The 72,089-nt window shown below is 45.8% G+C and overlaps 1 protein-coding gene across 1 annotated transcript; it reads left to right on the top strand.

Moving 5' to 3' along the window:
• Positions 1 to 13,979: 13,979 nt before the first annotated feature.
• Positions 13,980 to 71,629, top strand: FDX1 (ferredoxin 1). The gene is made up of 4 exons (XM_044287817.1): positions 13,980 to 14,154; positions 31,442 to 31,566; positions 62,811 to 62,940; positions 70,046 to 71,629. Exons 1-4 carry the CDS (start codon positions 14,021 to 14,023, stop codon positions 70,158 to 70,160), a joined length of 504 nt encoding a protein of 167 aa, XP_044143752.1. The 5' UTR covers positions 13,980 to 14,020; the 3' UTR covers positions 70,161 to 71,629.
• The last annotated feature ends 460 nt before the right edge of the window (positions 71,630 to 72,089 follow it).

Below are 72,089 nucleotides of genomic sequence, written 5' to 3'. Positions count from 1 at the left end.
TAAAAATACTACATGACCTAACCGCTCAGGTGAACACCGTAAAAAAGATAAAATAAAAACGGTGTTAAAAAAGCCATTTTTTGTCACCTTACATCACAAAAAGTGTAATAGCAAGCAATCAAAATGTCATATGCACCCCAAAATAGTGCCAATCAAACCATCATCTTATCCCTCAAAAATTATACCCTACCTAAGACAATTGGCCAAAAAATAAAAAAAACTATGGCTCTCAGACTAAGGAGACACTAAATCATGATTTTTTTTGTTTCAAAAATTATATTTTTGTGTAAAACCTAAATAAATAAAAAAAAGTATACATATTCGGTATTGCCACGTTTTTAACAACCTCTTCTATAAAAATATCACATGACCTAACCCCTCAGTGGAACACCGAAAAAAAAACAATATATGAAAACAATGTCAAAAAAGCCATTTTAGTCACCTTACATCACAAAAAGTGTAATAGCAAGTGATCAAAAGTCATATGCACCCCAAAATAGTGCCAATCAAACCGTCATCTCATCCCGCAAAAATGATATCCTACCTAAGACAATCACCCAAACAATGAAAAACTATATGATTATATAGTATATAGTGGGCACTCAATACCTGCAGCTACATATAGGGTACAACACATTTATTCAATAACATTATACAATATTCATATATAACTCACTAAAATTATAGGAAAATGGCAGTTAATATATCATAAAAGTTACAATTAATATACTCATAAAAGTTCATATCCTGTGTTAAAAGTTCATGATTCAAAATCCATATGTTGTGTTAAAAAAGTCCTTTGAGAATTTGCCACATCAATTGGCAGTATAAAACAGTATTAAATTATTATGCAGTTCATTTGGTCTCAATATTCAATGTGCTGTATAACATACTGTTAAGACGGATATGCGGGGTAGTATTAATAATTCAAGGGATGATAGAATGCAGTATGTTGATGGTACTTACTGCTGTTAGTCCAATCTTTTTCTATCCCTGACCGTAATGGCGTCCCACTACAGATCAGGTCACTCACCCCACTTCTTATGCGCTATGGCGTGTATCGCTCCGCAGCTCGTCCCGGTGTCGGTTCCCACGTTTGTTCGGTGGCGTTCTTCCTGCTTGTGTTCAGCGTCCCACGGATCGGAGCTTGGAAAGATTGTCACGTGATCTGTGCTTTGTTCCAGAGGCGGTACCAACCTCTATATGGGCAATCACTCGCAGGTGCTCCGTGCGTTTTTTTTTCGGAGCAGTCCTTGTGGAATAATGACAATGATTTTTGAAGTGCTGTACAGTTTCTTCTTAGCGCTGGGATCTCATCTGCTATCGCTATACGCGTTTCAGGGTTCCGTACCCCTTCATCAGTAGCTAGTTTATGAGATCCTCATCCCTTCTTTATATACTATTACAGGTTCCAAACAGCATATCGTACAACACAAATAATGAATCAACGTAATATGTACTAAAATAAAATAGTGGATAAGAGAAGAAAAATATTTTAATATAATTTATTGTTTTATGATTATTTTATGATATTTTTAAATATTATATAGGATATTGAAAATGATGATTAAGAATCAGGATAAAAAATACTCATAAACCTATGAATATTGGATACGAACTAGGTTGGTTAATAGAGAGAATTACTATGTTGCGAATAATATCCTGTGAATATGTATAATTAAGTAACGTTTAGGCCTCATGCACACGACCGTTGTGTGCATCCGTGGCCGTTGTGCCGTTTTCCGTTTTTTTTCGCGGACCCATTGACTTTCAATGGGTCCGTGGAAAAATTGGAAAATGCACCGTTTTGCAGCCGAGGCCGTGATCCGTGTATCCTGTCCGTCAAAAAAATATGACCTGTCCTATTTTTTTGACGGACAACGGTTCACGGACCCATTCAAGTCAATGGGTCTGTGAAAGAACACGGATGCACACAAGATTGGCATCCGTGTCCGTGATCCGTGGCCGTAGGTTGCTTTCATACAGACGGATCCGAAGATCCGTCTGCATAAAAGCTTTTTCAGAGGTGAGTTTTCACTTCGTGAAAACTCAGATCCGACAGTATATTCTAACACAGAGGCGTTCCCATGGTGATGGGGACGCTTCAGGTTAGAATATACTGAAAAACTGTGTACATGACTGCCCCCTGCTGCCTGGCAGGTGCTGCCAGGCAGCAGGGGGCAGACCCCCCCCCCCTGTTTTTAACTCATTTGTGGCCAGTGCGGCCGCCCCCCCCCCTCCCTCCCCTGTAGTTAACTTCTTGGTAGCCAGCCCCCCCTCCCTCCCCTGTAGTTAACTAATTGGTGTCCAGTGGGCCCCCCTCCGTCCGCTATAGATAACTCATTGGTGGCCAGTGGGCCCTCTCCCCTCCCACCCCCTCCTAATTAAAATCGCCCCCCTATCATTGGTGGCAGTGGTGAGTACCGATCGGAGTCCCAGTGTAATCGCTGGGGCTCCGATCGGTAACCATGGCAACCGGGACGCTACTGCAGTCCCGGTTGCCATGGTAGCTTAGCAATTTGTAGAAGCTTTATACTTACCTGAAGAGCAGCGATGTCTGTGACCGGCCGGGAGCTCCTCCTACTGGTAAGTGACAGGTCTGTGCTATAAGCAATGCGCCGCACAGACCTTTCACTTACCAGTAGGAGGAGCTCCCGGCCGGTCAGACATCGCAGCTCTTCAGGTAAGTATGAAGCTTCTACAAATTGCTAAGCTACCATGGCAACCGGGACTGCAGTAGCGTCCCGGTTGCCATGGTTACCGATCGGAGCCCCAGCGATTACACTGGGACTCCGATCGGTACTCACCACTGCCACCAATGATAGGGGGGCGATTTTAATTAGGAGGGGAAGGGAGGGGAGAGGGCCCACTGGCCACCAACGAGTTATCTACAGCGGAGGGAGGGGGGGCCCACTGGACACCAATGAGTTATCTATAGCGGACGGAGGGGGGGCCCACTGGACACCAATGAGTTATCTATAGCGGACGGAGGGGGGGGACCCACTGGCCACCAACGAGTTAACTACAGGGGAGGGAGGGGGGGCCCACTGGACACCAACGAGTTTACTACAGGGGAGGGAGGGGGGGGCGGCCGCACAGGGGAGGGAGGGGGGGGGCGGCCGCACTGGCCACCAATGAGTTAACTACAGGGGAGGGAGGGGGGGCGGCCGCACTGGCCACCAATGAGTTAAAAACAGGGGGGGGGGGGTCTGCCCCCTGCTGCCTGGCAGCACCTGCCAGGCAGCAGGGGGCAGTCATGTACACAGTTTTTCAGTATATTCTAACCTGAAGCGTCCCCATCACCATGGGAACGCCTCTGTGTTAGAATATACTGTCGGATCTGATTTTCACGATGTAGCTCATATCCGACAGTATATTCTAACATAGAGGCGTTCCCATGGTGATGGGGACGCTTCAAGTTAAAATATACCATCGGATTGGAGAAAACTCCAATCCGATGGTATAAAAGAACTCCAGACTTTCAATTGAAAGTCAATGGGGACGGATCCGTTTGAAATGGCACCATATTGTGTCAACTTCAAACGGATCCGTCCCTATTGACTTGCATTGTAATTCAGGACGGATCCGTTTGGCTCCGCACGGCCAGGCGGACACCAAAACGACTTTTTTTTCATGTCCGTGGATCCTCCAAAAATCAAGGAAGACCCACGGACGAAAAAACGGTCACAGATCACGGACCCACGGACCCCGTTTTTGCGGACCGTGTAAAAAAACGTTCGTGTGCAGGAGGCCTTATAGTAAGCGCAAAGAAATGAAAGAAAAAATTGCGAAAAATTGCCAAAAAAATCGCACGGAAATTATATGTGAATATATCCATATGCGAAAAATACAGACATAACTAATCCGAACCTTATAGGTTCCTAACCAGATTTTGTAAAGAATCCTAATTAGAACAAGGGGTGGAACCTGTAATAGTATATAAAGAAGGGATGAGGATCTCATAAACTAGCTACTGATGAAGGGGTACGGAACCCTGAAACGCGTATAGCGATAGCAGATGAGATCCCAGCGCTAAGAAGAAACTGTACAGCACTTCAAAAATCATTGTCATTATTCCACAAGGACTGCTCCGAAAAAAACGCACGGAGCACCTGCGAGTGATTGCCCATATAGAGGTTGGTACCGCCTCTGGAACAAAGCACAGATCACGTGACAATCTTTCCAAGCTCCGATCACGTGTTACCACACGTGGGACGCTGAACACAAGCAGGAAGAACGCCACCGAACAAACGTGGGAACCGACACCGGGACGAGCTGCGGAGCGATACACGCCATAGCGCATAAGAAGTGGGGTGAGTGACCTGATCTGTAGTGGGATGCCGTTACGGTCAGGGATAGAAAAAGATTGGACTAACAGCAGTAAGTACCATCAACATACTGCATTCTATCATCCCTTGAATTATTAATACTACCCCGCATATCCGTCTTAACAGTATGTTATACAGCACATTGAATATTGAGACCAAATGAACTGCATAATAATTTAATACTGTTTTATACTGCCAATTGATGTGGCAAATTCTCAAAGGACTTTTTTAACACAACATATGGATTTTGAATCATGAACTTTTAACACAGGATATGAACTTTTATGAGTATATTAATTGTAACTTTTATGATATATTAACTGCCATTTTCCTATAATTTTAGTGAGTTATATATGAATATTGTATAATGTTATTGAATAAATGTGTTGTACCCTATATGTAGCTGCAGGTATTGAGTGCCCACTATATACTATATAATCATTTATTTCTCTTGTGTGGTTGGGGTGAACCGCATTTAGTGTGAGCACCTGTTCATGATATCAGGAGGGGTGAGCTACTATATATATACGATAATGAAAAACTATAGCTCTCTGGTTTTTTTTTGTTTCAAAAATGATATTATTGTGTAAAACTTAAATAAAGAAAGAAAGTATACATATTAGCTATTGCCACGTCCGTAACGACCTGCTCTATAAAAATATCACATGACCTAACACTTCAGATGAACACTGTAAAAAAAAAACGGTGTCAAAAAAGCAATTTTTGGGTCACCTTACATCACAAAAAGTGTAATACCAAGCGATCAAAAAGTCATACGCACCCCAAAATCATACCAATCAAACCGTCATCATGCTGTATAAAAATATCACATGACCTAAACCCTCAGATGAACACTGTAAAAAAATAAAAATAAAGTGTGTCAAACAAGCCATTTTTTCTCACCTTACATCACAAAAAGTGTAATACCAAGCGATCAAAAAGTCATATGCACCCTAAAATAGTACCAATCAAACTGACATCTCATACCGAAATAAATGTGTCCCTACATAAGACAGTCGCTCAAAAAATAAAAAAAATTATGGCTTTCAGAATATGGAGACACTAAAAAATAATTTTTCTCAAAAATGCTTTATTATGTAAAACTGAAACAAACAACCAAAAAAATATTTGGTATTGTCGCATCCGTAACAACCTGCTCTGTAAAAATACCACATGATCTAACCTGTAAGATAAACACAAAAAAAGGTGCCAAAACAGCTATTTTTTGCTATCTTGCCTCACAAAAAGTGTAATATAGAGCAACCAAAAATCATATGTACCCTAAAATAGTACCAACAAAACTGCCACCTTATCCCGTAGTTTCCAAAATGGGGTCACTTTTTTGGAGTTTCTCCTCTAGGGGTTCATCAGGGTTTTTTTAAATGTGACATGGCAACTTAAAATTATCCCAGTGAAATCTGCCCTCCAAAAACCATATGGCTTTCCTTTCCTTCTGCGCCCTGCCGTGTGCCCGTACAACAGTTTTACGACCACATATGGGGTGTTTCTGTAAACGACAGAATCAGGGCAATAAATTTTGAGTTTTGTTTGGCTGTTAACCCTTGCTTTGTTACTGGAAAAAAATGCATTAAAATGGAAAATCTGCCAAAAAAGTGAAATTCTGAAATTTCATGTACATTTTCCTCAAATTTTTGCGGAACACCTAAAGGGTTAACAAGGTTTGTAATATCAGTTTTGAATACCTTTAGGGGTGTATTTTCCATAATGGGGTCAATTTTTTGGAGTTTCTCCTCGAGGGGTGCATCAGGGGTCTTCAAATGTGACATGGCAACTTAACATTATCCCAGTGAAATCTGCCTTCCAAAAAACCATATGGTGTTCCTTTCTTTCTGCTCCCTGCTGTGTGTGTCTGTACAGCAGTTTACGACCACGTATGGGGTGTTTCTGTAAACTACAGAATCAGGGCCATAAATATTGAGTTTTGTTTGGCGGTTAACCCTTGCGTTGTTACTGGAAAAAATTGATTAAAATTGAAAATTTGCCAAAAAAGTGAAATTCTGAAATTTCATCTACATTTTCCTTTAATCCTTGCTCTGTTACTGTTTTTCCAGTAACAGAGCAAGGGTTAAAGGAAAATGAAAAATCTGCCAAAAAAAGTGAAATTCTGAAATTTCATCTACATTTTTCTTTAATTTTTGTGGAACACCTAAAGGGTTACAAAAGTTTGTAAAATCAGTTTTGAATACCTTGAGGGGTGTATTTTCCAAAATGTGGTCACTTTTTTGGAGTTTCTACTCTAAGGCCCCTTTCACACGGGCGTCATATTTTTGGCCCGGATAAGATGCGTGTGCGTTGCGGGAAAATGCGCGATTTTTCTGCGCGAGTGCAAAACATTGTCATGCGTTTTGCACTCGCATGAGAAAAATTGCGCATGTTTGGTACCCAAACCCGAACTTCTTCACAGAAGTTCGGGCTTGGGATTGATGTTCTGAAGATTGTATTATTTTCCCTTATAACATGGTTATAAGGGAAAATAATAGCATTCTGAATACAGAATGCTTAGTATAATAGTGCTGGAAGGGTTAAAAAAAATAAAAAAGTTAACTCACCTTATCCTCTTGATCGCGTAGTTCCCGGTCGGTCTCTTCTTTAGCTGTGGGCTAAAGGACCTGTGGTGATGTCAGATCACATGCTCCAATCACATCGTCCATCACCATGGTGATGGAGCATGTGATCTGACATCACCACAGGTCCTTTAGCCCACAGCTAAAGAAGAGACCGACCGGGAACTACGCGATCAAGAGGATAAGGTGAGTTAACTTTTTTATTTTTTTTAACCCTTCCAGCACTATTATACTATGCATCCTGTATTCAGAATGCTATTATTTTCCCTTATAACCATGTTATAAGGGAAATAATACAGTGAATAGACTGTCACCTGGAACCCATGCATGAAAATCGCACCGCATCCGCACTTGCTTGCGGATGCTTGCGATTTTCACGCAACCCCATTCATTTCTATGGGGCCTGCGTTACGTGAAAAACGCAGAATATAGAACATGCTGCGATTTTCACGCAACGCATAAGTGATGCGTGAAAATCACCGCTCATGTGAACAGCCCCATAGAAATGAATGGGTCTGGATTCAGTGTGGGTGCAATGCGTTCAACTCACGCATCGCACCAGCGCGGAATACTCGCCCGTGTGAAAGGGGCCTAAGGGTGCATCAGGGGGTCTTCAAATGTGACATGGCAACTTAACATTATCCGGGTCAAATCTGCCTTCCAAAAACCATATGGTGTTCATTTCCTTCTGCGCCCTGCCGTGTGCCCGTACAGCAGTTTACGACCACATATGGGGTGTTTCTGTAAACTACAGAATCAGGGTAATAAATATTAAGTTTTGTTTGGCTGTTAACCCTTGCTTTGTTAGTCGACAGGACTGTGACTGTGACAAGGGGACATCCTCTCCATCTGGAGGAAAGAAGGTTTGTACACAAACATAGAAGAGGATTCTTTACGGTAAGAGCAGTGAGACTATGGAACTCTCTGCCTGAGGAGGTGGTGATGGTGAGATCACTAAAAGAGTTCAAGAGGGGCCTTGTCACAGCCTCGGTGTTGTGCCGTACCTGCCGGTTGCCAGGGGCAACGCTTTGATGTCGCTTGTATGTGATTTTCTCCCCTTCTCCTGGTTTCTCCCCTGTCTGGTGCTGGAGGGGTTAACTACCTTGCTGGGTGTGGTCACTAGGTGCTTCTTATACCTGTGGCCTTTGGCCAGGAGTCAGTTGTACTACAGCCTTGGTGTGTGCTGGAGTTATGCTCCTTGTCTGGAGGTTCTATCTTGTGTGAGGGCCACCTAGTGGGACATTGATGTCTCCTCCATTTTCCCTTCCTTACCTGTTGTTATGTTTGGTGTGGGTATATATTCTGGGGTTGTTGTACATAGAAACATAGAATGTGTCGGCAGATAAGAACCATTTGGCCCATCTAGTCTGCCCAATATACTAAATACTATGGATAGCCCCTGGCCCTATCTTATATGACGGATGGCCTTATGCCTATCCCATGCATGCTTACACTCCTTCACTGTATTTGCAGCTACCACTTCTGCAGGAAGGCTATTCCATGCATCCACTACTCTCTCAGTAAAGTAATACTTCCTGATATTACTTTTAAACCTTTGCCCCTCTAATTTAAAGCTATGTCCTCTTGTGGTAGTTTTTCTTCTTTTAAATAATCTCTCCTCTTTTACCTTGTTGATTCCCTTTATGTATTTAAAAGTTTCTATCATATCCCCTCTGTCTCGTCTTTCTTCCAAGCTATACATGTTAAGGTCCTTTAATCTTTCCTGGTAAGTTTTATCCTGCAATCCATGTACTAGTTTAGTAGCTCTTCTAGTTGTTGTTCCGTGTCTGGTCAGTGTTTGGTGTATTCTGTCCAGCATGGATGCTAGATGTTCCCCTGTTTGTCTGTTGTGGCCTCCGGAAGGGGGTCTCATGGTTTCCCGGAGGGGTGAACCAAAAGTCAAGTCTGTGAGCTGTTGCTAGAGTGCTGGTTCCTATGTGTGTCAGTACGTACTGAGTCCGGTATGGTGTTGGGATTGCAGTACGGTTGCATGGGTTCCAGTTCACATTGGTGTGGTTTTCTGTTGTGCTGTCCAGCAGCTGCGGCAGGTAAGTTACTATGCCTTTCAGGGTTCTAGGTTCAGTGGTTATCCACGCCACTGGATACTTACCTGCCGTTCCACTTGGCTTCCTCTCCTTGCTGTTAGGCCAGCAGAGACTCCTGCTCTTCCGTGTCTTGGAAGAACAGGTCGTCTCTCCCCTGCTTCTCTGTGAGGGATTATCAGGCCGACTCAGGTTCCTAGGTATCCTGGGGTATCAGCTGTCCTACCATCCAGGTCCGCTCATACGGTTAGGAGTTAGGCTACATGCACACGACCGTATGTGTTTTGCGGTCCACAAATTGCGGATCCGCAAATAAAACGTATGACCTTCCATATGGCATCCGGTTTTTTTTGCGGATCCATTGTAATAATGCCTATCCTTGTCCGCAAACTAGAAAAAAATAGGACATGCACTATTTTTTTTGCGGAGCAACGGAACGGACATACTGATGCGGACAGCAAACAGTGTGCTGTCCGCGTTTTTTGCAGACCCATTGAAATGAATGGGTCCGCATCCTATCCGCAAAAAAACGGACACGGAAACAAAATACGGTTGTGTGCATGATGCCTTAGGGCGAGGACTAGGGACGCTTTAGGAGGTGACCTGCTCCCTGATCCCGGCATCCTGGCCTAGCTGTTTCCCCGCATTCCCATTATCGTGTGGTAGGGTGCTCCCCCACTCCCCATCGTGACAGGCCTGGATGTATTTCTGGAGTGTAATAATATTACAGGCTATAGCTACTAGAGAGGGGTCGCTGATCCAGGGAGTTATTCTGATTGGAGTCGGGAAGGAATTTTTTTTTTCCAAACCGCAGATCCGCAATGAACGGAACGGGCGGCCCATTGTAGAAATGCTATTCTTGTCTGCAAAACGGACAAGAATAGGACATGTTCTATTTTTCCATTTCGTCCACCATGACGGCTCTACTATGAGATTGACCCTTGACCTCTGTAGGGGCAGGAACACACAGAGTTTAAAAGGCCACCACCCACACTCACCCTCAGTGTTTTCCTGTCCCTACGGGGTCAACCACACAGAGAGCCCTCCTGGTGGAGGTGAAGAGAAAAATTTATTATTTTATATGAATACCTGAGGATTCCGTCCTCGTCCCCTGCCCTCCTGCGGTCCGGTCCAAAGCTGGGCAGGGGATTCATATGGAGCGATCTCGTTTCTGTAGCAGGAGCCTGTATCCCTCCCCACAGTGCGGTCCCCCTTCCCCATGTAAAGGAAGCTGACCGCAGGAAGCAGCATGCTGAACGCCGACTCCGGGAGGCCTCAGCATTACTCTCTGCTTCCGGCGCTGGAGGCGGAAGGGGCGGAGCTTGGATCGGGCGCTCGGCGGTGACGTCAGACGCCGGACAAACTACTTTGGCGGCAGATTCAAATAAGGCAGTGGCACCGATCTTCCTCCTGGCGCATACAGCTCTGATGTCTGCTCCTGAAGCCCCGGACGCCTCTACAGCCTAGATGGACCCCAAAGCTCCCTCGGCTACTCCAACTGTGAGTTCCCCTGTGACTTACTTGCTGGTTTGTCTATTGATACCTGGCTGCTCCTCTCTTATAGGGAGTTAAAGAGCCCAGGACAAGGTCTAAAGCTCTGGGAGGTACTGAAGTTATCACGGGACAGGGTCTCCGGAAAACACCTAAAGATCCTCTCGGACAACGTAACAGCCGTAGCATACCTAAAACATCAGGGGGGCACACGATCATTAGGCTTAAAGGAGTTGGCAGAAAAAATATTCTCCTGGGCGGAAAAGAACGTTCTATCCATCACTGCTATCCATCTAAAGGGTACAGAAAACATACAGGCGGATTGTCTCAGCAGAGTAACCATGGATCCGGGGGAATGGGCCCTAAACTCAATCGTTTTCGAGCAGATTACCAGGAGATGGGGAACCCCCAGGATAGACCTGTTTGCATCAAAAAAGAACGCAAAGGTCCATCCCTTTTGCTCCCTAAACCCAAGAGACAACCCTTGGACGACAGACGCATTCTCAGTCAGGTGGTCTTGGGATCTAGCCTATGCCTTCCCCCCTTGGCCTTTAATACCCAGGGTGCTGCAGAAGATAAGATCGGACCCAGTAACCGTAATACTAGTTGTCCCGTACTGGACAAAAAGGAATTGGTTCCCAGTGTTAAAAGAACTAGCTCTGGAAGAACCCTGGATAATCCCCCCACAGGAGGACATTATCTCTCAGGGTCCAATTCTTCACCAGAATCCAGGTCTTTTCAGACTTTCGGTCTGGATCCTGAACGCGAAGACCGTAATTAGACTTACCGGTAATTTTGTTTCCTTGAGTCCACCATGATGGCCCAGATTTCCCCCCCTGAGTTTTAAGGAGGGGTTGAGTATGAATTAATACTCAAAAAAAATTAAAATTAAAATTTTCAAATAAAAATAAAAAAATATGTATATATTCATATACTTGCCTAGGTTAAGGCTACACCCACTTGGTAATTTGGAAAGCACTGAGGGTGAGTGTGGGTGGTGGCCTTTTAAACTCTGTGTGTTCCTGCCCCTACAGAGATCAAGGGTCAATCTCATAGTAGAGCCGTTATGGTGGACTCAAGGAAACAGAATTACCGGTAAGTCTAATTACGGTCTTTTTTTTTGCGGGGCCACAAAATGGAGCAACGGATGCGGACAGCACACTGAGTGCTGTCCACATCTTTTGCGGCCCCATTGAAGTGAATGGGTACGCAGCCGAGCCGCCAAAACGGCGGCTCGGATGCGGACCCAAACAACGACCGTGTGCATGAGGCCTTACAGGGTTTGTATATTTTTTTGTCTTCCTCTGGATCAACTTGTAGGATAACTGGATGGACAAATGTCTTTTTTGGGGCTTTATATACTATGTTTCTATGTAAAATGGAAAATCTGCCAAAAAATGTCATCTACATTTTCCTTTAATTCTTGTGGAACACCTAAAGGGTTAACAAAGTTTGTAAAATCAGTTTTGAATACCTTGAGGGGTGTAGTTTCTAAAATGGGGCCATTTATGGGTGGTTTCTATTAAATGAGCCTCACAAAGTGACCTCAGACCTGAACTGGCCTATAAAAAGTGGGTTTTGGAAATCTGAAAAATTTCAAGATTTGCTTCTAAACTTCTAAGGCCTCTTTCACACGGGCGTCGTGTGTGAGGGCCGCATAGGAAGCAGGTGCGTCGCGGGAAAATGCGCAATTTTTCCATGCGAGTGCAAAGCGTTTTAATGTGTTTTGCACGCGCTTGAGAAAAATCGGCATGTTTGGTAGCCAGACCCGAACCGGGACTTCTTCACTGAAGTTCGGGCTTGGGATCGGTGTTCTGTAGATTGTATTATTTTCACTTCTAACATGGTTATAAGGGAAAATAATAGCATTTTTAATACAGAATGCTTAAAGTGTCCATTGAGGGGTTAAAAATAATAAACTAATTTAACTCGCCCCATCCACTTGGCCGCGTAGCGGATCTCCTCTTCTTTCTCCAGGACCTGGGTAAAGGACCTTTGATGTCACTGCGCTCATCACATGAGATGTGATGGATCATTTGATGAGCGCAGTGACGTCACTAAAGGTCCTTTTCCTCTCAGGTCATTAAAGAAGAGAAGCCGGGCTGCGCGAACAAGTGGATGAGGTGAGTTTTATTTTTATTTTTTTAACCCCTCCAGCCCTATTGTACTATGCATTGTGTATTCAGAATGCTATTATTTTCCCTTTATAAACATGTTATAAGGGAAAATAATAATGATCGGGTCCCCATCCCGATCGTCACCTAGCAGCTGTGCGTGAAAAACGCAGAATATAGAGCATGCTGCGATTTTCACACAACGCACAAGTGATGCGTGAAAATCACCGCTCATCTGCACAGCCCTATAGAAATGAATGGGCCCGAATTCAGTGCGGGTGCTATGCGTTCACCTCGCTCATCGCACCCGCTCGGAAATCTCGCCCGTGTGAAAGAGGCATAAGACTTTTAACGTCCCAACAAAAAAAAATATTCCGTTACAAAATTATCCAAACATGAAATGTAAAGTAATAACTATTTTAAGAGGTATCACTATCTGTTTTAAAAGCAGAGAAATGTTTGATAAATTTGGTATTCTTTTTATAAATAAAAATGAAATATTTTGACTCAAATTTACCAGTGTCATGAAGTGCAATATGTGACGATAAAACAATCTCAGAATGGCCCGGATAAGTCAAAGCGTTTTAAAGTTATCACCACATAAAGCGACACTGGTCAGATTTGCAAAAAATGGCCTGGTCCTTAGAGGGAACCTGTCACCGGGATTTTGTGTACAGAGCTGAGGACATGGGCTGCTAGATCACCGCTAGCACATCCGCAATACCCAGTCCCCATAGCTCTGTGTGCTTTTATTGTGTAAAAAAACCCCTGATTTTATAGATATGTAAATGCACCTTAGACGAGTCCTGTCGCCTCCATGCTATAGAGATGAGTCCAGTGTTCTCTGACTCTGAGCCCAGCACCGCCCCGCATCCTCCGAATCTTCTCCTTGCTCACCGACATCACAAAGTTAGAGCGCCGAAATCTCGCGATGCGCTAGCTAGCGCATGCGCAGTTCGTTCGCTGAGGCTGATGCCAGCACAGGGAAGGAACACTATGCCGAGACTGCGCATGCGCTAGCTCGCACATCGTGAGGTTACGGCGCTCTAGCTTTGTGACATCGGGGAGCAAGGAGGTGATTCGGAGTATGCGGTGCGCTGCTGGGCTCCGGAAACGTTAGTAATAGCTCCTTGGGCTTCTTGCACATTTACATATATATAAAATCGTTTTTTTGACACAATAAAAGCACAGAAAGCTATGGGGAATGGATATTGCGGATGTGCTAGCGGCCCATGTCCTCAGCTCTATACCCAAAATCCAGGTGACAGGTTCCTTAAGGGGGTCCTTAAGGGGTTAATATACAGTATAACAGAACACTATAATCAGCCTCTACATCTCCTGTATCTTTGTACAGAGCGCCCTCTGCTGGCGGCCAGCAGACAACAGGGGGAGGAGCCTGTGAGCTCCGCCCCGGCTTGTATAACTCTGCCACTGGTTCTTCCGGGAGCACAGGGACAGACATGGCAGCGGTGACCAGACTCCTCTCCGGCTCGCGCTGCCTTCTGGCCAGGTCCAGGGGCGGGATGTCCGCGGTGCGGCGGCCGCTGAGGGCGGCTGGAGGCTGTCTGTGGACCGGGGCGGCGCGGCTCTTCAGGTAATGCCTGTGTCCTGGTGACCCGGTGTACTACACATGCCCCTGCCTATACCCAGCACTGACAGCCCGCACCTCTGTGCTGCTGTCGCCGGGGACTACACCTCCCAGCATGCTTTTCGAAGCCTTACTATTCAGAACAACTGTCATCCGCTGGAAAAGCATTGTGGAATTTGTAGTTTTGCAGAAGCCGCGGTCCCTGATGTTTGCAGCGGCTGCAGAACTTTCTCTTGGTGCCATAAGATTCCAGGACAGATGTCATTGTCACTTTATTCACACCTTCTGTTCTTTACTGGTGTGCCTCAGATCTGGGTGTGCAGGTTGTCAGTGCTCAGTGCTGCTCTCCAGGTCTTACAGACCCCATTGACTGTAATGGGAACATCAGGGACTTTTCCCGGATTTTCGCTGCCTTTTTTTGATGAATCAGTGACTGCGCCAATTTTCTCTGCATATTTTCCACTACTGGGCATTAAAGGGTTATACGCCGCAAGCTATGCGCAGTGATGGAGAATCATTGAGTCACTCAATTTTTTGTATGTAGATTTTATACTTTGTGTACACGGTGAATACTTCTCCATATTAAGTATCCCTTAAAGGGCTTTTCTTTTTTTTTTTTTTTATGTAAATTAATTTATATTCTGCCACTTATATTATATTCTGCTCCTTTCACACGCTCGCCAAAGTCCTCTGCCGGAGCCCATTGACTATAATGGGAACTGGCAAGAATACAGCTGGACAAAAACTTTTACGTGCAGCGATTTGTTAGCCGAATCCCGCCATTTATGCTGCGGATCAGCTGTGCTCCCGCCTGGTCGATCCCATTAGTCTATGGAGTCCAGCGGACACGCGGCACTATGTGCCTAGGCCAGATCCGTAGAACTCCGTCAGACTCTTCCTCTGCCAGAACAGCCTGCTGGGTTAATACAAGGCACTTACTAATGTACTGTGATTGTCCATATTGCCTCCTTTGCTGGCTGGATTCATTTTTCCATCACATTATACACTGCTTGCTTCCATGGTTACGACCGTCCAGCAGCGGTGGCTGTTATTGCACACTAATGAAAAAAGGCTTACCGCCGCGATCTGTGATTTGTGGACTGCAAAATATGGTTGTGTGCATGAGGCCTACGTCTGGATTGTCCTCTATTTTCTGTAAATAACATAAGACAATCCAGTAGATGTTATAGAGGTCTTCTGGAAATAACATGTATATGACATATACTGGATTGTCCTATATGTTCTGGACTCCTTTATATGCATGTACACTATTTGAGATTTACCAACCATTGGATCTTATAGAATTAGCCATACATTAGTGACTTACTATGCTTGTCAATCATATAGCTTTGCTATCCTATGTAATACAAGTATATCTATTTTTTTCACCTTCTGTTTCTCTATCCTGCTCCTACAGTTTGATAAAGGTCTGTTTGTGGACTGAAACGTCACGCGTTATGTGCAGCCGCTTGTGAATACACTTTGCATCCTAACTAAGCAATGTTACAGTGAGTCAGCAACCTTAAAGGGGTCATCCGGGATTTTACAACTGATGGCCGTTCCGCTGCCCTGCACCCTCCACCAGTCCGCTGTGCTGCAATAAGGCCTCATGCACACGGCCATTCCGTGCATTGGGGACCTCATCCGTGATGTGGGGTGCACATGGCCGGTGCCCGTGTAGGTCTGATGCCGGGACTACACAGCGTCCTCCATGGCGTGGTGGAGCTGGTCATTCTAAAGTGAATGGAAGCAGCGCTGCAGTAATCGGCTCTATCCACTAAACGATGGATGGATCTGTGTAGTTCTTACACGCGTTGCGGTAAAAGGTGTGGGTGTGTTGCGGGAACATGCGCGATTTTTTCCGCTCGAGTGCAAAACATTGTAATGTGTTTTGCACTCGCGTGAGAAAAATCTGCATGTTTGGTACCTGAACTTCTTCACAGAAGTTCGGGCTTGGGATCGGTGTTCTGTAAATTGTATTATTTTCCCTTATAACATGGTTATAAGGGAAAATAATACATTCTGAATACAGAACGCATAGTACAATAGCGCTGGAGGGGTTAATTTTTATTTATTTTTTTAACTCCCCTTAATCCACTTGCTCGTGCAGCCGCCATCTCTCCTGTCTGTCGTCTTTGCTGTGTGCAGGAAAAGGACCTGTGGTGACGTCACTTCGGTCATCACACGGTCCGTCACATGATCTTTTACCATGGTGATGGATCATGTGATGACCGGAGTGATGTCACCACAGGTCCTTTTCCTGCACAGAAGACAGAAGAGATGCTGGCTGCGCGAGCAAGTGGATTAAGGTGAGTTAAAAAAAAAAAAATTAACCCCTCCAGCGCTATTGTACTATGCATTCTGTATTCAGAATGCTATTATTTTCCCTTATAACCATGTTATAAGGGAAAATAATAATGATCGGGTCTCCATCCCGATCGTCTCCTAGCAACCATGCGTGAAAATCGCACCGCATCCGCACTTGCTTGCGATTTTCATGCAGCCCCATTCACTTCTATGGGGCCTGCGTTGCGCGGAAAATGCACAATATAGAACATGCTGCTATTTTCGCGCAACGAACAAGTGATGCGTGAAAATCACCGCTCATGTGAACAGCCCCATAGAAATGAATGGGTCCGGATTCAGTGCGGGTGCAATACGTTCACTTCACGCATTGCACCCGCGTGGAAATCTCGCCCGTGTGAAAGGGGCCTTAGACTACCCTGGAGCAGGATGTCGGACCACCACCAGAGTAGCTCTGGTGACGGAACTACATAGATCCACATTGCTGCTCAGATTAACTAGCATCTCTACATGGTGGACGGAGCTATGTAGTCCCGGTGCCAGAGCTACTGCAGAACAGGTGATTGGTGATGGTCCGACACCCCCGCACCTCCGCCAGTCTGACATTGATAGCCTGTCCTGAGGATAGGCCATCAGTAGTAAAATCCTGGTCAACCCCTAGTGTTTCTCAATGAAGGTTGGGGGGGGGAATTAGCAGACTTGTAGACTTCAGAAGAGTTCCAAATACATGGGAAGTTCTTGCGATTTGTTGTCCTGTGGGGAGAAGAGTAAATGGACATTGAGCTTGCGCAGTAGAGCCATGACTTGTAGGCGATGCTGTGAAGCTGTACCCAGATAGATGAGATGAATCAGTTTTAGGCCCCTTTCACACAAACTATATATGGATTGGCAAGCAAGTTCAGTCAGGTTCTTTTTGTGCGGGTGAAATCCGGTTTTATGCGTTTTTTTTCGCGCGCGTGAAAAAAACCCTGAAGGTTTACAAACAACATCTCCTAGCTACCATCAGTGAAAAACGCATTGCACCCGGAATGCGTTTTTCACTGAAGCCCCATTCCCTTCTATGGGGCCAGGGCTGCGTAAAAACGCAGAATATTATTATTTTATTAAAGCGCCATTCATTCCATGGCGCTGTACATATGAGAAGAGGTATACATACATAATACAGACAATTGCACTAAGCATAAACAAGACGAGTTACAGACAGGTACAGAAGGAGAGAGGGCCCTGCCCGTGAGGGCTTTCAATCTAAATGGTATGGGAGAAGGACACAGCAGGGCTCCAGATGGCGACAAAAATGGTCGCCAATGCGACTTAGACTTTGAAAATGGCGACAAGACTTTGTTGTCTTGTTGCCATTTGCGCCTAGCCCCTCCGCTGCTCTACGGGCAGTGGATTGTGTGTACGGGGCTGTAAGGTCAGGATGATGAAGGCTGGCATGGCGAGAGACTGCACAGAGACGCTTCAGGGAGGTGCTGGAGCGCTTCGTGTGTCCTCAGCAAGTCCTGGTGGTCGGGGAACTGTGGGACCGGGCAGAGAGCCGGCATCTGCTGGAGAACGTTCTGCGGGAGCTCTTCCCGGCCGAGCTGGTGAACGGAGGAGAGATCTTTAAACAGGGGGCCTCGCAGCATGGAACCCCGAAACATGACAACCACTGCAAGTGGGAGAAACCGGGCCCAGACCAGCCACAGCCTCCCCACAACCGGACTGGTATTCTTACTGTGCCGTCCGGAATCGCTGGCCAGCTGTGGGAAATACTGAGGGATATCCGTAAACGCCTGCCTGCAGGGGGCGCTGTGGTCGGGGTGGTTATGCTGCCGGGGCAGTAAGGTGAATGGCCAGGAGGCGATAATAGAGGATGGCCCGGTGTGTGCCGGGTCTGCAGTGTCTGCTCTCCTCTCCCGCGCTGTCTTCCCGTTGACCGCTGAAGTCCAGGCCGCCGCGCTCACGCCGGGACACGAGGAGAAACTGTGACAGCTCCAGATGGCTGCGTGTGAGGCGCTCACTGCGGCAGGTAGGACAGGACGGTTAGCAGTTGCCCTTGGCAATCAATCGAACCCGTTCGTGTTCTCTGAGCTGCAGGCTGACTGGTTGCTATGGTCAACTGCTGCACAGAGGATATGACGCCCCAAAATGTTCTTGTTTGGTGGAATAATTGGGGGTGACTGTTTAGGCTGGACACATGCAGTTTTTGGTGTATCTCAGCGGTGATGTGTGCACTGCCGCATAATACACCCGCATACAGCCTTAGGGCTCATGCACACAGCCGTGGCCGTATTGCTGCCTGCGTACAGCGTCTCCGCAATACACGGGCATTGGCCGTGTGCATCCTGGACTTGAATGGGTCCGCAATAAGGGAAATGCGGTGCAGAAGCATGCACTACTTTTTGGTAGTTGTATGGGTCTGGATCTATCCTGGCCGCTGCACGGCTGTAGCCCGTGCATTGGGGACCACAAATTGTGGTCCCCAATGCACGGAATGGCCGCACAACGGCTGTGTGCAGGAGCCCTTATGGTTTTCTGATTGTAGAAAAGCCCTTAGGGGGTAATTTATCAAACAGGTGTAAAGTAGAACTGGCTGAGTTGCCCATAGCGGCCAGTCAGATTTCACTTTTCATTTTTTACCGCTTCCTTGGAAAATGAAAGGTGGAATCTGGTCGCTATGGGCAACTGAGCCAGTTCTACTTTACACCAGTTCGATAAACCCCGTTAGATCTTAGTAAATCCTTTACAGTAATTCTGGTGTCTTAGGCCTCTTTCACACGGGCGAGTTTTCCGCGCGGGTGCAATGCGTGACGTGAACGCATTGCACCTGCACTGAATCCGGACCCATTCATTTCTATGGGGCTGTGCACATGAGCAGTGATTTTCACGCATCACTTGTGCGTTGCGTGAAAATCCCAGCATGTTCTATATTCTGCGTTTTTCACGCAACGCAGGCCCCATAGAAGTGAATGGGGCTGCGTGAAAATCGCAAGCAAGTGCGGATGCGGTGCGATTTTCACGCATGGTTGCTAGGAGACGATCGGGATGGAGACCCGATCTTTATTATTTTCCCTTATAACATGGTTATAAGGGAAAATAATAGCATTCTGAATACAGAATGCATAGTAAAACAGCGCTGGAGGGGTTAAAAAAAATATATTTATAACTCACCCTAATCCACTTGATCGCGCAGCCCAGCTTCTCTTCTGTCTTCTTCTTTGCTGTGCACAGGAATAGGACCTTTGACGTCACTGCGCTCAAAAATTTAAATTGGCTCCTAAGTTTTTCAGGTTAGGAGCCAATGTGTCCTTGATATTTTTTTTTAGTCTGGAGCACTGCACAGTAGGTGAGGGTGAAGCTGGCCATGGCGGTATAGAGGCAGCAGGGTCACTGGTTGTAGGCTTGTCTGAAGAGGTGGGTTTCTAGGTTTCTTTTGAAGGATTCCACTTTAGGTGAGAGTCTGACATGTTGGGGTAGCGAGTTCCAGAGTATGGGGGATGCACGGGAGAAATCTTGGAGGCGATTGTGGGAAGAGGCGATAAGAGGAGAGGAGAGAAGAAGGTCTTGTGAGGATCGGAGAGTGCGTGTGGGGCTGTATCGGGAAAGTAGCTCAGAGATGTAGGGAGGGGGCAGGTTGTGGACGGCCTTGTATGTATTTGTTAGTATTTTGAACTGAATTCGCTGGGCAATGGGGAGCCAGTGAAGGAATTGGCAAAGAAGTAACAGGGTGAGAGGTGGATTTAGTCGGGCAGCAGCGTTGAGGATAGATTGGAGGGGTGCTAGATGGAAGGCCACAGAGGAGAATGTTGATGAGGGCATCTACAAGCATTTTCGCAGAGTCAGAGTTGAGGAAAGCGCAGATGCGGGAGATGTTTTTGAGTTGGAGGCGGCAGGTGGTGGAAAGGGCTTGGATGTGCGGTCTGAAGGAGCGGGCAGAATCCAAGGTCACTCCAAGGCAGGGGACTTGGTTGACCAGGGAGAGTGTGCAGCCATTGATTGTGATAGATGGGTCTGTTGGGGTGTGGGAGGGGTTACCAAGATGGGGGACAGATGATGAATTCTGTTTTATCCATGTTTAAGTTTTAGAAATCGAGCGGAGAAGAAGGATTATATAGAAGATAGACATTGTGGGATTCTGGATAATAAGGTGGTGATGTCTGGACCAGAGAGGTAGATTTGTGCGTCGTCAGCATAAGGCCTCATGCACATGACTCTATTTTGTTTTTTTGTCTGTTCAGTGTTTTTTTTTTTTTTTTTTTTTTTTTTTTGCTGATAGGATGCAGACCCATTCATTTCAATGGGTCCGCAAAAAATGCGGACAGCAGACTATGTGCTGGGGGCATCAGTATGTCTGTTCCGTAGCCCCGCAAAAATAAATAGTGCATGTGCTATTTTTTTTCTAGTTTGCAGACAAGGATAGACATTATTACAATGGATCCGCAGAAATAACGGATCAGCAAAAAAAAATAATGATTCCATACGGACGTCATCTATTTTTTTATTTTTTTTTGCGGACCGCAAAACACATATGGTCGTTTGCATGTAGCCTAAGAGTGCTACTGAAAGCCATGGGACTCTGAGATGTCCCAGGCCAAAAGTGTAAATAGAGAAGAGCAGGGGTCCTAGGACAGAGCCTTGCGGGACACCAACAGAGAGGGAGTGAGACGAGCAGGTGGTGTGAGAGTGGGAGACGCTAAACGTCCGGTCTGTGAGGTATGATGTGATCCAGAAGAGGGCCAGGTCAGTGATGCCAAGAGATGAGAGAGTTTGCAACAGAAGGGAGTGGTCGACAGTTTTAAAGGCAGAGGACAGGTCAAGGAGAAGGAGGACAGAGTAATGTTTTTTGGTTTTGGCTGTTAGTAGGTCATTGGTGACTTTGGTAAGGGCAGTCTCAGTCGAGTGGTGGGGTCGGAAGCCAGATTGTAGGCGGTCAAAGAGGGAGCAGGAGGAGAGGTGAGAGGACAGTTCAGAATGGACATGTTGTTTAAAGGGATTCTGTCATCAGAAATTACTCCTATAACCTAAACATATGGCGAAGTCCCTAGTAATTCAGTGAACCCTAAAGTGACTTTATCAAATGCCCCTGTGGCTCTATAATCATAAAAAAGACTTTTATATCACCTGCCAATCACTTCAAAATGTGTCCAAGGGGACGTCTCATGGTGAAAGGTGCCCGGCTGCAGCCATGTCGTTTATGTGCCCAGCGCCGCCGCCTCCAAGTCAAATCGCCGCCCTCCCTCTTATTATATCCGCCTACTTCGTGGCCGCCTCTGTAACCTCTGCTCGCTTCAGTCCACTTCGCTCGAACCTCCACTGACCGCCCTATTACAGCCCATACCAGCCATCCAACCTCCTACAGCCGGCTTCAAAGCTGTTCGGAGGTTTGGATCGCACAGGCTCGATTTTTTATTTTATTTTATTTTTATTTTTTTTGAGGCTCCCTTTAGATTCTATTCAATAATATAAGGTATATAGGAAAAAATATATAGAACATTGTTGACTAATTATACTTTAAAAATATCTATATATCTAGTTAGGATGGCAATACTATCAAAATTACAAAGATATTTATCTAAATATAATGGACACAATGGGGAGGCTATTCACAATAAGGAATAGTGGCAGTTGAAAAGATATTGGCACATATATATATATATATATATATATATATATATATATATATATATATATATATATACCAACAATATGTATATAATCAACTATAAAAATGTATAAACACAGCACCAAGGGGACAATTTTTTTAAATTATATATTCTCTCAATTTATATTATAATTACTATGCCCATGTTCAACTGAAAATTATAAGGAAGCCTATAATATATACAGTACAGACCAAAAGTTTGGACACACTTTCTCATTCAAAGAGTTTTCTTTATTTTCATGACTATGGAAATTGTAGATTCACACTGAAGGCATCAAAACTATGAATTAACACGTGGAATTACCGTATTTTTCGCCGTATAAGACGCACCTAGGTTTTTGAGGAGGAAAATAAGAAAAAAAATATTTTGAACCAAAAGGTGTGCTTTTGGTGGGTTTTGAACTAATTGTGGTCTGTGGGTGACGCACTGTTATGGGGGATCTGTGGGTGACACTTATGGGGGATCTGTGGGTGACACTTATGGGGGATCTGTGGGTGACACTTATGGGGGATCTGTGGGTGGCTCTTATTGGGGTCTCTGTGTATGACAGTTATGGGGGGGATCTGTGGACGACACATATATAGCATCTTATGCTATGTGTCATCCACAGATCCCCTCCATAAGTGTCCCTGTAGTGAATGACCCTCAATACAGGGCTGGGGGCCGGCATCTGGTTTTATAATGACAGCGGGGCCCGTGCAGTGACTGTATTCTACTACACGGGCCCCGCTCACTGTATAATCGTATGTCTAATAGTAAATAGTTATGTGCATAATCGCATAATGAGCGGAGTACTTACAACTACAAGCGCTCGCCGAGAGGAGGCAGGCCGGGAGGACAGGCGCTGGCAGCGTGAGTCATACGTCATGCGCCCACGCCACCTGCTTCATTCATAAAGTGGGCGGCGCAGGCGCGTGACGTATGACTCACACACTGCCAACGCCCGTCCTCCCAGCCTGCCTCCTCCCTCCTCTCGGCGAGCGTTTGTAGTAGTAAGTACTCCGCTCATTATGCGATTATGTACATAACTATTTACTATTAGACATACGATTATACAGTGAGCGGGGCCCGTGTAGTAGAATAGTCACTGCACGGGCCCCGCTGTCATTATAAAAGCAGACGCCGGCCCCCAGCCCCTCCTCCCTCACAGCTGATACACCCGCCGCGCGGCATCGCGGCGGGTGTATCATTGAAAATCGCAAAATTATTTGCGCAAAAAATTTGCGCAAAATAAGCTGCATTCGCCGTATAAGACGCACTGCTATTTTCCCCCCACTTTTGGGGGGGAAAAAGTGCGTCTTATACGGCGAAAAATACGGTATATACATAACAAAAAAGTGTGAAACAACTGAAAATATGTCATATTCTAGGTTCTTCAAAGTAGCCACCTTTTGCTTTGATTACTGCTTTGCACACTCTTGGCATTCTCTTGATGAGCTTCAAGAGGTAGTCAACTGAAATGGTCTTCCAACAGTCTTGAAGGAATTCCCAGAGATGCTTAGCACTTGTTGGCCCTTTTGCCTTCACTCTGCGGTCCAGCTCACCCCAAACCATCTCGATTGGGTTCAGGTCCGGTGACTGTGGAGGCCAGGTCATCTGGCGCAGCACCCCATCACTCTCCTTCATGGTCAAATAGCCCTTACACAGCCTGGAGGTGTGTTTGGGGTCATTGTCCTGTTGAAAAATAAATGATGGTCCAACTAAACACAAACCGGATGGAATAGCATGCCGCTGCAAGATGCTGTGGTAGCCATGCTGGTTCAGTATGCCTTCAATTTTGAATAAATCCCCAACAGTGTCACCAGCAAAGCACCCCCACACCATCACACCTCCTCCTCCATGCTTCACGGTGGGAACCACGTATGTAGAGTCCATCCGTTCACCTTTTCTGCATCGCACAAAGACACGGTGGTTGGAACCAAAGATCTCAAATTTGGACTCATCAGACCAAAGCACAGATTTCCACTGGTCTAATGTCCATTCCTTGTGTTCTTTAGCCCAAACAAGTCTCTTCTGCTTGTTGCCTGTCCTTAGCAGTGGTTTCCTAGCAGATATTCTACCATGAAGGCCTGATTCACACAGTCTCCTCTTAACAGTTGTTCTAGAGATGTGTCTGCTGCTAGAACTCTGTGTGGCATTGACCTGGTCTCTAATCTGAGCTGCTGTTAACCTGCAATTTCTGAGGCTGGTGACTCGGATGAACTTATCCTCCGCAGCAGAGGTGACTCTTGGTCTTCCTTTCCTGGGGCGGTCCGCATGTGAGCCAGTTTCTTTGTAGCGCTTGATGGTTTTTGTGACTGCACTTGGGGACACTTTCAAAGTTTTCCCAATTTTTTTGGACTGACTGACCTTCATTTCTTAAAGTAATGATGGACACTCGTTTTTCTTTACTTAGCTGCTTTTTTCTTGCCATAATACAAATTCTAACAGTCTATTCAGTAGGACTATCAGCTGTGTGTCCACCTGACTTCTCCACAACGCAACTGATGGTCCCAACCCCATTTATAAGGCAAGAAATCCCACTTATTAAACCTGACAGGGCACACCTGTGAAGTGAAAACCATTTCAGGTGACTACCTCTTGAAGCTAATCAAGAGAATGCCAAGAGTGTGCAAAGCAGTAATCGAGGCAAAAGGTGGCTACTTTGAAGAACCTAGAATGACATATTTTCAGTTGTTTCACACTTTGTTATGTATATAATTCCACATGTGTTAATTCATAGTTTTGATGCCTTCAGTGTGAATCTACAATTTTCATATTCATGAAAATAAAGAAAACTCTTCGAATGAGAAGGTGTGTCCAAACTTTTGGTCTGTACTGTATATGATTGGCAGGTGATATGAACGTCTTCTTTATGATTATAGAGCCACAGGATCACTGAATTACTAGGGACATCGCCATATGTTTAGGTTATAGGAGTAATTTCTGATGACAGAATCCCTTTAAGTAGCTTTGAGGCATACGGAAGAAGTGATATGGGGCGATAACTGGACAAAGCAGATGGGTCAAGTGAAGGCTTTTTGAGGATGGGTGTAATGGTAGTATATTTAAAAGCAGAGGGGAAGACACCAGAGGTTAATGATAGGTTGAAGAGATGAGTTAGGGCTGGGATAAACACTGTGGTGAGGTAAAGGATGAGATGTGATTTGGAGAGTAGAGTGGAGTTTTTCTTCTGTAATGGTGGAGAAGCAGATTTTGGGAGAAGAGGACTGAGCGGTTGTGTAGAGGGTCTGTGGGGACTGTGTACTGAAGCTTTCTCTGATGTTGACTATCTTTTGTTTAATGTATGTGGCAAAGTCCTCTGAGAGGAGAGGGTGGGGGCACTGGGGGGCAGAGAAGGGAGTTAAAAGTGTTAAAAAGTTGTTTAGGGCTGTGGGCCAGGGAAGATATGACAGATGAGAAGTAGGCCTGTTTTGCATCAGCAAGTGAGGATTTGAATATGAGGAGGGATTACTTGCAGTGAAGTGATCCTTAGGCCTCATGCACACAACAGTGTTTTTTCACTGTCAGTGATTTGGCTTCAGTGGTCCGTGTCCGATTTTGCTTCAGTTGTGTTTCCTTGTGTCTACCTTTTTTGTCTGACAGCGGGGAAAAAAAGGAAGGTTAATGAAAAGTGTAATTTTATTGCACCAAGGTCTTGTAGAAAAAAAACTGACGCGGACACGGATGACATACCAGTTGTGCAGCTTTTTTTTTTTTTTTTTTTTTTTTATGGACCCATTGACTTGAATGGGTTTGTCCTCCTCCGTTTTCCACTGACAAGAGTAGGACAGGTTATATTTTTTTGACGGACTGGAATCACGGGTCACGGACGCGGAGAAAAAACTGAGGACTATCAGTTTTTTTTTTTTCACAGCTCCATAGAAATGAATGGGACCTCCGCTAAACTGTGAAAAATGACGGAACGGATGCGGATGCACACAACTGTCGTGTGCATGAGGCCTTCGAATGGGATTTCTTCCATCGCCACTCAGCAGCACTGGAAGCTTGTCTGAGTTTTTTGGTCAGGTTGGTGTGACAGGTATGTCTGTAGATTTTTTGGGTTTTGGTGTGAGGGGGGCAACAGTGTCCAGAGCTGTACTTATTGTGGTGTTACATAGGGTGGTGGCAGCATCTGGGTCTTGGAGGGAACAAATAGTAGAGAGTGGCAGAACGGTTCCTGCGGGGGTGTGCTAGTATGTGGATCGGGGGAGCCTCAGAAGAGACCAATGAAGAGGGGGAGAGGCGAATTAGAAAGGTTAGATAGGGAGCAGAGGCGGGTAAAGATCAGATCCAGAGTGTGACCATCTCTGTGGGTGGGAGCTGAAGACCACTGTGATAGGCCGAAGGAGGAAGAGAGTGATAGGAGTTTAGAGGCGGCCGAGTGGCAGGTGACAACAGGGATGTTGAAGTCACCCATGATAGTGGGGATGTCGACAAAGTGTAGTAGCCAGGTGTTAAAGTGGTCAAGGAAGATGGTGGCTGGGCCTGGGGGCGGTAAATGACGGCTACTTGAAAGTTGGAAGGAGAAAAGATGCGAACAGTGTACTTCAAACGAGGGGAGTGTAATGGAGGGTGGCAGATAGGAGAAGACCAACTCCTCCACCATGTTTGCAGTCACGGCAGGGAGTGTGAGTGAAAGGAAATCCACTATATGAGAGTGCAGCAGGGGAGGAGGTGTCAGCCATGTTTCTGTGAGACCCAAAAAGGAAAGTTTTTGAAACCTGAATAGATCATGAATGTAGGACAGTTTGTTACAGACGGAGCGTGCGTTCCATAACGCTCCTGCAAGAGGAACCAAAGGAGCAGAGGTCAGAGGAATGGTTATTAGGTTTAAGGGTTTGCAGAAATTTGTAGAGGGAGATTTGTACTGGGACGTGGAGGTGATAGTGGGGATTTGCTGAGGGGGGCCTGGATTTGGAGAGATATCAGCAGCAATAAGGAGAAGCAGAGAAAGTGTTAGTAGGTGAGAATAAGAGAGGCAGGAGGTATCTGTGTGAGTTTGGGAAGGAAGTGTTTACGTTGCCAAACAGGTTTGTGCAAGTGGTCAGATGAGAAGGTAAGATGGAGGGAAAGATGAATGTCATTGCTGGGTGAATGGATGTGGGGGCATTTCAGAAGGTTTTGGAAAAGTGGGAAGAGTACGATGAAAGATAGAAACATTTTTTGCATTAACTATTTCTGTAATTACCTTTGGTCCCATTCTGGTATAATTCAGTATGTGCACTTAGAGTTGCACTTGAAAGATGTTGCATTTGGGAAGACCAAGGTCTGGAAGTCCTAGGAACTTAGATTTATACCACTCAGTGTTCAATCAGAATATAGAACTTGCTGCGATTCTCACGCAACACAGAAATCATGCGTAAAAAAAACGCTTGTGTCTGGATGCAATGTGACTTTCACTGATAGTTGCTAGGAGATGTTTGTAAATCTTCAGGTGAAAAACGCATCAAAGCGGATTGCACCCGCGTGGGAACAACTGAACAACTGAATGCAATTGCAGACAAAACTGACTGAACTTGCTTGCGAAATGGTGCAAGTTTCAATGAACGCATCCTGAGCCAAACCGTAGCGTTCATGTGAAAGGGGCCTAAGAGTGCCTTCTTCATACGCGGCAGATTTTGTGGCAGAAAATTCTGTGACTAAAAAATTTGAATGGCGTGGCAAGCACACAGATTTCTGCAAGCTCTATTAAGGTGAATTAAATTGATTTTCAGTCGTGGAATTTTATGCCACAAAATCTGCCGCGTGTGAACGCTCCCTTCTATTCCCATGTATGCAAAACCTGTAAAAACACATGTAACTCTACTAGGGGAAGAAAAAGAAACTTGCCAAAACCGGGAATCTCCATTGTTATTTAGCACATATTGTTTACTGCTAGGAGAGCAAAGGCAGTTGCACAACTCGATGGGCGACTTTCCAGATTACCTACACAGTATCTGAGGAAATGCTACCAAAGGTGATCAGAGGACGGGAACGTGAGGTATTCTGAATGTTGCCTTGCTTTACCTTGTGTTTATGACCATGCTCATAGCTTGATGATTACAGGCTAGGAGGACATGCAGCACCCCCTAGTCCTACCCGCGATGCAAGAAGACTGCAACACGACCGTATATTTCATCCGGGTGCCTTATGTTTTTTGCAGATGGCACACTGACCCATTCATTTCTATGGGGCCATGCACACGTCTATTTTTTACGGATACCGCATGACTGTTCTGTAAATGGTAGAACATGTCCTGTTCTTGTCTGGATTGTGGATGAGAATAGTCCTCTCTCTTGATGGGAGTGAGAAAAATGTGAAGTGCGCACAGAAGGTATCCGTATCTTGTGGATGCGAGGTTTGTGCCCGGAAATACAGACACGGCCATGTGCATGAAGTCTTGGGGTGGGAGATAAAGGGAACGTTGCAAGCCACCTACTGACCATGGCAGAAGACAAGTCCTGATTGTACCTGACAAACCCTCAGTTGCCCTGGAGGGTGCAAACTCACAAGGGCATATATCCTCATGTGTGTGATTGTGTCCATTGCACATGGATAGGGTTTTCTAAACTGTGCACCACAGATACGAGCAGGGCTGTGGAGTCGGAGTCTGAGGCAATTTTGGGTACCTGGAGTCGGCAAAAAATGAACCGACTCCGACTCCTACTAGATTTAAAGGGAGTCTGTCACCTCCATACAGCCATATACAGTGCTTACATGGCTCTGTAGCACACCTATACAGGATTGTAACGGTACCTTTGTTCTTTTCTTTAGACTTGCACCAGCAGGAAAAACTAAGTTTAATTCATATGCAAATGAGCACTCGCAAGTGCCCAGGGGAGGAGTTCAGTGTGTAGGTGCCCAGGCTGCTCTGCCTTCTTTTCACTTTACTCCTCCCCAGTCTCTGCCTTTGCCCGCCCTCCATGTCCGGACCTATCGATGAGGCAAGAGACTTGGAGGGCAGGCAAAGGCAGAGACTGGGGAGGAGTAAAGTGAGAAGAAGGCAGAGCAGCCTGGGCACCTACACACTGAACGCCGCCCCTGGGCACTTGCGAGTGCTCATTTGCATATGAATTTAACTTCGTTTTTTCCTGCTGGTGCAAGTCTAAAGAAAAGCACAAAGGTACCGTTACAATCCTGTATAGGTGTGCTACAGAGCCATGTAAGCGCTGTATATGGCCATATGGAGGTGACAGACTCCCTTTAAATTGGAATAAATAAAAAAAAGCAAGTTTAAATGTCCCAATTCACAAAAAGTTATAATGAATTACCGTATTTTTCACCCTATAAGACGCACCTAGGTTTTTGAGGAGGAAAATAAGGAAAAAAATATTTTGAACCAAAAGGTGTGCTTTTGGTGGGTTTTGAACTAATGGTGGTCTGTGGATGGCACTGTTGTGGGGGCATCTGTGGATGGCACATATATATAGCATCTTATCTTATGTGTCATCCACAGATCCCCCCCCAATAAGTGTCCCTGTGTAGTGAATGGGGGTCGGCATCTGTTTCTGTAATGGCAGCGGGGCCCGGTGCCTGCTTCATTCATAAAGTGGGCGGAGCAGGCGCGTGACGTAGCGAGCTACGCTACGAGCGCCCACCCGGCCTCCTGACTGCCAAGAAGTTAGTAGTAAGTAGTACAGCGCTAGATTTAAGATGATTGGAATACTTTAACAATACCCACAAGTTAGATATGATTACCGTATACTACAGTGAGCGGGGCCCGGTGTAGTAGAATACAGTGACTGCATCAGGCCCCGCTGCCATTACAGAAACAGATGCCGGCCCCCGGCCCCTCCTCCCTCTCAGCCTATTCATCGGACGGTCGCAGTATTCGCCCCATAAGACGTACTTTTCCCCCCCCACTTTTGCGAAAAATACGGTACTTCTCTACTGTAAGAATCAAGGCCAATGCATGCAGTGCGTCACGTTACCGCAAAACGAACACGTTAAGTGACCGTGAAGAAGCATGCTTTTCATATGCTTCACTATATGGCACGCAACGCACAGTTAAGGAGCGGCAATACTTATACTTTCCATTGTGTTGTGTTCCGCTGTTACAGGGAACGCAACGCCCATGGTTAACCGAGCCTCTCGCTGATAACCGATTAAGTAAATATGTTTTTTGCAGGACTAGAGACACTTGTATAAGTGAAGGGAATGGAGGGTCAATAGCTCAAGACTGAAGCTGTAAACCATTAGAAATACTGCTGTCATTCAGCTAAGGCTATAAAAACGTGTAAACTCTATTGTTAGCTTGTTGTTTAAACTTTAAACATGACTATGGGATTCTAGGGAAATCATGTTTTAAATTAATGCCCTTTCCTGGATCCTCCGGCTGCCCTATCTTCAGCAGAAGATCAGCACACACAGGAGAAGGCAGCGGCTTCCTAGCCAGTAGTTCTGTGGTAATGACATGTATGTTGCCTTTCTTTCCTTCACGGAATGTATAAAATACATTCGCATATTAAATACAGAGGAGTCGGAAGTACCAAAAACTGAGGAGTCGGAGCATTTATCTACAGACTCCACAGCCCTGGAGTATGGATTTGTATCTGATTTTTATGACTTTCATCCATGTAAAGAGTAGGAACCGTTCTGTGTGCTCCAAGGTTCCTACAGGATGTGGGTATCTGTTTGGAGTGCCGCCCTCCGAATGATAGGTTGTCATGGGAACATGGCGCCTGTTGCTTATTGGGCGTTAGCTGGCGCATGCTCACACGAGGAATAGTGCGGGAGATGATGTGGAAGCCGGTTAAAGATTGATTGTCCATATGTAGAAAAGTTTTATGAAGGTCACGTCACGTGACATGCGCAGTTGTACAGCCGGGACGCTGGAGAGGCACGCTGAGAGGCAGCCATCTTGCAGTTCACTGGTCTGGGAATATTTTATTAAACGTCATGTAAGAGTTATTTTGTATGGAGGATATTTTAATCCACATTATGTGAATGTTTGTGATTGGTATTGAGATAATAATAATTATGCACAGATTGTTGATTGGTGGAGGACTTGATGCTCCCCTTTTTTGTTTGCATTAATGTGTGACATACAGTATGGCTCGACATAAGCCGAAACGGTGCCTTGTTCTAAATGTGAACTGGAAAACTTGTGGAAAAGAGAAGACGCTGGTCACGTAGTTTTATTCCATGTTTGGCGTGCTGCTGCCGGCACTCCGGCCTGCCCCCGTTATAGTCAATTGGACTGGAGTGGACCTCCGGCAGCACACGTGCACTAGCGGCAGCATGGATCCGGCAGGCTGTTCACCCGCTGGAGAAGGCTGCCGCTAGTGTGAAAGTAGCCTAAGTCACCAGAACCCCTTTAATGTGTGTTTTGTGCCATTACCGATTACTCTTTACTTTAGCTTTTTTTTTTATTTTCCCTACAGCTCAGAAGACAAAGTTACAGTGAAATTTATAAATCGCGATGGAGAAACCATTGTAGCAGAGGGAAAGGTTGGAGAATCCCTTCTGGACCTTGTTGTAGCCAAAAACTTAGACATAGATGGTTTTGGTAAGTGTAAGGGGAACCTTTTTTTTTTAAAGGGGTTTTCCGGGCCTTTTTATATTGATTTCATGGCCTATCCTCAGGCTCGTAGGGTCTGACACCCTGTACTCCCACCATTCAGATGTACCATATCCACACAGCCCCTTCCACTGCGCATGAGACTGGTTAATGCGCTCCCATTGAAGTGAATGGTAACCAGCTCTGTCAACTACACAATGGCTGGGGCTGTATAGATGCAGCACCAGAGCTACTAAGGAACTGCAGATTGGTGGGGTGTTTGACCCCCCCCCACCCATGAGATATAGATCTATCCAAAGGATAGGCCATCATTTTAATAGGAGACGACAACCCCTTTAAATTAACATGTGAGGGCAGCCTTGCTATATTGCACATGTTAAAGCACATCTGTCAGCAGTTTTGTACCTATGACACCGGTTGACCTGTTACATGTGCACTTGGCAGCTGAAGGCATCTGTGTTGGTCCCATGTTCATATGTGTCTACATTGCTGAGAAAAATGATGTTTTAGTATATGCAAATGAGCCTCTAGGAGCAACGGGGGCGTTACCATTACTCCTAGAGGCTCTGCTCTCTCTGCAACTGCCGCTCCCTCTGGACTTGGACAGACCTAGGTGTGATGATGTTTACATTGCCTGGCCCTGTCAATGAAAGTGGAGAGGATACAGCTTTTAGAGAGAGCTAGGGGTCCAAATTCTGAGGCCCCTGCCTATCTTGAGACCAGTGACCCTATTACCTCTTCTGACATGTCCATTTTAGTAACTTCTTGCAGTCCCCGTATAACTGTTTTGCCTTTGATCTATTATTCCTACTAGAAGTTTATGAATGAATCCCCAGCAGTTTGCAGTCAAGGTCCAGATGGGTGTTACCAGTTGGGGGATATGTCCCTGCACAGTGTGTCCCCTGCAGCGTTGATTGGATAGTGTGAGATTGTGCAGGGACACCAACTGGTTACACCCTGCTGGACCTTCATTGGAACCCGCTGGAAATTCATTCATAAACTTCTGAGATTGAGGACTTATTCAATTCCATAATGGACATCTATAATCTAAACATGTGACATAAATACCACGGACAGGTGACTTAAATGACATTGATAATCCCGGCAGTATCAGCTGGTGACATACGTTCTGCAGCAGTTCTTGAAGTGGACGTGCTTGCAGCAGGAAAGAAAATGGCCAAGCATGAGAATCTGAGCGACAGACAAGGGCCAGATTGTGATCGGAGCATCTCCAAAACGGCAGGTGTTGTGGGGTGGTTCCTGGTGTGCAGTGGTTGCTACCTTCCAAAAGTGGTCCAGTTGCGGACCAAACCTACAGTAAGTGTCCGATCACACAGGGCATCGCATGGTGCTGTCTTTGAGGCTGTTAAGCCATAGACGAGTCAAAGTGCCCATACTGCCCCCTGTCCAGTATGATGGGAATGTGGGCGTCAGACCTGGGCCGTGGAGAAAGGTGGCCTGGTCTGATGAATTGCACTTTCTTTTGCATCATGTGGACGGCCAGGTGTACCTGGGAAAGAGATGACCCCAGGATTCACTATGAGAAAAAGCCAAACCGGTGGAGGCAGTGTGATGTGGGCAACTGGGCATCATCTGTGGCATGTGCCGGAAAAACAAGTCCCGACCCATGGCGGCCGCACCTTCAGAGGTCCTGTACACTCCATGTCTTAAAGGGTCAGATCTGTTTTGGTGACACAAAGAGGGACCTACACAATATTCGGCAGATCGGTATACAGATATAGCATTGCTAGCGCTCCCTTCAGAATCGTGGCAGCACAAAGCGATTTCCAATTCAATTAGCAAACCCGAATCGCATAAATAGCCATTGAGAAAATTCAGGGTGCAATATTGGTTTGTGAACACCAGATGGCGCATGGAACTACAGTCAGTTAGTTAGTTCCCATGCGCTATACAGTAAATATAGGAGTAGGAGTACTGTAGGTGGCAAGGCTTATTCCATTACAGAAGTCCCGCATAAAGTACTGTAAACTGATCGACAGTCCAAATTTGCCCCATTTTCAGGATTAATTTATGAATAATTAAAACAACCAGAAGCGCTGAATGGAACCATACAAAGGGGAGTACAGCTGTCACATCTCATGGACATTTGAATGCGCTGCAAACATCACAGCAATGGGAGCGCACAGCATCTCTGTACACACTGATGCCGTGTGCTCCAGGGCACCAGCAGTGAAAGGGTCTCCAGCAGGAATCCTGTGCCCTGGAGAGCTGGCAGAGCCATGACCTGTGACCACCAGCCTCACACACTGCACGTCATAAGGAGGACTAATGACAGCACATCCTAAGGGTCCATTCACACGTCCTGTTTTTTTTTCATCCTGAAAAACGGTCCGTTTTTTGCGGATCCGTTGTTCCTGAAAATGTTTCCGTATGTCATCCGTTTTTTGCGGATCCGCAAAAAACGGGAACATGTATACATTTCAATAATCAAATAGTTGTTTGGATTTCTTTGAAAAAAAACTGAAAAAAAAATAAAATAAAATTTGTTATGTGTTTCCAGGAACGGAATCCGCAAAAAACGGATGACATCCGAATGTCATCCGTTTTTTTGCGGATCCATTGACTTTGTATTGTACCAGGATCCGATTTTTCAGGACAAGAATAGGACATGTTTTATATTTAAACGGACATGCGGAACGGAACAACGGAAACGGACAGCACACATTGTGCTGTCCGATTTTTTCCAGGACCCATTGAAAATGAATGGGTCCAGATCTGGTCCTGATCTGTTCCTGAAAAAACGGAACAGATCAGGAAAGAAAAAACGGATGTGTGAATGGACCCTAAGGATGGCAGATACAGACTACACACGGGGAAAGTCGGTGCAGCGCTGGTAGATCACTGCAAACACAATCCTCGTATTTTTATGAATAAAAATGAAAAATTAGATTTTTTATTATGAATAATTAAAAAAACAGAGGCGCTAAACTGAACCATAGAAAGTACCATACAGAACTGTAAATAACCGATCTCACCACTTCATCCCCTGAGCAAATAATTGAATGCTAGTAGAAAGGGGATTAAAAGGTTTCTAGGAGACGATCGGGATGGAGATCCGATCATTATTATTTTCCCTTATAACATGGTTATAAGGGAAAATAATAACATTCTTAATACAGAAATAAATAAAATTGAACTCCTTGTTCGCGCAGCCAGTCTTCTCTTCTGTCTTCTGTGCTGTGCACAGGAAAAGGACCTGTGGTGACGTCACTACGCTCATCACATGATCCATCACCATGGTAACAGATCATGCGATGAGTGCAGTGACGGTGGGGTACTAGGAGTGGAAGCACGCAGTGGTCAGTGCGATACATTAAGGTTGCAAGTACATACAAAAGCATCGACTAATGGTGTACATTGCAGTATTGATCGAATATAGTAAAATACCCATATCCCTGCCAGACTCCATTTTGGCACAGTACGATAATGCATTATATCTTTCCTCACTAACTATTGACATCAACCTGTCTGCCACAGAAATATAAATAGAACACCTGAATAGGTGTCTATAACTACTGAATAAGGGGACAGGATCCCTTGGTTGCCGCTGGTAATTACTAGCAGCTACTAGTTCAGTAGATATATAACCCCGCTGCACACTGACAATAAAACATATTTTTTTCTATTACACTTATGTTTTAAGAATGATGAAATAAAGATATATATTTTAATATTAGATAGAGACCCCTAACCCTGGGTTCACACCTGAGCGTTTCTGAGACGAGCGTTTCTGTCGCGCGTTTTTATGCGCGTTTCTTGCAATAGTAAACGCGCGTTTGTGTGATTGACTGCAGTGTTGTCCAATGAGTCTATGGCCAAAACGCGCGACAAACGCCCCAAAAAAAAGCTCAAGAACTTGTTTATGCGTCGGGCGTTTTACAGCGCGTTCAAACGCGCTGTAAAACGCTCAAGTGTGAACCAGGGCCATAGGGAAGCATTGGTTTTCACGTGTTGAACGCGCGTTTGAACGCGCTGTAAAACGCTCAGGTGTGAACCAGGGCTAAAGGGATTTGGTTTGGTCTATTGACCGTGGTATACATTGATTATAATATCTCGAGGGTCCCTATGAGGGCTTAGGATTATATACCATATACAGACTCCCTCACTTGTTCACAAATAGCCAAACACGTGATAATGAAGGGCGGCATCCGCATATGAACCGTGATTTACATCTAAATACCTTGTGTGGCTACAGAGTGTATTTATTAGCTATGTTCCTATAGTGGCTGAATGTTAATACAGTATTTATATTATATATAAATTTACATATAGTGTAATTAGTGTAATATTGTATAATTATTTATTCCATGATCCATATGAGGTATGGTGATTTAGATATAGTGTATTGTACAGTATAATGGACATATATAAATAACCTCTTATTAAAAAATAATTATGCAATATTACACTAATTACAGTTGTGTTCAAAATTATTCAACCCCCCAATGCTGTAAAGGGTTTTAGGGAATTTAGTACCTGTGTGAAGTTGGCACCCCATGTTCTTAAATTTCAAAAATAAATACACCATTCGTTTGTGCCGCAAAAATGAACGTTTGTGCCGGTTCGGTTCCTGAGATATTGCGCGTTAGATTTTTATGAAGCCCCGCCCATTTTCCACCCCATGTTCTTAAATTTGAACAAGAAATACTCCATTCGTTTGTGCTGCAAAAATGAACGTTTGCGCCGCTTTGGTTTCCGAGATATTGCGTGCTTGATTTGATGAAACCCCTCCCACTTTCCACCCCATGTTTTTAACCCTGACTCTAGACCCCCCAGGTGTGCTGCAGCTTGGCCCCCCCCCCCCCCCACAACTTTTTTGGGGGCACAAGCATATTATATTTTTTTTTTTCTGCGTACGCTGACTGTGGCTGTAAGATCCTTCAGTGGCCGGCCACTGTTAGCGCATCGCACACCCCACCGGTGATCAACTTCAGACGGTTGATCAGCGAGTTTGAATTTAAAAAAAAATCACATTTTTGGGCCTTTTTTTTTAATTTTTTTTTGTCTGTTAGGTTTAGGGTAAGTTCCCGAACACCCGTCCCCCCACACACGCGCACACCAAATAAAGTTTATCACACACACACACACACACTCCCCTATGGCCCACCGGATGTTCTAGGCGGCATATGCCCAGCTTGCCTCCGAGTCCAAGAGCCCCAGTGAGGACGAGGATGACCCCACTTTCCTTTGGTCATCCGCGTCCTCATCATCTAGCGATGATGATGAGACCCCAAGGCGGCGGAGACGCCGCCAGGTGGAGCAAGGAGACCGCCATGCTAGGGACCCTGTGGCCCACACTAGTACGAGAAGCTCTGGGGCTCGTACTAGTTTTCCGGTCCACCAGTTAAGTCCACCGGAGCCCCCTACCGGTGAACTTGTCTGGTATACCCCAGAGCGTTTTGAGCCTGTGATTCCTGATTTTGTAGGCCAACCAGGAATCCAGATTTCCACAGTGGGCTTCACTGAATGCGACTACTTTAGTCTTTTTTTCAGTGACCCCTTTGTGAATCTGATGTTGGAGCAGACGAACCTGTACGCCCCACAGTTCATTGCTCAACATCCGGGCTCCTTTTTGGCTAGGCCCAGTGGCTGGACTCCGGTCTGTGCAGCCAAGATGAGGACGTTTTGGGGCCTCGTGCTGCATATGGGCCCAGTCAAGAAACCTAGTGTCAGGCATTACTGGAGTGGGGACGTCCTCTACCAGACCCCACTTTACAATTATGCAGATAATGCAGCATGTCCCCCCGAAGGTGATCCTGCCTATGACCGCCTGTACAAAATCAGGCCGGTCATCGATCACTTTGGGGCCAAATTTGTGCAGGTCTATGTACCTGGAAGGGAAGTCGCGGTTGATGAGTCTCTCATTGCTTTCAAGGGGAGACTCATTATCCGCCAGTATGTTCCCTCTAAGTGGGGGAGGTATGGCGTGAAGCTGTACAAACTTTGTGAGAGTACCTCAGGGTGCACTTACAAGTTTCGTGTGTACGAGGGGTGAGATTCCCGTATTCAACCCGCAGAATGTTCCCCCACTCTGGATGTTAGCGGGAAACTTGTGTGGGACCTTATGCACCCACTGCTAGATAAGGGTTACCACCTGTACGTGGATAACTTTTATACTAGTATCCCCTTGTTCCAGTCTCCCGCCGCCAGATCCACGTTCGCTTGTGGGACCGTGCGGAAAAATCAACGCAGCCTCCCAACCCACCCCTTCCAGGTACCTATCCCTAGGGGTGCGACCCGTGCACTTACCAGTGGAAACCTGTTGCTGGTCAGATATAAGACAAGAGGGATATCCTTGTACTGTCCACAATTCACGGTAACGGCATCACCCCTGTCCCTGTGCGAGGTACCGCAGCAATGGTCCTCAAGCCTGATTGCATCGTCGACTACAATCGGTATATGGGAGGAGTTGATCTCCCTGATCAAGTCCTCGAGCCATATAACGCCATGCGCAAAACCCGGGCATGGTATAAAAAAGTTGCGGTCTGCTTGGTGCAGGTTGCCTTGTACAACTCTTTTGTGCTGTCCCGGAGTGCTGGCAGCACAGGGACATTCCTTCAGTTCTATGAGGCAGTCCTCAAGGACCTGATCTTTTCTGACCGGGAAAGAGCAGGCCGGAGTACCTTGGGAACTGGAGGCGCCCGGATCGTCCCTGTCCAACACTTTCCAGGTGTGGTCCCCCATACTGGCAAGAAGGGCGGACCCAAAAAAGGTGCAGAGTGTGTCACAGGAGGGGGATACGGAAGGACTCCACTACTCAGTGTGACACGTGCCCCGATCATCCGGGCCTCTGCATTATTGGTTGCTTCAGGGAGTACCACACTTCCATGGAGTACTAAATTTATGTTCACCTTTCCCATTTTAGCCACTGATAATCGGATATAAAACTATGGGGATACTAGTATAAAAGTTATCCACGCAAAGGTGGTAACCCTTATCTAGCAGTGGGTGCATAAGGTCCCACACAAGTTTCCCGGTAACACCCAGAGTTGGGGAACATTCTGGGGGTTGAATACGGGAATCTCGCCCCTCGTACACACGAAACTTGTAAGTGCACCCTGAGGTACTCTCACAAAGTTTGTACAGCTTCACGCCATACCTCCCCCACTTAGAGGGAACATACTGGCGGATAATGAGTCTCCCCTTGAAAGAAATGAGAGACTCATCAATCGCGACTTCCATTCCAGGTACATAGACCTGCACAAATTTGGCCCCAAAGTGATCGATGACCGGCCTGATTTTGTACAGGCGGTCATAGGCAGGATCACCTTCGGGGGGACATGCTGCATTATCTGCATAATTGTAAAGTGGGGTCTGGTAGAGGACGTCCCCACTCCAGTAATGCCTGACACTAGGTTTCTTGACTGGGCCCATATGCAGCACGAGGCCCCAAAACGTCCTCATCTTGGCTGCACAGACCGGAGTCCAGCCACTGGGCCTAGCCAAAAAGGAGCCCGGATGTTGAGCAATGAACTGTGGGGCGTACAGGTTCGTCTGCTCCAACATCAGATTCACAAAGGGGTCACTGAAAAAAAGACTAAGTAGTCGCATTCAGTGAAGCCCACTGTGGAAATCTGGATTCCTGGTTGGCCTACAAAATCAGGAATCACGGGCTCAAAACGCTCTGGGGTATACCAGACAAGTTCACCGGTAGGGGGCTCCGGTGGACTTAACTGGTGGGCCGGAAAACTAGTACGAGCCCCAGAGCTTCTCGTACTAGTGTGGGCCACAGGGTCCCTAGCATGGCGGTCTCCTTGCTCCACCTGGCGGCGTCTCCACCACCTTGGGGTCTCATCATCATCGCTAGATGATGAGCAGGATGCGGATGACAAAAGGAAAGTGGGGTCATCCTCGTCCTCACTGGGGCTCTTGGACTCGGAGGCAAGCTGGGCATATGCCACCTAGAACATCTGAGTCCAAGAGCCCCAGAGGAGGACGCGGATGACAAAAGGAAAGTGGGGTCATCCTCGTCCTCACTGGGGCTCTTGGACTCGGATGTTCTAGATGGCATATGCCCAGCTTGCCTCCGAGTCCAAGAGCCCCAGTGAGGACGAGGATGACCCCACTTTCCTTTTGTCATCCGCGTCCTCCTCATCATCTAGCGATGATGATGAGACCCCAAGGTGGTGGAGACGCCGCCAGGTGGAGCAAGGAGACCGCCATGCTAGGGACCCTGTGGCCCACACTAGTACGAGAAGCTCTGGGGCTCGTACTAGTTTTCCGGCCCACCAGTTAAGTCCATCGGAGCCCCCTACCGGTGAACTTGTCTGGTATACCCCAGAGCGTTTTGAGCCCGTGATTCCTGATTTTGTAGGCCAACCAGGAATCCAGATTTCCACAGTGGGCTTCACTGAATGCGACTACTTTTAGTCTTTTTTTCAGTGACCCCTTTGTGAATCTGATGTTGGAGCAGACGAACCTGTACGCCCCACAGTTCATTGCTCAACATCCGGGCTCCTTTTTGGCATGGCGGTCTCCTTGCTCCACCTGGCGGCGTCTCCACCACCTTGGGGTCTCATCATCATCGCTAGATGATGAGGAGGACGCGGATGACAAAAGGAAAGTGGGGTCATCCTCGTCCTCACTGGGGCTCTTGGACTCGGAGGCAAGCTGGGCATATGCCACCTAGAACATCCGGCGGGCCATAGGGGAGTGTGTGTGTGTGCTAAACTTTATTTGGTGTGCGTGTGTGTGGGGGGACGGGTGTTCGGGAACTTACCCTAAACCTAACAGACCCAAAAATTAAAAAAGGCCCAAAAATGTTTTTTTTTTTTTAATTTAAACTCGCTGATCAGCGGTGGGGCGTGCGATGCGCTAACAGCGTACGCAGAAAAAAAAAAATATAATATGCTTGTGCCCCCCAAAAAGTTGTGGAGGGGGGCAAGCTGCAGCACACCTGGGGGGTCTAGAGTCAGGGTTAAAAACATGGGGTGGAAAGTGGGCGGGGTTTCAGAAAATCAAGCGTGCAATATCTCGGAAACCAAAGCGGCGCAAACGTTTATTTTTGCAGCACAAACGAATGGTGTATTTATTTTTGAAATTTAAGAACATGGGGTGGAAAGTGGGCGTGGCTTCAGCAAATCGAGCGCAATATCTCGGAAACCAAAGCGGCGCAAACGTTAATTTTTGCTGCACAAACGAATGGTGTATTTATTTTGAAATTTAAGAACATGGGGTGCCAACTTCACACAAGTGAATTTAGTGTACATTTGTAATTGTGTTCAGAATGAAATCTTACAAGGACTTTTTAAAGAACCAAATGCAACTAAAATGACATCAATTGTTTTTGTAATACAGTATTAAATGTTTTTTTTTGTGATTTCTTCATTGACCACAATTATTCAACCCCTTAAAGACTACCATTTTTAAGGACAGAGGTTCATTCAAGTGTTTTCGATCAGGTATTGAAAACACCTGTGGATGTCAAGGAGCAGCAATCAAGCATAATAAGCACCAATTAGGCAGATTTAAAAGGACTGTGATACTCAGCTCCTTCTAGACATTTACTGGTGTGTTTACAAACATGGTGAAGTCAAGAGAATGGTCCAGGAAGACAAGAGAAGAGGTGATTTCTCTTCACAGGAAGGGCAATGGCTATAAGAAGATTGCAAAGATGTTAAACATACCAAGAGACACCATAGGAAGCATCATTCGCAAATTCAAGGCAAAGGGCACTGTTGAAACGCTACCTGGTCGTGGCAGAAAGAAGATGCTGACTTTGACTGCTGTGCGCTACCTGAAGCGCAAAGTGGAGAAACGTCCCCGTGTGACTGCTGAGGAACTGAAAAAAGATTTGTCAGATGTGGGTACTGAAGTTTCAGCTCAGACAATAAGGCGCACACTGCGTAATGAAGGCCTCCATGCCAGAACTCCCAGGCTGTCTCCAAAGAATAGGAAGAGTCGACTGCAGTATGCCAAAAGTCATGTGGACAAACCACAAAAGTTTTGGGATAGTGTTCTGTGGACTGATGAAACAAAATTAGAACAGTTTGGGCCCATGGATCAACGCTATGTTTGGAGGAGGAAGAACAAGGCCTATGAAGAAAAGAACACCTTGCCTACTGTGAAGCATGGTGGGGGGTCAATGATGCTTTGGGGCTGTTTTGCTTCTACAGGTACAGGGAAGCTTCAGCGTGTGCAAGGCACCATGAATTCTCTTCAGTACCAGGAGATACTGGATGAAAATGTGATGCAGTCCGTCACAAACCTGAGGCTTGGGAGACGTTGGACCTTTCAACAGGACAATGATCCCAAGCATACCTCCAAGTCCACTAGAGCATGGTTGCAGATTAAAGGCTGGAACATTTTGAAGTGGCCATCGCAGTCACCAGACTTAAATCCGATTTGAGAACCTCTGGTGGGACTTAAAGGGAACCTGTCACTGGGATTTTGTGTATAGAGCTGAGGACATGGCCGGCTAGATGGCCGCTAGCACATCTGCAATACCCAGTCCCTATAGCTCTGTGTGCTTTTATTGTGTAAAAAAACAACGATTTGATGCATATGCAAATTAACCTGAGATGAGTCCTGTCCCTGACTCCTCTCACCTACAGGACTCATCTCAGGTTAATTTGCATATCGTTTTTTTTTTTTACACAATAAAAGCACACAGAGCTATGGGGACTGGGTATTGTGGAGGTGCTAGCGGCCATCTAGCAACCCGTGTCCTCAGCTCTATGCACAAAATCCCGGTGACAGGTTACCTTTAAAGAAAGCAGTTGCAGCGCGCAAGCCTAAGAATGTGACTGAACTGGAGGCTTTTGCCCATGAAGAATGGGCGAAGATACCCGTAGATCGCTGCAACTTGTGTCAAGCTATGCTTCACGTTTAAAAGCTGTTATAACTGGAAAAGGATGTTGTACTAAGTACTAAGATTGAATGTCACTTGGGGGTTCGAATAAAACTGATAATGATGTGAGCACAGAGAAGACATTTGTGGTTATTTCATTATAAATGTTATATTTGTCTGACTTACAAGGGCCTCTGTGATTTAATTGATTTTGATCATGATCTGTTTACAATGTCAAACTGGCCAAAACACTCAATTTCAGTGGGGGTTGAATAATTTTGAACACAACTGTATACTATATGTAAATTTATATATAATATAAATATATAAAATATATTAATACATAATAAATCAATCTAGCTGCAACACTGTATATATTGGTCTATTTTTGCCTGTAAACTTTTGGTGTATTTTAAAACTTACCCAGCGCTGCAGCTGTATTGATTTCTTTATTTTGTTTTTTCATGTAACAATATTATTTGTTTTAATGGTGTCAGTGTTAAAGTGTGAGAGGTCAGGTGTGATGTGTCTGCACTCTGGATTACCTGGAGTCAAAACCTAAATCAGGAAAGATAATCCTAAAACATAACATTTTATTTGGAAAATGCAGATAAAAATGGTAAGATCCTAAATATAGTGTGCAAAAACAAACATTGGGATAAGTGGGTCAACACCCTATCAATTAGCAATAATTATCCCAAATGAAAAATATACATAAATATGAGTGCACGGCGGCACTTAGTAACCAGCAGGTCCTACCGGTACCCAGGGGCGGTCGCCAGATGCTCCACCACACGTTGTGTTGGTAATTGCTCATCCGATGTAGATATCCGGAAAAAAGGCTGGCAATAATACACATGTGCAGGGTCCCTAGTCTGGTCCCTATAGCTATCTAGCCAGTCAGCCCTGATACTAAATGGTATGGTAGCAGCCTGACCACAGGGCACTCAACCTGTCCCTCAATCTAAAGTACTATATGTCCCTAGAAATGCATGAAAATCCCTACACGCATGTTTCACTGCCAGGACATGAAGCAGTTCATCAGGGGAGATGGAAAAAAGTAGTGGATCCATCCATAGATGAATGATCAATCTCACAAACCCAAAGATGACTTGATAAATCAGCTGGTCTAGAGGTATGCCAAGGTAGTGGCATCTCTGTACCCTAATAACAGTAATCTGCCATTTTCTTCACTGCCAGGTCTTCTTTTTATAGCTGGATCGCTCAATGCAGAATATTCAGCCAATCACATTCTAGTTCCTACGGTCATGGGAACCAATCACAGGCCGGTTTTCTGGCAATCCAGCTTAAAGGGCTTCTGTCCCCGTCCCCCCCCCCCAAAACTAATTTTTCATTTTTGGGCATATTAAAATCCTTATTGGACGACTATTCCCTATATAGGGCTCTCACCTTGTTCTGTGGCTTGGTTTCACAAAAAATCGATCTTTTAAAATATGCAAATGACTTCACCACCAGCAAGTAGGGTGTCTACTTGCTGGTAGCCGCCGCATCCTCCTTTAAAAAAAAACGCCCCCTCCTTCTGTTGATTGACAGGGCCAGGGAGCGCTCTCCTCCTCCGGCTGGCCCTGTCAGCAATTCAAATCCCGCGCCTGCACCTTACGTGTTTTCATTCTGCGCAGGCGCTCTGAGAGAAGGACGCTCACCTTCTCGGCACTTTCTCAGTGCGCCTACGCCGATGACTTCTCTTTCGTGACATCATCGGCGCAGGCGCACTAAGGAAGCGAGCCTCCTTCTCTCAGAGCGCCTGCGCGAATAAAGATACGTAAGGTGCAGGCGCAGGATTTGAAATGCTGACAGGGCCAGCCGGAGGAGGAGAGCGCTCCCTGGCCCTGTCAATCAACAGGAGGAGGGGGCGTTATTTTGAAAGGATGCGGCGGCTACCAGCAAGTAGACACCCTACTTGCTGGTAGTGAAGTAATTTACATATTTTAAAAGCTCCAAATTTTTTTTTTTTTTTTTTTTTTTAGTGAAACCAAGCCACAGAACAAGGTGAGAGCCCTATATAGGGAATAGTCGTCCAATAAGGATTTTAATATCCCCAAAAATGAAAAATGAGTTTTGGGGGGTGACAGAAGCCCTTTAATTGGGGATGACAGATTGTCAAAACAATTATGTCATATTGGTTAACAAGGTATTTAACCTTAATTTTTCCCCTCCCCCACGACAGCACCATAGAGAGAGGGATCCACCCCCAGGGACAGGAAACCTACAGAAATAAAAGGGTGGAGCCTCTCTTCCCATTCAGTGGTTTCCTGTCCCTGGAATGGGAGACCTACAGTTTCCTTTTCAGGTCCTACCGTTGGTCTTGCTTCCTAGGTAATTCCTAGAGGGCTAACTGTTTGCTGCCGGGGTCCATCGCGCTGCTGGGCAGGCTGTCAGGACCCTAGGATACGGAGGTGCTCCAGGGGCCCTCCGTATCTTGCGGCAGTCATGAGGGTTACCTCTCAGGGAGAGCTCTGCCCCATGGGAGGCGCCTTCCGGTGGCGCAGTTAAGTGGTCCTCCTTGGATTCGGGGCTCTGCCACTTAGCTTTGTATTGAAGTAACCGGCAGCACTTCCATGTGTGGTGCGCGGTGAGTAGATGACGCACTTCCGGGGCGTGCCGAGCAGGGCGCACTTCCGGATTCAAGGTGGAACGCACATCGGCGCTTCCGGTACCGGCAGAAGGCGGACGCCCTTGTTTTTTCCCTTTTCTCCATGTTATTTAAGGAGTACTGGCCAGGCCGATCCTTGAGCCTATACAGGACGGTCTGAAGCCAGGCAACATGTAGGAGGCCCTCAGCGGTTCTTTGCCCTAGCTGATGGATTTTAAAGATATTAATACGAAAAAAGTGCTGGCCAAAAGAAAAAACAAAGAATGTCCGCTATGCGGTACGGCTTTATCCTCTTCTTACGGGAAGAAGCTGTGCCAAATATGCATTGACAAGACCATATCGGATGAGTCACCGTCCCTGTTAGAAAACATCAGGTCGCTCATCAAGACGGAGGTTAAGAATACCCTGAGGTCAGACAGAAAGGAAAAATTTCGGACACGACCAAGAAAAGCTTATCCTGGTGGCTGGTCAGGGACAATCTGATTCAGGGAATTCTATGGTCCTACCCAGATCCTATTGTCCTGACCACAGACGCAAGCCCCTGGGGGTGGGGGGCCCATGTGCTGGGATACAACTTTCAGGGTCTATGGTCCCCAGCTCAAAAGGCCTTTTCCTCCAACCGAAAAGAGTTGGTGGCAGTCAAACTGGCAGTGAAGGCTTCCTTGGCCCTTCTTGGCACAGGCCATGTGAGAATTCTTTCAGACAATCAGACGACAGTAGCATATGTAAACCACCAAGGGGGGACAAGGTCGGTATCCCTAGGGTGGGAAGCTGGGAAATTATTAATGTTATTGGAGAAACAAGTCAGTCACGTATCGGCTCTCCACATAAAAGGGAAGGAGAATGTTCACGCAGATTTTCTCAGCAGATACCCCTTAAGACAGGTGGAATGTTCCCTCAATGCCTCAATATTTTCCAGGATCAGCAAGTCTTGGGGCATGCCGGCCATAGATCTTTTCAGTACAAGCCTGAACAAGAAAGTAGAAATCTTTTTGTTCTCTAAATCCAAGGGAATCCCCCTATGGGGTGGACGCATTTCTCCTGAAGTGGAACTTTCCTCCTAGCATATGCTTTCCCCCCCTTCCAGTTAATCCCAGCAGTTCTAAAGAAGATCAGGAAAGACAGAGCAAGGGTCATCCTAATCACCCCCTTTTGGCCCAAGAGGGCATGGTTCACTCTGCTCCGAACCGTCTTTCGGATCCCTGGATTCTACCGGATCTGCTGTCCCAGGGTCCGGTCTTTCATCCAGCAGTCGCTGGTCTCCATCTGACTGCGTGGAATTTGAGCGGAGCCTAATAATTAAGAAAGGTTTTACTCAGGAACTCATCACGACCTTATCAAAAAGCAGAAAACCTGTAACGGTTTCCATCTACGCTAGGACCTGGAAGAAGTTTATTGAGTTCAGTAATCTCAACCCTAAGCATTTACCAGAATGTGTCCCTATTTCCCAGGTCCTGGAATTTTTGCAGAAAGGCCTTTCCTTAGGTCTTGCTAAAAGTACGCTTAAAGTACAGGTCTCTGCCCTATCTGCCCTTTTTTGAGCAGAATTTTGCCCTGAATCCATGGATTGTTAGATTTTTCAAGGCGGTAGATAGGATGACACCAGTCTCTTCCCCTAGGGTGCCCCTGTGGGATCTTAACTTGGTTCTTAATTCCCTTACCAAAGCACCCTTCGAACCCATTGATTCAGTAGGTATTAAATTTCTTTCCCTCAAGCTAGTTTTGTTAGTGGCCCTCACTACGGCTAGAAGGATTAGCGAGCTGCAGGCCATTTCAATTAGGGCTGCAACGATTAATCGATGTAATCGATTATATTCGATAACTGGATTCGTTGTCGACGAATCCAGTTATCGAATAATCGCCGATTCGTTGCTATTCGGGCGGGCGGGCGGTCGCTGCATCTTTATTTTACCTTTTTACAATGACGCTCCCGCTCCTGTAACAGCCAGGCAGAGCGGACGGCGGCGTAACGTCACTCAATCACGTGACACGCCTGCTCCGCCTCCTTCATTCATGAAGTGGGCGGAGCGGGCGCGTCACGTGATTGAGTGACGTTACGCCGCCGTCCGCTCTGCCTGGCTGTTACAGGAGCGGGAGCGTCATTGTAAAAAGGTAAAATAAAGATGCAAGCATCGGGGCCGGGGCTGTTAGGGGTTAGGGGGTAGGGGGAAGGGGGGATCTGTCTATGGCACTGCTATGGGAAGGGGGGTCTGTGTATAGCACTGCTATGGGGAGGGGGGAGGATCTGTCTATGGCACTGCTATGGGGAGGGGGGTCTGTGTATAGCACTGCTATGGGGAGGAGGGGAGGTCTGTGTATGGCACTGCTATGGGAAGGGGGATCTGTGCACTGTTATGCCCATAACAGTGCACATATCCCCCTCTCCATAACTACGCCGTCCACAGATCCCCCTCTCCATAACTGCGCCACCCACAGATCCCCCTCTCCATAACTGCGCCACCCACAGATCCCCCTCTCCATAACTGCGCCACCCACAGATCCCCTCTCCATAACTGGCCATAATCCCCCTATAACTGCGCCACCCACAGATCCCCCTCTCCATAACTGCGCCACCCACAGATCCCCCTCTCCATAACTGCGCCACCCACAGATCCCCCTCTCCATAACTGCGCCACCCACAGATCCCCTCTCCATAACTCTGCGCCACCCACAGATCCCCCTCTCCATAACTGCGCCACCCACAGATCCCCCTCTCCATAACTGCGCCACCCACAGATCCCCCTCTCCATAACTGCGCCACCCACAGATCCCCCTCTCATAACTGCGCCGTCCACAGATCCCCCATAATAGTGTGGTCCACAGATCCCCCATAATAGTGTGGTCCACAGATCCCCCATAATAGTGTCGCCCACAGATCCCCATAATAGTGTCGCCCCACAGATCCCCCATAATAGTGTCGCCCACAGATCCCCCATAATAGTGTCGCCCACAGATCCCCCATAATAGTGCGCCCACAGATCCCCCATAATAGTGTCGCCCAGATCCCCCATAATAGTGTCGCCCGCTCATAATAGTGTCGCCCCAGATCCCCCATAATAGTGTCAGCCCCAAGATCCCCATAATAGTGTCGCCCACAGATCCCCCATAATAGTGTCGCCCACAGATCCCCCATAATAGTGTCGCCCACAGATCCCCCATAATAGTGTCGCCCACAGATCCCCCATAATAGTGTCGCCCACAGATCCCCCATAATAGTGTCGCCCACAGATCCCCCATAATAGTGTCGCCCACAGATCCCCCATAAGTGTCGCCCACAGATCCCCCATAAAGTGTCGCCCACAGATCCCCCATAAGTGTCGCCCACAGATCCCCCATAAGTGTCGCCCACAGATCCCCCATAAGTGTCGCCCACAGATCCCCATAAGTGTCGCCCACAGATCCCCCATAAGTGTCGCCCACAGATCCCCCATAAGTGTCGCCCACAGATCCCCCATAAGTGTCGCCCACAGATCCCCCATAAGTGTCGCCCACAGATCCCCCATAAGTGTCGCCCACAGATCCCCCATAAGTGTCGCCCACAGATCCCCCATAAGTGTCGCCCACAGATCCCCCATAAGTGTCGCCCACAGATCCCCCATAAGTGTCGCCCACAGATCCCCCATAAGTGTCGCCCACAGATCCCCCATAAGTGTCGCCCACAGATCCCCCATAAGTGTCGCCCACAGATCCCCCATAAGTGTCGCCCACAGATCCCCCATAAGTGTCGCCCACAGATCCCCCATAAGTGTCGCCCACAGATCCCCCATAAGTGTCGCCCACAGATCCCCCATAAGTGTCGCCCACAGATCCCCCATAAGTGTCGCCCACAGATCCCCCATAATAGTGTCGCCCACAATTTGTTTTAATATGGCCTTTGAACATAATTTTTCAAGTAAGATCATATAAACCTCTGTTTTGTAATTTTGTCGTTTTTCCCGATTAATCGATTAATCGAAGAAATTAATCGGCAACTAATCGATTATTCAAATAATCGTTAGCTGCAGCCCTAATTTCAATCAATCCCCCTTTCACTACAATTCTTGATGATAGAGTTACTATTCTACCTGATCCGGCCTTTTCTCCCAAGGTGTCTTCTAAATTCCATAGATCACAAGAGATCGTTCTTCCTTCCTTTTGTGACCATCCAAAAAATGCTGGAGAAGTTGCTTTTCATACACTAGATGTACGGAGATGCTTGTTACAGTATCTTAAAGTTACGGAAGGATGGAGAAAGTCTTCTGCTTTATTGTTCTCTTTTCTGGATCAAATAAAGGGAAGAAGGCTACCAAAAGTACCTTGTCCAGATGGCTTAGACTGGCCATTATTCAGTCTTACTTGGAGGAGGGCCTGTCTCCTCCCCTTTTGGTGAAGGCTCACTCTACGCGTTCGGTTTCCACTTCGTGGGCAGAAAGGTCGGGGGCTTCCATTGAACAAATTTGTAAGGTCTTCACCTTCTACCTTTTTCCGTCACTACCGTTTGGATTTACTCTCCTCTTCTGATCTTTCCTTTGGGAGAAAGGTTTTGCAAGCGGTGGTCCCTCCCTAGGAAGGGTTCTTTTCTCTGTAATTCTCTCTATGGTGCTGTCGTGGGGGAGGGGAAAAATTATGATTACACTTACCGGTAATCGGATTTTCCAGACCCCACGACAGCACCCTTCCTAATTCCCACCCTTGGTGATGTTTTTTTCTATGTTCACAAAAAAAAAAAAAAAAATCTATATATATATATATATATATATATATATATATATATATATATATATATATATATATATATATATATTTTTCATAGTCTTACACAATTTATAAACTTTATAGGATGTTCTGTTCGGAATAACTAATGGTGTAGGAGTCCCTCTCTTGCTCTGTAATCCACTGAATGGGAAGAGGGGCTCCACCCTTTTATTTCTGTAGGTTTCCTGTCCCTGGGGGTGGATCCCTCTCTCTATGGTGCTGTCATGGGGTCTGGAAAATCCGATTACCGGTAAGTGTAATCATCATTTTCCGTGAGAACCGGCCTGTGATTGGTTCCCATGACCGTGGGAACTAGAATGTGTTATTAGGGTACAGAGATGCTGCCATTTTTTTTTTATTTTTTATATTAATTAAATACAATGACATTAGGTGTTGAGCAGCACCCCACTGGCCTCCTGTCGATTTTAACCTTTAAATCCCCTTTCTACTAGCATTCAATTATTTGCTATGGGGATGAAGTGGTGAGATCGGTTATTTACAGTTCTGTATGGTACTTTCTATGGTTCAGTTCAGCACCTCTGTTTTTTTTTTTTTTTTTTTTTTTTTTTATTATTCATGATTAAAAATCAAATTTTTTCATTTTTATTCATAAAAATACGAGGATTGTGTTTGCAGTGACCTACCAGCGCTGCACCGACTTTCCCCGTGTGTAGTCTGTATCTGCCATCCTTAGGCTACATGCACACGACCGTATGTGTTTTGCGGTCCGCGAATTGCGGATCCGCAAAAAAAAACGGATGACGTTCCGTATGGCATCCTTTTTTTTTGCGGATCCATTGTAATGATGCCTATCCTTGTCCGCAAACTAGGAAAAAATAGGACATAAACAATTTTTTGGGGCGGAGCAACAGAACGGATATACTGATGCGGACAGCACACGGTGTACCCTCCACGTTTTTTGCGGACCCGGACCCATTGAAATGAATGGGTCCGCATCCTATCCGCAAAAACGCATCGGACACGGAAAAAAAATACTGTCGTGTGCATGAGGCCTTAGGATGTTTTCCATTTATCTCTAGGGGTTTTTAGTGACCAAATACTTCTCACAGATGAGGGTTTGTTCCAATTGCATGCGATCTATACAATGTCTTTTATATTTAGGTATACGGTATAAAATTGTATTCTTTGTTATTTTTTACACTTGTGTTGCGCCTATTAATATCATACTTGGTTTGGATGTGCCAGTATGGTATAGACACAGACCTGGATAGATGTAGCGGAGCCGATTTTGTCATTGAATTCTCAGAGGGCTGCGTGCTTTCCTAACTCTTGTGCATACAGTACCTACTGTACCGCTGGGGCTTCGGTGGCTATGTAACTACTGCAAGTTATCACTTTTTTAAATTACAACCCCATTATCCATATACTGTAATATTCTGCTAGGAAAGACTGTGCATTGCTTTACTTTGCATAGAGGGGGATGGCCAGAGAAAGCCGTCCTTTGGTATAGACGTGCAGGGAAACAAAAGATGTTTCCACAAACTAATTTACATTCTCCAGCGTCTCGGTAATTTGTGGATTCGGAATGTATAGTGTCCGGATGACTATGGGCTGTATCAGGAGCCGGATAACAATATTAACTTTAACTCCACACCGCCATCTACTGGCATTGGTGTGTATTGATAGACTGGAGGAGAGAAAACCGCGTTTAGTTAGTAACGAATTGCGAAATAAGGGAGCGGTAGCGATGACACATCTGTACATACAGTCAGATCCATAAATATTGGGACATTGACGCAATTCTAACATTTTTGGCTCTATACACCACCACAATAGATTTGAAATGAAACAAACAAGATGTGCTTTACCTGCAGACTGTCAGCTTTAATCTGAGGGTATTTACATCCAAATCAGGTGAACGGTGTAGGAATTACAACAGTTTGCATATGTGCCTCCCACTTGTTAAGGGACCAGAAGTAATGGGACAGAATAATAATCATAAATCAAACTTTTACTTTTTAATACTTGGTTGCAAATCCTTTGCAGTCAATTACAGCCTGAAGTCTGGAACGCATAGACATCACCAGACGCTGGTCTCATCCCTGGTGATGCTCTGCCAGGTCTCTACTGCAACTGTCTTCAGTTCCTGCTTGTTCTTGGGGCATTGTCCCTTCAGTTTTCTCTTCAGCAAGTGAAATGCAGCTCAATCGGATTCAGGTCAGGTGATTGACTTGGCCATTGCATAACATTCCACTTCTTTCCCTTAACACCTTAAGGACCAGGCTCATTTTCACCTTAAGGACTTGGCCATTTTTGCAAATCGGACCAGTGTCACTTTAAGTGCTGATAACTTTTAAAACGCTTTGACTTATCCAGGCCATTCTGAGATTGTTTTTTCGTCACATATTGTACTTCATGACACTGGTAAATTGAAGTAAAAAAAAAAAATCATTTTTAGTTATAAAAAAATACCAAATTTACCCAATTTTTTTACAAATTTCCAAGTTTCAATTTCTCTACTTCTATAATACATAGTAATACCTCCAAAAATAGTTATTACTTTACATTCCCCATATGTCTACTTCATGTTTTGGATCATTTTGGGAATGATATTTTATTTTTAGGGGACATTACAAGGCTTAGAAGTTTAGAAGCAAATCTTGAAATTTTCAAAAACCCAATTTTTAGGGACCAGTTCAGATCTGAAGTCACTTTGCGAGGCTTACATAATAGAAACCACCCAAAAATGACCTCATTCTAGAAACTACACCCCTCAAGGTATTCAAAACTGATTTTACAAACGTCGTTAACCCTTTAGGTGTTCCACAAGAGTTATTGGCAAATGGAGATGAAATTTCAGAATTTTTAAATTTTTGGGCAAATTTTCAATTTTTCCCAGTAACAAAGCAAGGGTTAACAGCCAAACCAAACTCAATATTTATGGCCCTGATTCTGTAGTTTACAGAAACACCCCATATGTGGTCGTAAACAGCTGTACGGGCACACGGCAGGGCACAAGGAAAGGAACGCCATGCGGTTTTTAGAAGGCAGATTTTGCTGGACTGTTTTTTTTTTTTTTTTTTTTTTTTTTTTTTTTTGACACCATGTCCCATTTGAAGCCCCCCTGATGCACCCCTAGAGTAGAAACTCCAAAAAAGTGACCCCATTTTAGAAACTACGGGATAGGGTGGCAGTTTTGTTGGTACTAGTTTAGGGTACATATGATTTTTGGTTGCTCTATATTACACGTTTTGTGAGGCAAGGTAACAAGAAATAGCTGTTTTGGCACAGTTTTTATTTTTTGTTATTTACAACATTCATCTGACAGGTTAGATCATGTGATATTTTTATAGACCACGTTGTCACGGATGCAGCGATACCCAATATGTATACTATGTAAGTTTTACACAGATTTCTTTTTTGTTTCCATGGTCTGAGAGCCAACATTTTTTCAGTTTTTGGGTGATTACCTTGGGTAGGGTCTCATTTTTTTTGGCGGGATGAGATGACTGTTTAGCACTATTTTCGGGGTGCATATGACTTTTTGATCGCTTGCTATTACACTTTTTGTGATGTAAGGTGACAAAAAATGGTTTATTTAGCACAGTTTTAATTTTTTATGGTGTTCATCTGAGGGGTCAGGTCATGTGATATGTTTATAGAGCCGGTCAATACGGACGTAGTGATACCTAATATGTATACCTTTTTTTTTTTTTTTTTTTTTTTTTTTGCATTGGCTACAGCATTGGCTGTATGAGTAATACTGTGAGTATTACTCCATACAGCTTCCGGCCTGTGAGATCCAGGGGGCTGGATCTCACAGGCTCTTCACCGGAAGGCAACGGGTTCCGATCACCGCCCGCCGGGCGGCGGTGGTGATCAGAACTATACATGCCGTACCGGTACGTCATGGGTCCCTAAGGGGTTAACAAGTGGGAGGCACATATGCAAACTGTTGTAATTCCTACACCGTTCACCTGATTTGGATGTAAATACCCTCAAATTAAGGCCTCTTTCACACTACAGTATGTCCATTTCAGTGTTTTGCGGTCCGTTTTTCACGGATCCGTTGTTTTGCTTCCGTTGTGGTTCCGTTCCGTTTTTCCGTATGCCATATACAGTATACAGTAATTACATAGAAAAAATTAGGCTGGGCATAACATTTTCAATAGATGGTTCAGAAAAAACGGAACGGAAACTGAAGACATACGGAAATGCATCCGTATGTGTTCCGTTTTTTTGGCGGACCCATTGACTTGAATGGAGCCACAGACCGTGATTTGCAGGCAATAATAGGACATGTTCTATCTTTGAACGGAAATACGGAAACGGAATGCATACGGAACACATTCCGTTTTTTTTTTTTTTTTGCGGAACCATTGAAATGAATGGTTCCGTATACGGACCGCAAAACGGGAAAAAAAAAAAAAAAACACGTAGTGTGAAAGAGGCCTAAAGCTGACAGTCTGCAGGTAAAGCACATCTTGTTAGTTTCATTTCAAATCCATTGTGGTGATGTATAGAGCCAAAAATGCTAGAATTGTGTCAATGTCCCAATATTTATGGACCTGACTGTAGATGCAGTATATACGTGTAATATGCTGAAGGTTTGCATAATATATACAGTGCTACACCTTTAAGGAGCGGTGCGGCTTCCTGGAATGCAGTTGGTTCGGCCCCTAATAATATGTAAGGAGATCCAGGACTGATACCATCATATACCATATCTCCTTCCGGATGGTATCTCTGCCATGCTGGTTGTCGCTGTGACCTTGTCTCCAGTTCTCCTGTTGTCAGCTTTATTGCGCGCTCGTTAGGACTGATATTCTACTAGAGCTGCAGGTTTTATCTCTGCTGAAGTTCTTTGTCTCCTCCAGTGATTTACTTCTGTTCAGGCGGTTTTCAGTGATTGACGACCAATATGACTTCAGTGAAAGTGCTTTCTTTTAGTTGTTTTACTAGTAGGATCTTTTCTGAAATTCCTCCAATGGGATCTCATGTTGATTCCTTTTTTTGATCTCTCTTTACGTGATCATATTTATGTGTGAGATCATGTGTCTCCGCCTGACATATTTACAGTTGGTGTACTGAACCGCAATTTAGCTATGATTGAGGTTTTATAGATGGCCTGCTGTGATCGGTTCTCTCGTCGCTGTTTTTGTTTTTGTTTATTTTCTATTGTTGTTTAATAAGGCTGTCTCTCTGATGTTGCGCCCATGGTGACCGGCGTCTGTGTAAATCCTCAGTGTGTATTAAAAATAATATCCAACGAAGGAATCTACAGCATAGGAAGGTTTTCCCTTATAGGACCTGTGGTTACTATGACAGCGAGTAGACGCTTAGACACGTCACCAGTCAGATGACCGAGAACAGCGTCAATGGTCATGTGACCGCTTAGATGACGTTGAGATGTATGTGAATCCCGTTAGGATGTTCGCGCAGGCGCATACGTATGCGGAAGACGCCGCTCGCCATGGATGCACTACACAGTGACAGCCGCACATGTGAACGCTTGGTAAGCCTCATATTAAATACACATGATGGTTGATTAATTAGTTATATGATTGTATGTACCTGAGAAGGGGTGGGATTTGTGTTAATGCACATTCACTGGGTAATTGGTATGGATTAGTACCCTTATATATTGTGAGTCATTTGTGAACATGTTTGTAGCTTGAAAAAGACTATTGTCGAAACGTTGCTGCTGATTTTGTGGTGTAATAAAAAACACTGAATAGCCTTTGGAGTGCCGTGACCTTCTTCGCTTTTTCTTTTAGGGCGCATTCACACAACCGTAGAGTTTTGCTGTCCGTGAACTGCGGATCCGCAAAACACTGATACCGGCCCTCGTGCTGTCTGCATCTTTTGCAGGCCCCATTGAAATGAATGGGTCCACACTCTTTCCGCAACGGATGTGGACTCCTTCATACTGTCTTGTGAATGAGCCCTTATTTAGACCCTTCAACTACAAATCTGCTCGGTTATACAGCAGTACTAGAGCATAGGGGTGAATCCTTTTAAAGGGGGTTCTCCCAGAATCCTTATATTAATGGCCCATCAGTATCTAATAAGCGGGGGTCTGACACCCTGAACCCCAGTAGATCAGCATTTCTTCAGTAGCTCTAGTACCAGAGTTGAGCCTCATTCACACGTCAGTGATTTTGAGCCAAAACCAGAATTGAAGCCTCCGCAGACATAAGGTGTAAGGGAAATATCTGCTCCTGTTCTGTGTTTAGAGCCGCACCTGGTTTTGGCTCGAAATCACTGACCGAATACTGACGTGTCAATGAGGCTTTACTCAGCTCCATTCATTGTATGGTTATTGCAGGGCTGCTCTCATTGATGTGAATAGAAGCAGCACTGCAGTAACCGGCTTTGTCCACTGCACAATGGATGGCGCTGTTTAGTGCCAGAGCTACTGCAGAACATCTGATCCGCGGAGGTTCAGGGTCTCATACCCCCACCTATTGGATACTTACGGACCATCAATATAAAATTCCTGGGCAAACCCCTTTAAAACCTAGGTAGATTTACCTGTCAGGAGTCGTCTGGAAAAGCTTGTGATAGGACCTGTAACAGCTGTTCATATGCTAAACCTGACATGGTAGAATCATGCACACGACCATTGTTTTTTGTCCACACCCGATCCTCATATTTTTGCGGGTTGGATGCGGACGCAAAAGATGCTGACAGCGCGTTGTTTGCTGTCCACATCCGTATGGCAAAAAAATAGAAATGCCCTATTCTTGTCGGTTCTAGTTGCCCATGTCTCTCTGAACAGGGAATACATTCTTTTAGGAATATGCCCTTCCCCCCACCCCCCTTTCCTTTTGCCGTCCTGCTGTAGTGCCCCCTGAGATTTCTGGCATCCCACATGAGGCCAGTCACTTCTCTGCTTCTCCATCACACAGCCTTCTTGCGAGACCACTCTGTGCCTTGGCTTCTGACAGGGCAGCGTCTCGCTCAGACTAGAGTGACGCACCACAGCAGAGAATAGACTCCTCCTTTGTCACAGATTTGGGCACTATTTAGTGCTGATTGTCAGCTCCAATAGCACTCGCACATCTTAAATTCTCCTTGGGAGGTTGACCAAACTCAAAAAAGGGATGGCAAGATTAGGGCTTCACAGCCCCTTTAACAATCTATTACATCCATCTTCTCCTGGCCTCAAAGATGGCGGAGCCCGCCTCCCTAGCTAGCAATGAAGGCTCAGAGCACATATCACTGCCCTCCCTGGCCGCAGCTTCACCACCACAAGTCTCCCAACCTCGGATGACCAAAGGCCGCAAGCATGGTGGATGCCATTGCGGCGGATCAAAGGGACATTGATCAATCACCAAGCCTTAAAGCTAGAGGCCCTGGAATTGAAATACTTGGAAAATTGCTCAAGAAGGGCAAACCTGCACATCTTAGGGGTTCCTGAGACAACCACCTTATCCAATATGGCAACGTCTCTTTCAGGCCCTGCTCCCGCAACATAGTGTCACTTTTCTGCATGGACAGGATCCAAAGGGCGCTAACCAAACCCTGTAAGCTTGTTTTCCCCAGTGATGTAAGGGGGCAAATTTTAGGCACAGCAAGGAACCAACCAGCACTCCTGGGAAACGCCCCACCCCTTCCCCATATGCTTGTTTGCCAACCTGGCTCCATCAGCGCTAGGACAACGTAGAGCGATAATACCAGTCACTATGGTACCACAACAGGCCCAGATGAGATATTGATGGGAGTTCCTGTTTTTCTTATTCTATCAAGTCCATTCTCGTCCTGACTCTGTTCGCTCTATGGAAGAGGGCAAGAGGCTCTTGCTAAAGCAGGAATTCCTATGGCACCTCCGCAACCCCTCGTCTGTCATGGACATGGATCTCTACATCGAGGCCCAGACCTCTGTCTCTTGCATTACCTGGACCTCCCAGATGATGGGAGATTATGTGAGTTCCTCTTTGGAGCCTACCTTTACTCATCGGGGCACCATTGGATTGCTGGTCAGTGATTATCCTTTTGTTTTCCTTGGACATGTTTCATCAAGGCAAACTTTTTGACCTCCAATGGTTAATGGCCTTAAAGGCTTCTAAAGAGGGATAATCGAGAGTTATAATATTTTTGTTCTCCGTATTGTTTCACCCCCCTCTATCTTATGGCACTCCTGACTCCCTCATTCATATTTTGTAGTATCCAGAACAGGTATGATGGTTTTCTTCTAGCCCTAATGAGTCGTATGTGGACTCCTTCCCACCAAATCATGGATTGCTGCCATTTGTGGACACATGGGATGCCCAGCTGCTGAACTCCTCTTCTGACTGGGTAGTGACAGTGTCGTGGATCATCATGCCATCTCACTATTTCTGGTATAGTCGGTCTGCTTGTCAGGCTGCACCCACCAGACCATGATTTATGATTATTGTTGGACTTCTACAATACTTTTCTTTGTGGTTTCTTTGTTGGTGGTTCTTATTCCTTTTATTGTATAGTTTTGTTTTTTTTACCTTGGTCCACAGTGAGATGCCAATGATATCTAAGGTTGGCATTAGCAATGACTTTATAATTATCTATGCTTTGGGGGTTGACTGGAGGGGAGGGATTGATTTGGGGAAGCACTGCTGTCATTTTATCTATACTGTTATTTCCATGCCCTCTCTAAGTACTTGCCCACACTGTCAATATGTGTTGTATAATACATAATTTAAGGGGTTTCAGTTCCCTTTCTAAACATAAAAAAAACTTTATTGATTTACATTAAACAATCCCCATACATAATTTACAGGATCCCCCCCCCCCCCCCATTTCCTAAATATTTCCATTAGCAATATCCCTTCTTTTTACATGGCTTCCTATGACACCAAGACTAAAGGAGTCGCTACCCTTATTCACCGCTCCTTTCAAGTCAGAGTTTTTAGGGACACTGAAGGGCGTTACTTCATACTATTGGGTATTTATCATGATGCCCGTTTATGTGTGGTCAGTTCTTACGCCCCTTTTTTAAAATAACCTGGCCTCAATTATTGAACCCAGTATCTGCTGTCTGGTGTGGGGATTTCAATTTTGTGATAAACGTAACCTAGACGTTGACCTGGAGAGAGCATAATGGTTCACAAAGAGAATACACGCTTTCTTCTAGTTCACCTCACCACTATTCCAGAATTGACATGATGCTCTCATCAGCTCACACACTTTATCTATTGTTTTCCATTAGAGTGGACCCAGCATGCATGTGGAACATGCATTCCCTGTATTTTATGGTGGCCAGTATGGCACTTTAACAGGCAGTATTTAGGCTACTTTCACTAGTATTTTTACTGGATCCGGCAGGGTTCAGAAAAAACGCTTCCGTTACTGATAATACAACCATCTGCATCCGTTATGAAGGGATCCGGTTGTATTATCTGTAACATTGCCAAGACTGATCCGTCATCAACTCCATTGAAAGTCATGGGGGGACTGATCCATTTTCTATTGTCAGAGAAAACTGATTCGTCCCCATTGACTTGCATTGCGGGTCATGACTGATCCGTCTTGCTCCGCATCTCAGGACGGAAAGAAAACCGCGGCATGCTGCGGTTTGCTCTCCGGTATGAGAACGGAATGCATTTTGGAGCACTCCATTCTGTTCAGTTACGTTTTGTCCCCATTGACAATGAATGGGGACAAAACTGAAGCCTTTTATTTCCGGTATTAAGACCCTACGACGGATCTCAATACCGGAAAACATTAACGCCAGTGTGAAAGTAGCCTTAGGCCTCACAATGTAAGTCAATGGGGACGGATCCGTTTTCTATGACACAATCTGGCACAATAAAAAACTGATGTGTCCTCCATTGACTTTCAATGGTGTTCAAGACTGATCCGTCTTGGCTATGTTAAAGATAATACAAACGGATCCGTTCTGAACGGATGCAGGCGTTTGTATTATCTTAATGGATCCGTCTGTGCAGATCCATGACGGATCTGCACTAAACGCGAGTGTGAAAGTAGCTTTAGAGATAACTATTCGCCTTCCCTCCGGGAACTCTATAGATTTTCGCAAATTGTTTGTTTCTTTTTGGCAGAGTAGGATTAGGCATGTACTGTAGAGAACACCACCTATTCCCCCCCTGAACGCTTTTCCTGTGCTCTTTCCGAAGAAAGGGCTTGGTCGCCTATGTTTATAATTGGTTGAATACCTCTAGAAGATCGTAACGCCCTACATGCTGAATTGGGAGGAGGATATCCACCAGCAGATGCCTATGTTGAAGTGGCGATCCTTCTGCGAGACTATCGGTAAAGGTAGCTGGCAGGTCAATCATATGGAAACTTCTCTCAAAGTTTTCCACAGAACATACCATGTTCCCGAGCGCTTACATCGTATTTATCATTCTGCCCACTCTGCTTTAGAGTTCCACACTTGGTGGGCTTGTTTGGAACTCCATCTGCTCTATTTTAACTAGTTTGGGGCTCTATATTCTATAAATCTCCTACAATGCCTCTTAGGCACTAGGCCCATTGGGTTTGCTCCGTGGCTCAGTTTTTCCTTCTTGCTGCTCGTATACATACTGTGGTGAGCTGGAAAACTCCTGCCCTTTCCATTGCCGAGGTTAAAGGGAACCTGTCACCGGGATTTTGTGTATAGAGCTGAGGACATGGGTTGCTAGATGGCCGCTAGCACATCCACAATACCCAGTCCCCATAGCTCTGTGTGCTTTTATGGTGTAAAAATAAAAAAACGATTTGACACATATGCAAATTTATCTGAGACGAGTCCTGTCCCTGACTCATCTCACATACAGGACTCATCTCAGGTTAATTTGCATATGTATCAAATTTTTATTTTTTTTTACACAATAAAAGCACACAGAGCTATGGGGACTGGGTATTGCGGATGTGCTAGCGGCCATGTAGCAACCCATGTCCTCAGCTCTATACACAAAATCCCGGTGACGGGTTCCCTTTAAGACTAAGATGGCTGTCATTTGTGATGATAGAGTAGACGTTGTGGCGCGTTTCTGGCAGCCATGGATATCCTCTTCCCATTTGGCTTACTACAGTTCACTTTAGTTGATGGGGAGACCCTGTGGTGCTATGGTACCCTCTGCTAGCTGTTACCCCCATTGCCCATTCTATGCAAAACTGCATGTAACAGCCGACCTTGGACTATATTTGAAGTGGGCCAAATGTTCTTTATTTACGGTTTACTTTTCTTGAATTTTGTTATTGGCTTCGTTTTATCGACTTGAACATATTATATACTGACATTATAGCCTCCTGCGTGAGGCCTCATTTAGCAACCAGTTCATGATTTGTGTACTATTTAAAAAAATATATATATTTTTGTAAATATATATAATTTTTTTTTCTTAAAGTGTTATTCCACCTAGAAATGTTTGTTTCCTCACCTCGCTCACGCGCTGCTCTTATGTGGAAGGACCCCTCTCCTAACAAACCTTTAGCCGTCAGTCCCTCATTCTGTGGAGCAGCATCAAATACAAGAAAAACCCTGCCGCCCCGCCGGGCCTTGACCTTTGCCTCTTTATCTTGGCAATACCTAATCGCACAAGGCCATTTTACGTCTTTCTCCAAACTATTGCAATATGAGAAATTCCAGGAAACATACAATCTCAACTGCGAAGAAATACTGTTTGCTGCAAATTTTCCATTTTTGTTCACTCATTCGCCTCCCCCCCCCAAGTGACAGAGATCCCAAACCGTACGTCGCAGCTGCTCATTGCAGCGATGGGGTATATATCCACCTTCTACTCCTTTTTAATGCCCCCTCCCCAGGACACAAATTGGAGGTTTATGCTCGGATAGGGACAGTCCTGGGATCTGTTTTTCTCTCCGTGGCTGTGCTGCCATATCTAAAGGCAGACATAAAATTTTCCTTCCATTGCAACTTGCACTGAGAAAATCCATAGGATCTATCAGATGTCTTCCCCACTGTGTTTCCAGGAGACGGGATCTCCCGTCCATATCTGCTGGACATGCCATCTAATGTCTAGATCCTGGTCTAAAGCTTTACTTTGGTTAAGTGTTGGTTGGCCACTTCCTGGGCAGGCCTGCAAAGGGAAGCATCCTTTACCTGCTTCCCGGTGCTCTGTCCTGGCTCCTTCGTTGTCCGTCTTTTGCTACCTCACTTGCCTGCCCCGCTGTGAACATCCAGTTTGGTGCTGCTGCAGCCAATTGTTGGCTGCAGCTGTGACCTGATTTCCTCGTGTCACTGCCGCGGCCAGCGATTTGGCTGCAGCGCCTTCAAACAGGATGTTGAAAGCAGGGGAACCGAGTGAGCCAACCGAGAAATGAAGGAGCCAGCACCCAGTGCCAGGAAGCGGGTCTGCCCAACACATTTACATGGCAGCCAGCTAGAAATGTTTTTTTTTTTTTTACTTTGGAGAGAATCAATGGAATGATGGTATATGGAAAAAATCTCAACCTTCAAATCCGATTCTATGGCCCGCCCAGTATCCGCTCACCGTACAGCCGTGGATAGATCACATGTATTCCCCAGGCCTACAACACGTGCCCTGAACGTAAAAACTTCTGCCAGTGTTTCCTATAAAGACTCTTGTTTTATGATTATGTATTTAGTGATGGTCAGATATGTAAACGCATTATACTTTTACTGGTTTTATATATACTAGTCCTCAGTCTTATCTATGTTGTGCCATTCCTCTGTTATTCCTCCTAGAAGTTTTATGAATGACTTGCCAGCAGTCTGCAATAACGGTGTTACCAATTTGGGGAAAGTCCCTGCACAGTGTGACACTGTCTAATCAGTAAACACTGCAGGGACACCCCCCAACTGGTGACATCCTGATGGACTTTTATTGCAAACTGCCAGCAATTCATTTATAAACTTTTAGTAGGAATAATGGAGGAATGGCAGAATGTAGATATATTAAAAGATGCTCCGGAGTTCTTATTACACGGGCAATGCAAGTTGTTGCTAAAACAGACCTGTCCGGAGAGGTGACGGCTCCTCGTTGAGATGCTTTTCCCCTGTAGGGGGTATTGGTTGAGGCGTATTGTGCTACCTTTGGAAATAAAGTTTTAGGAGGGAAACCCTAGCACAGGAGTGAGCGGAGCCTCTGTGGTGTAATTCCCATGTTGCAGTGCTGACTATCACTACTTCATGTCTCCATCCAGGTGCTTGTGAGGGGACGCTGGCCTGTTCTACTTGTCATCTCATCTTCGAGGATCATATATTCCGACAGCTGGAGCCAGTGACCGATGAGGAGATGGATATGCTGGATCTCGCCTATGGACTCACTGAAATGTAATGTATTTTCTTTGGGCTACAAGCAGAAGGGAGGCATCATGGTTGGAGTCTATTGGGGTATGATGGCACTTGGCAGTTTTGGTGCAGAAAGTTCTGCGATGGAAAAGTCACCTGGAATGAGGTGGCTTCTGCAGCATGTGCATGGATTCCAGCGCATCCCATTCAGATGATTGGGGCAGGCATGGAAATTTTCTGCAGCAAATCTACTGTGTGCGTATCATCCTTATACGAACCCTGAAGCTAGAAATTAATTCTCTAATAAACCGGCGATATACTGCCCCCAGTGGCCTGTCGGTTGCCAGGATTTTCTGGATGCTGAAACTCTTGGTCTTAGGGCTCATACACCCTGCTGGTCCCCGGCCGTCCCCGTATTGTGGTCCGCAATACAAGGGAACCAGCCGTGTGAACAGATCGGAAGCACTATGGAGTGCTTCCGTGTGTTTTCTGTCCACACGGAAGTAGTGCATGCATGGGTCCTGCGGCGGCCCTGGTCTCAGTGGACGTGCCTTATGGACTGCAGCATGGGCCCAGCCGCCACAACCAAAAAGAGGATCTAGTCTCCTGGTGCAGATGGCATTGGGGGAGGGCCCCTTCTGTAGCCAGGTGCTTTACAGCAGGAGACGAGTTTGTGATAATGAATGAAGGAAAAACTCTTATGCCTCATTCACACGTCAGTGATTTCCATCAGTGATTTTTAGCCTAAACCAGGTGTGGCTCTAAACACAGAACAGGAGCAGATCTTTCCCTTATACCTTATGTCTGTGGAGGCTCCAATCCTGGTTTTGTTTCACAATCACTGATGGAAATTATATGATTTTGCTAATTTATGACGTAAAGTCATGATTTTATGAAAGACACGGAGGCGAGTATTGCTATATCTCTCTTTACTGACAAAACCACAGCAGCAAAGAAAAAACTTAGGAGATTAGCATATCTCCATGGTAACAAGCTCCTCCCACTTGCTCCCCTATATATAGTCTCTGTTGCAGGAAGCCTTCCTCTTTCTTGGCGGATGCCACTCCAACTCTTCAGGAACTTTGAAACAGAAGCCGAGAACTGGTCAAACCGGAACTGCAATGTCGAAACTGGGAACTAAGAATGTAGATCATATGTAATCCAGCCGATAGTGAGGATTAAGTCACACTAGGAGAAAAGAGAAAAAGGAGAATCACATAGAGGGGGTAATAGTAACACTAAAGGAACATGTGCATGCAAAGCAGCAAGGAGCATAATAAAATGGCAAGTATAAGTGATCGTTACCAGGTCAAAATAATACAATAATTCATTAAATAAATAAATAACTAAATTAAAGTGAGCAGGGAGGGAGAATAAGTGAGGGAGGGCAATACTCGCCTCCGTGTCTTTCATAAAATCATGACTTTACGTCATAAATTAGCAAAATCATATAATTTTATTTCAAGACACGGAGGCTCCTATTGCGAGTTTAAAGCTGTCCAATAACAGGAGTAAAAACATGTTGAGTAGGACGAAAATAGAAGTCTCTGAAAGTCGATACTCTGGACCAGTCTGCAATTTTCATAACGTCCTCGAGGCGAGCGCCCGCCGCCATCATAGAAGTAGACGATGCGCTTCGAGTAGAATGAGCGGTGAATATTGAAGTATCAACACCCGCTAAAGACATGAGCCACTTAACCCATCTAGCCAAAGTTGTGGTGGAAACTGGGGCAAACGGACGTCGGTAAGAAAGGAACAACTGAGGAAGCTCGATGGAACGATGCGGTAAAGTTCGAGACTCGTATTCACGTAGACAAGATACGGGACAAAGGGCAGGAGTTCCCGGAAAAGAAGGATAAGACACAGAACGAATCTGGGTCTTAGTCCGACGAGAAATGTCAAAGGTGACTCCTTCAGGAGAGAAAAATCTGGCGTTATAATCTAACGCTCTCACGTCAGAAACTCTCTTACAAGAGATTAGACAGAACAGAGTGACCAGTTTAGCTGACAATTGGCGTAATGAGAGTTCCGAATTGGGTGGCCAGGAAGAAAAAAGATTTAAGACCAGAGAAACATCCCAAGTGGTGGAAAGGCGTGGTCTGGGAGGACGAGACATCCTGGCGCCTTTAAGTAGGCGGCAGACTAAAGGGTGTTGGCCTGAAGGACGACCTTCAAAACCTTGATGAAAAGAGGAAATGGCGGACCTGAAAAGATTAATAGTCCGATAAGCCTTACCATCGTCGAATAGGGAAGTAAGGAAATTTAAGATGTCTGTTACAGTGGCCGAAACGGGATCCAGACCCCGGTCCACGCACCAACTAGACCAAGATCTCCAGGCCGCTCTATAAGCCCGTCTGGTGCCAGGAGCCCAAGACTCTTCCAGTAATCTCCAAGTTGGTTCCGAAAGGACATAGCCTTGGTAGGAACGCCTGAAACTCTGCACGCCAGTAATCGGAGAGAACCCTCCAGAAGGAGAGGATGTTGAGCGTCTTCCGGACCTAAGAGGAGATCTGGGTAGACTGGTAGAAGAAAAGGAGGGAAGATGAGAAGTTCTAGAAGGTTGGGAAACCATGACTGAGTGGTCCAGAACGGAACGATCAAGATGATCTCCGCTGATTGGGAGCGGACCTGGTTCAGGGTTCTCGGAATCATTGAGAACGGCGGAAACGCGTAGTGAAGATCCTCTGACCAATCTTGAAGGAATGCGTCTACAGCCTCCGCTTCTGGATCCGGGCGCCAACTGAAGAACCTCGGTAGTTGTTTGTTCAAACGGGAGGCGAAGAGATCGATGCAAGCAGGACCCCAGATTGAGGAGATGGTAGAAAACACCTGCGCATCTAATCTCCAGTCGCTGGTATCCTTGAGATAGCGTGAGCTCCAGTCCGCCTGAACGTTGTGTAGTCCTGGGATGTATTCCGCCACCACTGTAAGTTCCCGATTCAGACAGAAAGACCAGAAATCCCTGGCCAAATGAGACAGCATGGGAGAATGGGTACCGCCCATGGCATTGACATAACGGACAGCGGAGACGTTGTCCATACGTAGTCGAATGCAAACCTTGGTCATGTCCTTCGCAAAACTGCGAATAGCGAATGAGCCCGCTAGGAGTTCCAAGGCGTTGATGTGTAAAGGAGACTCTTCTACTGACCAACGACCCCCGGTCGAAATGCGCTCGCAGTGGGCCCCCCAACCAAGTAGGCTGGCGTCCGACTCTACTGTGAAATCCGGACGGGGACCGCAAATCGCCTTCCCGTTCCAGGCTTGAAGATTGCCGATCCACCAATGGATCTCGTCCCGAGTTTCGTCGTCCAGACAAATAAAATCCGCGTAGGTGGCTCCTTTGTGAAGATGCGCCGTCTTCAGGCGTTGTAGGGCTCGGTAGTGTAAAGGAGCTGGAAACACGGCCTGGATGGAGGACGATAGAAGACCGATGATTCGAGCCAGATGTCGAAGGGAAATCCGGGGCATGTCCAGCGTTCTGCGTAGTTCCTTGCGAATCTCCTTGATCTTTGTCGTCGGAAGACTGAGGGTTTCTGTTACCGAATCCACGGAAAACCCTAGGAATTCCATTATCCGTGCTGGTGTCAAAACGGACTTGTCGTAGTTGATGAGGAATCCCAATCCGGTTAATAGGCTTGAAGTGAGTTCCAGATGTGAGAGAAGGGTCTGTCTGTCCTGGGCCAGCAGAAGTATGTCGTCCAGGTAGATAATTAGTCGAATTCCTCGACTGCGGAGCCATGCTACCACCGGCCGCATGAGTTTGGTGAAACACCATGGAGCCGATGAAAGGCCGAAGGGGAGGCAAGTGAAACGCCAAATTTCTCCCTTCCATTTGAAGCGAAGCAGGTCTCTGGAGGATTCCTCTACAGGGACGGTGAGGTACGCGTCCTTTAAGGTCGAGTTTCACCATCCAATCTCCTTTTAGTAGGAGATCCCTGAGAAGATGGATGCCCTCCATCTTGAAGTGTCGATATCGCACAAACCTGTTTAGGGGGCGTAGGTTGATAACTGGGCGCATCTGGCCGCCCTTCTTGTGCACCAGAAAGATAGTGCTGAGAACTCCTCCGGAGTAATCTGGAGCACGTTCGATCGCCTCCTTTCTGTGTAGGTCCATCAATTCCCTGTCTATGTGGAAGAGGGTCTCTGATGAAGTGGCCATAGGGTAGGGGGGGTTGGGAAGAAACTGAAAACTTACCAACTCTATCTGGAAACCAAGGATTGTGGAGAGCACCCAAGTGTCCGTGGTGATGGCGGACCAAGGACGAGAAAAATGTCGTAGTCTGCCCCCTACACAAAGTGGAGAAAAAAGAAGTGGTGGTACACTTACCAAAAGGGCGGCGGGAGCCGGAGTTTCCACGGAAACCTCTACGATTGGGGGTGCCTCGGGATGGGAAGAAACCCATTGGTTGTCTGGAGTCCTGGAATGAGGATCTATCTGAATAGGATCGGTGGCTGTAGGAACCTCGACCCGAGCCCCGGGTCTGGAAAGAGGAGCGGCCGGACAGACGGCCCCTGGAGCTGCCGGCCCTGTGAGAAAAACGAGGGTGGAAAACCCTCTTCATGGAGGATTGGGCCTTGTCAAGGGCCGTGAATGCTCCCACAAATTTGCTCATGTCTTTAATGAATGAGTCACCAAAGAGGAGGCCCTGTGCCTCACTACCAGATTCTGACAGAGCTAAATTAGCTAATTTAGGCTCGATCTTAAATAAGATCGCCTTACGTCTTTCTATTGACAGGGAAGTGTTGACATTCCCAGCTATACAAATGGCACGTTGTGCCCAGGCACGGAGGACCTCAGGGTCCACAGACTCATTAGCTGCCTTAGCGGACTCAGCTAGTTCAAAAATTTTTGCTAGGGGCCCAAATATGTCCAGTAGTTTATCTTGGCATGCTCGAAGAGCAGAATCTAGGCCTCTCCTAGGATTCCAGCCAGATTTAGATAGAAATTGGACCATCTTAGGGTCTACTGATGGTGTATCGCACACTTTGTTTGGTATTAAGGGCCGCGGGCATTCAGCCCTGAGTTTTTTACGCGCCTCCTTACTGAGGGGGCAGCGGACTCTGGACTCTAAGTATTGGGCTACGTGATCCAGCGGTAGCCACTCAGCTGACCTTGGGTGGTGCAAGGAGTCAGGATCAAATAATGGTTCTCCAGAGGGGTCGGTCAAAGGACCGGATGAACCCAATGCAGCCTGGGATGTAGACGGTATAGCCGCAGTAGCGGAACTGTCAGTAGGTTGAACATATGGGGAGTCAGACAGGTCTGCATCTGGATATTCCTCATCCTCAAATCTAGCCTCCTCATAGTCGGAACCGAATTCGGATCCTGAGACTGATTCTGGTTGTGCTCTGGCACATTTCCAACTCCTCGCCTTTTCTGCCTGGCGGGAAAAGGCTCTCTTGCGCGACCTTGGCGCGCCGTCTTGGGTGGCTATGGTCACACCAGTCAAATCAATTCTCGAGGTAGGATGGGAAGTAGCACCTGCTTGGGTATCAACTGAGGGTGTGGGGGGCTGGCTCTTAAGTGCATCTGCAATTGTCATGGAAAGGGAATGTGACATAGATCCCATTGCCGCAATAATAGCCTCTGACACAGAGCGCTGTAACATATCAACCTGGTTAGGGTCTAGTGTGGAAGGGGCTGTACTAAATTCAGGTGCTGTAGGAGGGGAGTGAAATTCTACCTCAGACTCCTCAGCTATAGAATGTCTGGATGGGGTATGTGACATGGTAACTGAGGTAATATTGAGAGATTTAATGTATAAATCTGGGTTAAATCTATAGACCTAATAACAGGGTAGTATGGAGAGAACAAATAATTTAATTGGGGTGAGTTACCCCACAAGACGCAGAGAAGAAGTGCAGAGAAGAAAAACGCAGCCTGGCAGCAATAAACCGAGGATGTGACTGACTGATTGCGCGCTTACAATGTAAAATGGCCGCCGAAAATCTCGCGATAGAAAAACGTGAGATTTTCGGAGTGGCCAGAAGGGATCCAAAATGGCCGCCGAGATTCTCGCGAACGGAAGGATCCGTGCGAGATCTCGGGGCAGTGCGGCTAAAATGGCGACCGGACGAGGAAGCGCAAGGTATTATAGGACTGAGAGGAAAAACGGGCGAACAAAGGGGGGAGTACAGGGTGGGTCGGAGTGAGAGAAGGGAAGACTTGATAAAGAAAACAATGTGGTATAGGGAAATGAAAAATGGCGCGCAACCTGTGGAGAAAAAATTACAAATACAGTTGCAAAATGACACCCACTATAATAAATGAATAAGTGGGTAAAGACCGCACCCTGTAAGGAAGGAAATGTATATATATATACAGTGTATTACATATAACATTCGAAATTAGGCACAGTGAGGTACTTAGCTGTGGCAGCAGCAAAGAAAGAGGAAGGCTTCCTGCAACAGAGACTATATATAGGGGAGCAAGTGGGAGGAGCTTGTTACCATGGAGATATGCTAATCTCCTAAGTTTTTTCTTTGCTGCTGTGGTTTTGTCAGTAAAGAGAGATATAGCAATAGGAGCCTCCGTGTCTTGAAATAAAATTACTGACCAAAACACTGATGTGAGGCTTTATTCTTTCATATTCTTCTCTGGACAACCCCTTTAGGCCTCTTTCACACTACAGTATTTCCATTTCAGTGTTTTGTGGTCCGTTTTCCACGGATCCGTTGTTCCGTTTTTTTGCTTCCGTTGTGTTTCCGTTCCGTTCCATTTTTCCGTATGGCATATACAGTATACAGTAATTACATAGAAAAAATTTGGCTGGGCATAACATTTTCAATAGATGGTTCAGAAAAAACGGAACGGAAACTGAAGACATACGGATGCATTTCCGTATGTGTTCCGTTTTTTTTGTGGACCCATTGACTTGAATGGAGCCACGGACCGTGATTTGCGGCCAAATATAGGACATGTTCTATCTTTCAACGGAACGGAAATACGGAAACGGAATGCATACGGAACACATTCCGTTTTTTTTGCGGAACCATTGAAATGAATGGTACCGTATACGGAACGCAAAAAACGGACCGCAAAACGAAAAAAAAAACTGTAGTGTGAAAGAGGCCTTAAGCTGTATGTATAGCAAATTTTATATATGTAAATCTCATGACTAATTAGTTCATGTTTCTCACCCTGTAGGTCAAGACTGGGCTGCCAAATCTGCCTCCAGCCGTTCATGAATGGCATGACTGTGAAAGTTCCCGAGGCGGTGGCAGACGTCAGACAAGCGGTGGATATGAGCAAGAGTTCTTGAAACCGGCCAAATGCGAAGCGACTCTTGGCATTTTTTTTTATATTCTAGTTCTTAATCCAATGTAATGAGGTATCTTCTGCTGTAGGATAGCAGTTAAAATTTCTTTTGGAAATTTGCCTTAAAGTGTATTTTTGTTATCTGCACGTCCCGGGGGGGTTGTTTGTCAGGACAAGACTGTCCTCTTCATATACATGAGCTACTTCGATCGTCCTATGGGAGGCGCTATGAGGACACACCACACCTTTTTCTTTGCCACCTCCATATAGGAGTTGGCAGTGCTCGAGGAAATCAAGTGTGTAACATACCTCAGCCATGTTCTAGATGAGCTCCGCTCGCCAGTCGTGAGAACAGATACTCGATGCATCTATCGTATTGTCCTCCCCGACATTTCTAATACAAAAAAAATCCATGTTAACGGAGATACATTAAAGTGGTTGTGTGGGATTACAGTAAAGGGGCTTGTGTATTTAATGTAGCTAAGCTGCAATGCCAAATACAGCCACTGCTCCTCAGGTGGGGGATTTAAATGACTGTGTTGGATATTTTGGGTTGAGAAGACAAGAAAATTGAAAGCCAGAATGGGAATATTTTATCAAAACCAGGGGGACCGGGCTGCACAGGATGTTTATAGTGGAACTACATTGACCTGTTTCAGGATGGCCGCGAGTACTTTGATTTCAGTCACGTCAGGAGCTGTTTTTTTGATCAAACTAGGCACAACTGGTGAAAATTCATGATGGTTAATGAAGGACATTCATCATTTTGAGTAATATTGGCTGTCAGAAAATATATCTAGCGTTTTCTGTAAGCTCTAGGTCTCACTTTTTATGTTTTCAGATGGGCCTTGTAGGAACAAAGCTACCTGGAAACCATCGAGAAGCAGGCTAACTACTGTTGACAGATCTATTTTTTTTCAACCCCTGCACTGGCCATCTGAAGAGTAGTGCCCGGGTTCAGAGAACCCCTTTTTAATCCTGAAGCATCTTTCTGTTGTGTGGCTTTGTTCACTCTGTGCCTTTTTATTTTAGTTACACTAAAGTTTTGTACTTTCATGCGCCTCACTCTACTCCAGTGGACTCTTACGGTCTTGAGCGTTACTTCTTTTCCGAGGGTCTTCCAAAAAATAAGTTAATCACAGGGTATCTTATTGCTGGAACCCTGGTGCCACCACAGGGGCAATGAAGCCTTACGTTGTCCCCTTTGATTTCGGAGGCCGTCCATGTATTGCACACCACAGGTCATGCAGGGCGAACCTGACAAACCCTTTACGTCTGTATGCAGCTCCAGCCTAGCACTCCCTGCACTCAAGGTGAATATCAACATAATCCTTGCTGACGATTCGGCCACTATACATGAAATGGGGGGCTTCTTTTCAAATAATAAATGTTTGGTGAGCATGGAGTAATTTGAGAATGTTTTTTAGAATTGTCATGCTATCAAATAATTTTCAATAAAGTACAGTTTTCAGATGTTGTGGATATCATTTCTTCTCGTTTGCCCTATACATAAATGCATCAACAAACAGTTTTTATTTTAAGGCCCTTTTTACACGGGCCAATGCTCAGGCAATTATTTGGCACAAACTGAATTTTCCCGACAATTGCCTGATTCTCAGTGGAGGTAAAGAGGCATTTATGGGCAGCAATGATCACTACAACGATCATTCATCCCCATACAGATACGTTGTTTGCCAGCAGCAGATTCCTATTTACACAGAATGATGTGCAGCCCACAAATGATGATTTTATGTGCTGCATAAAAGACATGAGCGCCCGATGAATGAGCGTTTGCTCATTGTTGGGCAATTGGCAGCACCATTTACAGTTTCATAGAATCTCAGTAGGGGGTGGAGTGGTCAAGGGACAACCTAATAGTAATTACAATGCCATGGACACGAGCACTTCGGGGGGCAGTTCGCTCTGTTCTGAG

The sequence above is a fragment of the Bufo gargarizans genome, chromosome 3 (assembly GCF_014858855.1).
Source record: "Bufo gargarizans isolate SCDJY-AF-19 chromosome 3, ASM1485885v1, whole genome shotgun sequence".
Classification (NCBI taxonomy): domain Eukaryota; kingdom Metazoa; phylum Chordata; class Amphibia; order Anura; family Bufonidae; genus Bufo; species Bufo gargarizans.
This window is presented reverse-complemented; position numbering and strand designations above follow the sequence as displayed.

Coding starts and splice junctions, on each gene's coding strand:
- FDX1 (XM_044287817.1), top strand. CDS start 14,021: ATGGCAGCGGTGACCAGACTCCTCTCCGGCTCGCGCTGCCTTCTGGCC. Junction 14,155..31,441: donor GGGGCGGCGCGGCTCTTCAG/GTAATGCCTGTG, acceptor TTTTCCCTACAG/CTCAGAAGACAAAGTTACAG. Junction 31,567..62,810: donor CTTAGACATAGATGGTTTTG/GTAAGTGTAAGG, acceptor GTCTCCATCCAG/GTGCTTGTGAGGGGACGCTG.